At 42.4% G+C, this 61,004-nt stretch overlaps 2 protein-coding genes across 2 annotated transcripts; one reads left to right on the top strand and one right to left on the bottom strand.

Annotated features, from left to right (window-relative positions):
- Positions 1-2,247: 2,247 nt before the first annotated feature.
- LOC139924622 (neural cell adhesion molecule L1.1-like) lies at positions 2,248-35,456 on the bottom strand. The gene is made up of 28 exons (XM_078288036.1): positions 35,312-35,456; positions 32,458-32,472; positions 31,185-31,287; positions 29,309-29,478; positions 27,270-27,392; positions 26,308-26,478; positions 23,331-23,445; positions 17,651-17,835; positions 17,092-17,223; positions 15,819-15,962; positions 15,097-15,208; positions 12,887-13,047; positions 11,988-12,147; positions 10,968-11,095; positions 10,750-10,851; positions 10,414-10,620; positions 10,203-10,273; positions 9,268-9,493; positions 8,674-8,780; positions 7,516-7,786; positions 6,859-6,981; positions 6,084-6,257; positions 5,645-5,758; positions 4,974-5,123; positions 4,028-4,159; positions 3,805-3,877; positions 3,390-3,401; positions 2,248-2,506 (listed from the first exon to the last, which is right to left on the bottom strand). Exons 1-28 carry the CDS (start codon positions 35,454-35,456, stop codon positions 2,248-2,250), a joined length of 3,885 nt encoding a protein of 1,294 aa, XP_078144162.1.
- LOC139924618 (complement C1q-like protein 2) lies at positions 21,297-22,223 on the top strand. The gene has a single exon (XM_071915709.2). It carries the CDS (start codon positions 21,297-21,299, stop codon positions 21,963-21,965), a length of 669 nt encoding a protein of 222 aa, XP_071771810.2. The 3' UTR covers positions 21,966-22,223.
- Positions 35,457-61,004: the final 25,548 nt, after the last annotated feature.

Genomic DNA, 61,004 nt, shown 5'->3' with positions numbered 1-61,004 from the left:
GTTCTCGAGAAGTTCTCTCTCTCCAAGACAACTTGGGAAGATCGTTCTCCATAAGGACACAAGGATTGACTTTTATTGGCAAGGTGGAGGCATGGAGGAAACTGCTGCGATTCAAGTCATCAACTGTCTCTCTGCATATTCCAGTATTTTGACCTGACTGTGATAGAGATCTACATGACAGTGGATTAGGTTGAATCGAATATCAAAACCAGAGGCGCCACTCTCCACTCAGTGACTTCCATATCAGTGACTTGTGAGCCATTGGGGTTGTCTGATATGAGTGCAGGTAAGCTATCAGACTCCTCTCCAGTCCCTCTCTGCTCCACCCGCATTAAAGGAAACTACAGATCTGGGTCAAAAAATATGGGAAATCCTTCTTGGTTTGAAATCCTGCTTCAAAGTACTTTCTCTTTGTCAGATTGAGTGTGTCTGGCACCGTGGAGCCATTATTAGCAGCACCAGCAGCGCAAACCCAGACCATCTGTCACTCCAAGGCAACAAAATAAACCCTCTTAAAGTATTTCAGTGGATTTCCAATATCGATCCATCCAGGACTGCAAAAAGACATCACGATGCGTTCAGGTGCATCTCGCTCCACTTCCATTAGAACAGCACTGTCTCGGCGGGTCGTATAAACGTTAACATTTATGACATGACTTATTAAATAATCAATAATATCTGCTGCATCTCTAAGCGCTATAAGGAAACTCAAGGGTGGTTGTTCTCTAGGATTCTAATCTTCTCTAAAAGCCTCTGGGCTACTAAGCAACACGAGAGGAAAAGATGAACCTAACAGGAGAAGATGGCACAGGGCGGGGTCGTATGGGACAAAGGCTACAGCAGGTCAACGCAGGAGTGCATCAGTACAAAACCAAGCAGAGCAACGGATAAAAAACAAAAGATTACAATTTGATCATCTTATAAAAGAAGCGATGAAAATAAGAAAAAATGACAATCTCAAGGTTCTATTTACATTCAGAGAACGATACGTCGGATTCTCTTTTTCGCTCTTCTTTTCCTCCTCCTCTTTTTCTGTCCTCCTCTCCATCCTCCCTCCTTCTCTCCATCCATCCTCCCTCCCTCTCAGAGGGGCCGGTCAGGTTTTGCTACAGAGGACGGCCCCTCCGTGTGGTATGCACGGTCTGTGTTTATGTGTGTGTGTGTGTGTGTGTGCGCGCGCATAGGAGTGTCTTTCTGTTTGCAAACACATCCTGATCCTGCATTTCAGCTGCTGAGCAAATAGGAGGACGACGGCAGGGAATGGATGATTGACAGACGGATGGACAGAAAGAGGGAGGAGAGGAGGCTCGACTGGACTCTCTTAAGGCAACAGGTCTCACATCGCTGCAAGTCATGGGGCAGAGATGGAGAGCATGAATAATCACACACACACACACGCACACACACACACACACATACAGAACAACAGTCGCACTTTAAACTCGTACGCTAAATATCAACGAAACGATTTGTAAATGCCTTGAGGGGACATGCATCTTCGGTTTGGGAGGTTTTACATCCGCGCACACATTAATAAATAGCGAAATCATTCCCAGACGCATGCACATCAACACAAATAAATAGCGCACAAACGGCATAAACAAAGAAGACATAGTGAAGACTCTTGATAATGACGGCACGAAAATAAGTATGTGTTTAAAAAAAAATGAAGAGTCTTGCAAGACACCGTACCAAGTATATAAAAAAAGAATAAGGCTTCAACATGGTAAATGTAACAGAATGATGTTGAAATGGTCGTACAGGATGAAATCATTTTGGTCACAGACAAGATGAACGGATTTCCACTTTTCTCCCCCTTTGTCTCACCCTTCATCACATCACCCATCATCTTCCTCTCCTGTCCTCTCCCTCTCTTTCACTCTTATAGAAGGGTGAAGGGGTATCGGATTTTGTGTGTGTGTTTGTATATTTGTGTGTGTGTGTGTGTGTGTGTGTGTGTGTGTGTGTGTGTGTGTGTGTGTGTGTATGTGTATAAACTTGGAGTAGAAAAGAGACATCCTGTAAACAGCTTCACTACATAAACCTGTGGAATGTACTGAACCTCTGGTCATCAGTGTGTGTAGGCATGTGTGTGTGTGTGTGTGTGTGTGTGTGTGTGTGTATCACAGGCAGTGGAGTCAGATCTTAGGAGTGGTCTGTCCCTTTGTGTCTTGTTGCAGGCAGTCAGATGGTGTGTGTGTGTGTGTGTGTGTGTGTGTGTTTGTGTGTGTGTGTGTGTGTGTGTGTCTAGCTGGGCCGGTCCAGGATGGTAGACATGGATGGAGCGATGGGGGGAGGCGGGACTGGGTTGACGGGGGAGGCGGGACCAGAGCTCTCGTTGCCGTGGGGAACGGGCCCCCGGCCGCTGTACTGGCCAATGAAGGAGCCGTCCTCGTTGAACTGGATGTCCACACTGTCTCCGTATTCGGCCAGGGAGTCGTCGCTCCCCAGCTTACTTTCCACACACAGAGACGGCTGGCTGACCGAGCGCTTCTCATCTCCATCACTGAAAGAAACGCCAGAAATAAAGAGCAACATCCACTTTGTTAGTCAGTTACTGGCAGCATGGGAGGTGAGTTGTTTGTTTTGTAAAATGCAATAAAGTGGAGTATTTATCTATTCAAGAGCCAGTGTTGGGGGAAGCCACTTTGAAAGTACAGTTTTATAAGCTACCAGTTCACATAGGAAGAAGTTGGAATACAGCCAAGTTACCCTCAAGAGAAATATAGCTTTGTTAACTGAGGTTACTTCAGTTAGTTCAAAAATGATCAAATCTACATGTGCAATGTCATATAAAACAACACATGACCAAAAAATCAAACACTGAGTAGGATGTTGACAAAATCTGTATTATATTTGAAATAAAGTGCATGTAATGTTCACTGTGTTTCTAATGCCCACACTCAACTGCCTGCCAGAAATTAAAGTCTGGAAGTAAACTCAAACCAAATAACTTTATCCACATTTGTCATACGAAGAAGAAATGTTAATTTTCTTTTTCATGTAATGATAATCACTCATTTTCACTCAGCCTGAACCTAAATCTAAACAAAACAACCCATTTTGATTTGTTTTAATTTAGTATTATTATTTTTTTGAATTTGCTGTTGTTTGTAAACTTAAAAAAAATGAATAAAGCTCTAAAGATCTGACTTATACAACCTTGATAATTTAAGAAGTAAAAAAAAATGCAATTATCTTCTTCTCTTTTAGTGTCAAAAGTTAAAGCCTCCAAATAATAAAAATGGAATAAACTACTAAAAACACCACCAAAACTGATTTAGTTGAACTACCACCAAGCTACTGCAAAACTACTCTGCAGCACTGCCAAGAACACAGGAAGCAAAGTGTGCGTGTCTAAGAGAGAAAGAGGCAGCTGAAGCACTCACCTCTCCAGGGATCTGCAGGCAAAGCATGAAGGAAAAGGAGTAAAGTGAGAAAACGAAGAAAAAAGACAGACAGGCTCCGAGAGAGCTGGGACTGTAACAGTTAGACATATATGTCGATAGGAAGCAAACAGTCAAAAGAAGAAGAGGGAGCTGATTAAAAGTTTCATTCCAAAAGAGAAAAAAGATATTCAACAGTTGAAAACATCACAATGGAATATTATTGAAGTTATTATATTGTATCTTAAGAGCTTTGCTTATTCTAACAGTGGAAACAGTTGCGCTTTTTGGAAAAACAAGTGATGAAGTGATGAAAGTGATGATGTTATAAGGTAAAAATAGATATATATATTTTTTAAAGAATTGTGTGTGTGTGTGTGTGTGTGTGTAGAAATCACTGGTGGTGAGAGACACACACCTGTACTCTCCAAAGGTTTCATCTTTCATCGGCCGAGCTTCAGAATCCACCTGACCGTCTTCCTTGTCTTTCACTGCAGGGGAAAAAACACGGACATCAAACTCTGGACAGTGTACTAAATAATTCACAGAGGATTGCAGTAACTCTGTGAGTATGTATGTACATGTATGTGTATGTAGGTGCATATCTAAGAGTGTGTGTTTTAAGCGCGCAGCTGTGTTACCTGCATATTTGCCTCCCTTGCTGCGCTTGATGAAGCAGAGGATGAGCAGTATCAGCATCAGCAGCACGATGGCGCTGATGAGTCCGATGAACCAACCTTGGGTGGCGAACCCTCCAGCCACCTCTGAGAGTTCTGAGAGGTGGGAGACAGAGAAAGACGGTCTTCAAGGAGTGCGTTCACATGCACATTAATATTCTGTTTATATTCAGGATATTTAAGCGTTTTGTTTATGAGGTGGCGCATGGCGCAAGTAGCAACATCCTTTTTGTGAAAGGAAGTAATGGGGTTTATGGGAAATGTGGTCTTAATTTTGAGAAAGAGTAGCACTAACAATACTGCTGATGTGAGATAGTAGTATAATTCAGATTCAGATTCAGATTTATTTTCACCAGGTACATATACACATACAAGGAATTTAGTTTGGTAAACAATAAAGCAATAACAGTAAAGTGACATCCAGTGCAATATACAGACACAATCAATAGACAATAGGCAATAAGCATATATTCAAGCAGTACTATTAGCAGTTAAAAACGAGAATAGCACTAGAAATATGAATGTATAAAGTATAAAAATGTACAATACAATAAATTATATAGATTTAACATCATTATATAAATATATATATCTATCTATGTGTGTGTGTGTGTGTGTGTGTGTGTGTGTATGTATACGTGCGTGCGTGACTATCCACACAGTCAGTGGGAGACTAGGGGAGTATTTATGAGTTTGACTGCCATGGGGAAAAAAACTGTTCTGATGGCGTGAGGTTTTGGTCTTGATATTCATAATCATACCAAGGTATCACAATTAATTTGACAATAATATATTGATGTTTAAAAATGTTACACATAGCACCTTTAAGTTAGAATTCAACAAATGTTATAATTAAGCTAAAGACCTTCATCTACTTTGATTTCTAGACTGTGTGTGTGTACACAAGTACCTGGTCCTTTGGTCCATATCACACGGTCCCAGGGAGTGTCGTTGCCCTGCTTGATGGCAAGGTGGTACTCAGTTCCTGGTTGGAGGTCTGGCAGCGTATAGAAACCCTGCGTGGAGTTCACCATCTCCGACTCCGCCCACTCGCCCCCGACTGCAGCGGCCACACACACACACACACACACACACAGATGTTGATTAGTGAAATGTGAAGAGTGTGCATCTATCACTCTTCTCTCGTCATCTCCCTCCTAATCTCTCTTCTACTCTTTCTAATCCCAGTCTTCTTCAGGTAGGAGATGTAGAAGTCCCAGATCTCATAAGTCTTTCCCTCTCTTCCACTTCATGTCATCCACTTCCAGTCCTCTCTTCCCCCTCCCCTCCATTGCCTTCTGTTATTTTCTCCCTTACCAGTGATTTCTACAGCTTTTCTACAGCAAGTACATTTTCATTTCCCTAACCTCTCCCTTAAAATGTATAAACCTATTAATGACTGTGCATTTAATAATTTGTAATGTCATCCCCCTGATGTCTCCCCTTCGCTTTCCACACTCCCTCCATTTCTCTCTTACTGTCATTAGGCAGCGAATGTGGAAGCTGAAGTTCCCCCATCATCCTCCCCTATACACTCCTATCTCTCCCTCCCTCCCTCTCCTCCCTCCTTCCCCCTCTCACCACTCTTCCTCAGGTAGCGGATGCGGAAGACGTGGTTCCTGTATCGTTCTCCTGGCACCCAGGTCAAGTTGATGGACGTTTCTGCAGGGACCATGGAAATGTTGATTGGAAGACCTGGAGGGAGAGAAAGACCGGCAGAGGTATTGGAGGGAGGAAGGGAAAGAGAGACATGAGGAAAAAGAATGAATGGATAGAGTGGGGAGTTGGAAAGCGATGCATAGAAATGACAGGAGAGAGGAATCCACTATGTCCAATATGTTTTGGAGATACAAGGTTTTGACCCAAGAGTAGTGAAATGTTCTTTGCCTGTACATCTATGAGATTTGTCACTTGATTCTGTAGTCTTGATAAGCAATGACGAATTACAGCATGCATTTGAATCTGAAGAAGAAGAATAGAGGAAAATTGCAATAATAATACTATTAAGAAATCAAAACACCTCCGTCCAGCAAGGTGGCGCCCCTCCGTGTGATGGGCGGTCCCTCCCCAGCGGTGGTGCGGGCTGTCACTTTGAAGATGTAGTGGCTGTGGGGGTCCAGGTAGTCCCACACATGGTAAGTCACGCTCGGTTCTACTTGCTTCATCTCCACCTGGCTGACTCCGCTCTCCACCTCTATGGATGGAACACACACAGAATGAAAAAAAATTGGCTTTTTCAATCATTTGCTTTCATTCAAAGATTTTTGAACAATCCCGTCCCTCCATCCCTCCCATCAAACAAAACCGCCTTTCTCTCCCTGACTGATATCCCATGGGTTTAGACTTTTCAATGATCCCTCACTGCGTTATGTCCCGCCCCAATATCCTGTTTCAGCAGGAAATACATCAAATCAAGGAAGTAAAAATGCCATTTCATGGGGTCTTCAATGTCTAAGCAATCCTGTCGCAGCCTTTTTGTGTCCATCCAGAGGTTGGACTCAGTGCAAATTCAGTCCTAAATGGAGCATCACATTGTTCAAGCAGAACACTGAAGTGGTGCATGCTATCAGCTGATTGGCTATCAGCTGTCCCACCTAAACAGCACATCAGCTGATCAGTATCAGGTGGGGGATATAATAATTTTTCAAGGATGATGGTGGCCATGTAAATCAGCTTCTTCCCCTTTGAAAAACAGAGTTAACAAGCAAGATGCATTTAACAGTTTGCTTTTATGAGGAGGATGCCATCAACCTTTATCCCACCTTAAACTGCCCCTAGACTCTCTTAATACGCACCCTGTTGGTACTGCAGAATGTATCCCAGCAGTTTTCCATTGGTTTGGATTGGAGGGGTCCAGTAGAGAGCCAGCTCCGTCTCCGATGGGCTCTCAAACCTCAGGGATGCAGGAGGGCCGGGGGCTACACACACACACACAGTGTCACAGGCATAGATCATTAGCATGTCCGATAAAGGCATTTAGATGTAATGAGCTTCAATTATGTTGTGATGAGTTTTGCTACCTTCAAGTGCCCCTGGTAAGATCCTATGTCCAGATTTGGAAGTCGTAAATATGATTTGTTGCATGTTTCAACTGCTTTATATGGGATAATGGGATATAATAATAACAAAATGGACCCTTTTATTTTAGAAATCAAGTGGCACAGAGCTACTGCTAAATTACCGAATTAATTACCTCTGGCGAGAAAAAAATAGGCTTGCGGCCAACAAAACTGGCACTTAGTCGGCACAACGCTTAATCTGAGTCTGAGTCAATCTGAGCATGAAATGAAGGCCTTTGATGTTCTTTCCAACAGCATTTGAAGGCAGCACTTGAAATTCTACATTTAAGGACATCTTGTAGAATAGAATCCAAATCTATGTTACCAAATACAGCTCATATTGTAACAATGTGGTAAATATAAAACAAAATGTAGCTTTTCGTTTCCTCTCACCTCCTTCTGGTGTGCTGAAGTGCTGCGGCGGGGAGTAAGGCCCCTCCCCCTTGCTGTTGAAGGCAGCGACGGACAGCTCATACCGTGAATACAGACGCAGCCCCGTGACTTCCTCCGAGTTCTTCATGCCATGGACCACCACCACCTTCCTCTCCTCTTCCCTCTCCATCCCTCGCTCCACTCCTTCCCTCTCTCTCTCCTCCTCGTGGTGCAGTTTTTCGAGGGCCCTGCGGCCCCGCCCCCCCTGCGGACCCAGCCTCCTCATGTCGATCTGATCCACGACAGCAGAGACAGAGGACAGACAGGGGGGCAGAGGGAGAGGTGGGAAGAACATACAGAACATACAGGTGAAAAATTATGTGATTATATTTGTGACATTAATTATTAAATTAATTAATGTCACAAAATTAAGATGTAGTTCAACCAATAGTTTAACCATGAATTCCCATGTCGAAATCCCTTCATGTAGTCGGGCAGCTGAATAAGAAGCATTATTGGGTGCATTAGTGTTGCCTGCTGCCTACTCAAATCCTATACTGAAGTAACAGTAGCAATACCATAATGGAAAAAATAGCTAATTAAAAGTAAAGTTCTGCGTTCAAAAGCTTAAGTAAAAGTATAGAAGTATTAGCAGTAAAATGTACTTAAGTATGAAGAGTAAAAGTACTCACTCTGAAGAATGGTCCCTTTCAGAGTGTTAAATTATTGATGCATTAGCCTGTAATTAATGTTGTAGGTCTAACAACTCCATGTACTGTTGGAGAGTTTAAACTCTAACAATGCAACATATGTTATGAGCTTATTGTATGTTTTCCATGTAAAACCTTATTGTGCAAAGTAACTAGTAACTCCAGCCGTCAGATAAATGTAGTGGAGTAAAAAGTACAATATTTCCCTCTGAAATGTAGTGGAGTAAAAGTATAAAGTCTCACAAAATGGAAATACTCAAGTAAAGTGCCAATACCTCAAAATTGTACTTAAGTGCAGTACTTGAGTACATGTACTTAGTTACTTTCCACCTCTGCCTGGCATTGCAGGATTCACTGAAACACTTTCATGATATTGGTCACTTTCAAAAATCCAGAGCTACACAGCACAGCCGCCTTTTCTCTCTCTGTAATCTTGAGGGACTATCATTGAGTTACTAATCATTGTTACCTTGTATCCCAGCAGCAGACCCTGGACTCTCTGGGCTTGGTCCCACCTCACTCTGACTGTGCTGTTCATCACAGTTACTTCCACCCCACCCGGAGCCTCCAGGGGCACTGAGGGAGGGAGGATGAGACAGGAGGGAAGGGGGTGTGTGGGGGGTGGATGATGAAGAGAGAGGAAAGGAGGGAGAGAACAGGAAAAAAAAGTCGTCATACATCAACCATACAGAAAGAATTAAGCAATTGAGCAAATTTTCAACAAAATACTTATCTTATATAGTGTACTATTTTAATTTAAACCAAGGAATATGTTGTTATTATTTGTATGCAGAGGCGTATCTGTGTGCATTATTTGCTTTAAAATGATCTCACAGTTCCTCTGTGTTGCCTCTCTATGGGTGCCATTTTGCATCCCTCTTAATAAGCATTTGAATTTCGAGTACAACATATTTTATTGTGCTTTTATGTTTTTATAGATTTATTGTGTTTTTATTGTGTATTTTTACTGCAAACCAAATTTCCCTTACAGGGACAATAAAGTTTGAATGAATGAATGAACGAGTTAAATGGCTCAGACAGAAAACAGCCATATCAGACGTACCGTCCTCTCCGGAGTGTCCGATCTCTGGGATTGGCGCAGGTCCTTCTCCCAGCGAGTTGACAGCCTGGACCTTGATCTCAAACGGTGTGTAGGTTCCCGTCCCGTTCACCAGGAAGGGCGGAGCCTTGGCATAGCCGTGCGTCCAGTGTGGACCGCTCCCCTCCGCGTCCCGCCATGACAGCTTGTACTGGAAGTCTTGTCCGTTATGCAAGCGCTTGTCCATCTCCTGCACAGACACACAGGAACGTTACATGAATTTGGATTAAACTTAGCACACTCGTGCACATGTGCACACGAGAGAATATGTGTACGTATCAGAGGTGTGACCAAGTCAACTTTGCTCGAGTCCAAAGTCAGTCTCAAGTCTCGAGGCACAAGTCTTAAGTCAAGACCCAAGTGTAAATGTAGATTACCTAGTCAAGTCTCAAGTCTAAATGTAGAACACCAAATCAAGTCAGAACAAATCAAGAGTCCAGTATCAATTTAATATCTTTAAGAAAACAAAATATGTACTTTTCAATGCAATATTGTTTTAATATTATAAAAGCTTAGTAAGTGCATCGAGTTTGATTTCTATAATCATTTTCAGCTTCAGTAAATTCAATCATTCCATACAAATTTAAAAAACAGAATTTAAATTCAGTCATCTGGTGGAACAAATCTCATCACTTTCAATCTAAGTCATTTACACAAACACAGGATCTTTTGTCAAGACTTAAGAAACCTTTTCAAGTCATCAAAGTACAAGTCAAAGTCAAGTCCCAAGTCACCAGAACCCAAGTCAAGTCAAGTCTCAAGTCTTCTCTTCATGCATCAAGTCAAGTCTCAAGCAATTCAAATTGTGACTCGAGTCTGACTCAAGTCACAATTTGAAGTCATGTGACTTGAGTCCCCATCTCTGGTAGGTACAAATGCACACAAAGAGAAATACTCACATCCCATGTGATGATCAGAGTCCCTGGGTCTATAGAGTCACTATGCACACCAGTGGGGTTACTGTCAGGAACTAGAGAGAAAGAGACAGAGAAGAAGAATGAGAGTTGGTTAAGATTGAGAATATCCTATAATAAAGATGACAGATATTAAACAGGACAAAATAAGAAAGGGAATAAAATAAAACTAGGACTTGTAAAGAGTCATTCTCACCAGCAGGTGGCGTGCCGTGGGAGACGGAGTGCTGGCTGGGGTCGCTGTGGCCCAGCTCGTTGACCCCGATGACCCGGAAGCGGTAGGTGGAGTAGGGCTGGAGGGTCAGCTCCAGGTGATTGACATCTCCAGAAACCCGCCTCCACTCCTCCCACCTCCATTTCCCTTCCTCTGAGTGCTGCTCCTCTCTCCCCTCCACGATGAACTCTGACAGAGGGAGAGAGAGAGACCATGATGAAACTACACTTTGACCAGGTGAATCCATCAACAGAAATTAGGAGACAAGCATGGAGATATTATGTGGTGTGTGTGTGTGTGTGTGCGTGTGTTCAGTACCTATGATGGCGCTGTTGTGTGAGCGTCCTGGGATCCAGCTGAGGGTGAGGCTGCGGTCCTGAACATCAGACAGAGACAGAGCCTTGGGAGGGTCCGGGGGCGCTGGGGGTTGAACACAAGACGGTTAGTGGTAGAACATAAACACACAAAATGTCACACACACATACACATCCCTCACACACATACAGTACACACACATAAACACACCTGCTACATACCTACTACAATGATGGAGCCGCTGGCCTCTACATGGTCCAGGTCAGTGATCACCTCACAGGAATAATGCCCAGTATCGTCTGATTGGACGTCGGTCACTTTGAGGGTGCTGTTCTCAAAGATAGTGTACCTAGAGACACACACAAAAAACCCAAGTGTGAGATAGTTTGACTGATAGACAGACCAATTTTACTTTACAAGTTTACTGTGGGGCCAGGCTACATAATTTTGTAATTTTGTGTAATTGTAATCACAAAAACTATGTTTGAGCATGTATAAGTAGCAGCAAGGTGCTCAGTCAGTATCATAATATACAGTGTTGGGGAAGCTACTGAAAGTGCAGTTTTACAAGATACTACTTACATCACATAGGAAAAAGTTGAACTACAGTAGAGGTACCCTCAAGAGAAATACAGTATAGTTACATAGAAAAACTAGTTAAAACTACTTTGTAAAAATGATCATATCTAGAAAAAAAAAAAGTGTTTTATTTGAAATAAAGTGCAAGTATTCTAACTGTGTATGGACACACTGGAGTTGGACAAACCAAATAATTCTATCTGGGTCTATCACAGATAGAAGAAATGTTAACTTTGTGTTGTATGTAACCTTAAATAAACAAAGGGCTCTTTGCAAAATTGGACAGATATGACTTGACAATTAAAGGAGTAAATAAAAAAAAAGATAGAAGGATGAAAAAATGCAATTCCTTCTGTTTTTTAACAGTCAAAAATAGTTAATAGTTGCTAATGATGAAGGATTCACTCTGAATTCATTGAAAAAAAGTAATGAACTACTAAAACTGCAATACCAACACTGAAGATATAACTTAAGGTGCTGAACTATCTTGCAATTTTCCCACCATCACCTTGTGAAATTTAAAGTAGTACATCCACTTCAGCAGGACAGTTCGATCACCTCAACAGGTTATCATTTGATATTATAATGTGCCATAGCAATGCCTTGCCAAATCACATGCAGAACCCTGCTGGGGCGTTTGAAACATTTCAGTGTGTGTTTACTTGTCATCGGGTGACGATTCCTGGAGTTTGTAACCGTCTTTCCTCCAGACAATCTGGTGATTGAGCAGCTGGGGGTCTTTGTAGAAGTGACAGTCCAGCAGAGCGCTGGTTCCTCTGAGCAGCCGCACATGCTGCGGGCCGACCAGCATCACCGTTCGGTCTGAGGGGGAACAGAGAAAGACAGGAGAGGTCACAGTGTGTGGGTGTGTCGGTGTGATCACTGGATCAAGTGCACCATAGGGTTACACCGATATATCAGCAATACAATTTCATTTTCTTTGCACATTACATTTATTCATTTAATTGGAATTTGGAAATGAACTCTTCATTTAAAGGCAGTAATGCATCCCACAGTTTCCCCTGCCATTGAATAGGTGCGGTGGGTCATCTTCCCATAAAGAGCTGCTAACATATATCATTAGTACAGATTTCAATGGAGAGTTTTAGTGTCACACGATCTAAATTCTGTTTCAGAGGCTTTTCTACTGTGACAAAGATGAAATTCAGTGGAAAACAGAATTTTTTTTTTGGCATGGAAATGGTCAAATTTTATCAAATTTTTTAATTTTTAATTTTTTTATCAAAATTTTTTATCAGCACAAAATATCATCTATCTGCAGCTTCCATTCGTTATTGGCCTTCAAATATCCATATCGGTCAAAACCCAACTGCACAAGCATCTCTTTGCATTATTTAATGGCTTCTGTGCAATCCTCAAGCCATAACCTGTAGTTTCCAGTTTCAGGAATGAGGAAAGTCTGATTTAGATCAGGTTAGAGCACTAAACCTGAAACCTGAAATTCTTTTCTGCAGGCAGGGGGGTCCATCCCGCCCGTGTGTGTGTGTTGAGTGTGTGCTGAGTGTGTGTGTTGAGTGTGTGCTGAGTGTGTGCTACTCACTGAGGACCTCCAGGTGAGCGGTGATGGAGATGTTGGTGTGTTTGACAGTGCAGGTATACGCCCCGCTGTCGTTGCGACTGGCGTTGGACAGTTCTATCGTCCCATTGGTCAGCAGGGAGACACGGGGGTCTGACAGCAGGGGATCCATGTCCTCGCCCTCCCTGAATGGAACACACACACATACACACACACACAAAGTGCCCGCAACCATATTGATCAATAGATAAATTAATACCATACACCAAGGCAATAGCAGTAACTCCAGCTGCTTCGATCAATCAAAGTGTGTTCCCCGGCTAATCAGTGAACGGATGATAGATAGAAGACGGATCGATTAATAGAGTGCCAGCGAGAGGAGGGAGAAAAGCAATATCCTTTTGAACACGATGGAACATGGCCATAATGTACAAGGCCTGGAAAATTTACTGTTCACATTGCTCATTCATTAAGCTTACTTGAGAGTATACACAGATAAATGGAGTTTCCTCTTAGAAACACAACAACTTAATCTCTATGAGTAAACCCATCTCTCTAACTGCTATTGTTTTCCACAGACAGAGCTTAGACCTAAAGTCAGGTTACCAGAAGATCATGGAATTATATTGGAGAATCAGCTGATGCTTTTTGACCCGACAATTCTGGTTTTATATGAAGCTACTAGCAATATATAACATTGCTCCAACATAGCATCCATTTATTACTGACAGTATATCCACCTCCTGGTCACAGTCAGGATATATACAGGTTTCAGAAAGGCAACATTTTTCCAAATGAACAAAGCTAATTAAAGTTTAAACCCTAAATGGGCAGAATATGAAAAAGGACAACATGAAATTAATTAAGGGCCAGGAAATCCAGCTGTGTTTTGTAATGCAGATACAATGATAAACCCCCCCCCCCAAAAAAAAACCACTACAAACCCTGTTCTACATTGATCTACGCATGCAGTGCAAATAAACTTGTCAATGCATGGTGAAAAAAGTAAGACATCTAATAAGTGTATTCATCACATTTTAATACTTTTCAAGACCTTAAATTTAGATAATTTATTTGAAGACTTTTTCAGACTTTTTAAGAATCTGCAGATACCCCGCACAGTATTTCACCTTCCTCAACTACTACTCAAACACCCCTCTCACCGCTCACTTCTAACAAATGTTATGCACATTTGCAAAGCCATAACAGAACTGAACACATACGGTGACTTCTCATATATTAGAATTGAGCAGTTTTGCTCCAAAATGAGACATGCAAACATTTAAAAGTTGCCATTTGATGTGACACATACCTTTAAAAAAGAGCAAAATTAAAAGAAGTAATGGTGCTTTTTAAAGGGCAGTAGTTAACTTGAGTCCTTGACAATGTGATATCCCTTCTATCAACTGGATCCTCCATGTTTTACAGATACTGACTGATGATCTTTGGGTACAGTGATGTTTTCTTATTTTTTTTTTTTTTTTTACCAAAATCAATACTGCATTTTACAATAGATTGTCAATTGTTCAGTCCTGATATACATGCATTTACAACACTCCTTGTGAGAGAGGAGCATATTCACACACTCAGGTAAGTGCTAGTGGGTTTGATAATAAGACAAGGCATGTAACCACTGAGTGAGCCAACTGAAGCTATAAGCCCCATGGCGCTCTGTGTGTCAGACCTCTGAAGCTGAACGGGCCGGGGCGTGGTCGGGTCCTGCATGGGAGACCAGACCTACAGAATGCTATCTGCTACTGCAACCAGTGGAGGGCGCTGTTTCATTGAGAGTAAAGACCAGTGGTTACTAATGCATAGTGGTTGCAGGAACAGAAGTGCTGATTTGGGGTCATATAACCAGGAAATTTAAAATGATTTATGAGGATAAATTAATTCTAATCAGCACTCCACCCCCAACGTCATGTGAGCTCAGACCATGGGCTCAGACCAGAGGGCTTCACAGGCACAAGACAAGAGATGGATGGGTTTTTTTAGCATCTAAGAAAATTAAAAACTAAATGAAACCTACTAAGAAGTTAAAGTTAAATGCCTACAAGCCATCAGAAAAATGTACAAATTGCAGAACAAGGCGTACGTGGCAACAGATGTAGCTGCTGAATTATGTATTGAGATTGCACACAGCATTCTATTTCGCAGATAGTAGACTGCGGTATGAGCTTTCAGACGCCGCCTTGGGCTCAGACTGTGTGTGTGTGTTTGTGTACGTGTCTCACCATGTGACATGTGGTCGTGGGGAGCCAAAGGTCTCACAGTGCAGCCTGATGTCTCTGCCCTCAGTGACCCGATACACCACTCCATCAGAGGACAGGATCTGAGGAGGGAGCTCTGATGGAGAGAGAGAGAGAGAAAGAGAGAGACAGAGAGAGAGAGAGAGTGTGAGAGAGAGAGAGAGAGAGAAGAAATAAAGGATAACAGCAACATTGTTGTTTTTAGCTGTACACAGTCTCACCACATTCTTTTTGTGTCATATTTCATGTAAACTTTACCAATCTATACAAAAGTGTGAGAAATACCCATATATCATTCAATCACCATTAATCATTCACCATTAATTACTCACCATTTAGCTTAAGAGCTGCTACAAGTTCTTATTTACTCACTTCTGAGATAATGCTAGTGGCCTAATATCACTCATCGTAGTGTCAATGGGGCAACATAAGGCCAATCTCACAAATTCTCTGCGTAGGCTATTCCTTTAAGATACAATAAAGAAGAGTATCTATGTATTCAAGAAAGTAGACTACTTGTGTTACACATCAGAATGGTTTTGATGGCTTGCAAGGGTGTCACTTTCAGTCCCATCAAAATTCAGATCCAAACCATTTGCCATGAGAAGGTTATCATTGCCACTCTATAGACAGTGAATCCTCCATCATCTGCACGTCCTGCTTGAACGGATTGTGTAGAAACTGCAGTGTGTGTACTGAGCGCATACCGATGACATAGATGTAGGTGTTGATGAGGATATTGCCATGCTTGTTGGTGGCCTCACACTGGTATACCGCGGTGTCAGCGAATTCAACGTCCCTCAGTATCAACACACCGCCCGATACGCTCCGACGAGGGTCATCATCCACTTCTACAGGGAAGACGGGAGGAAGGAAATGGGCAGAGAGAGGTGGAAGAATGGTATGAGAGGAGGAGGAGGAGGGGGAAGAAGGAGGGAGACAAATGGGGTGAAGGAGTGGAAAGAAATGAGACCAACATGCCAGTATTGTCAGTTTGTCAAACAGAAGCGGAGCCCGGCAACCCTTTATAAGCTGACTAACTGGGGCTACAAAGCAATGTTTAACCAAGATGTTGTCCGCCAACAGATAGAGCAGCAGCTGTTACAGGTCCTGAACTTTTCTGTTTCTCTCTCATCAGTGTCTGTGGAATTTTAAGCAGCTGTGCTTCTTGAAGGTAATTTTTAACTTTGGCTCCACCTCCATCCCTGTTTTGGTTGCAGGCATAGCTTCAATGTAGGCTGCAGTGCTAAAAATGATTTTCATTAGATACTTTATCATCAAAAAGCATTGTACTTTAAACAGTACAACTACAGTTCTTTGTGTCTTGACGGAAAAGTAGCAAAATACTACTGTTACATTAGGAGAGAACAATGGTTTCGCTTTCTCTCTGAGAAGCACTCAGGACAGACGAGGAGGTTGGCCAATCCATCTCAAGAAAAGTATCCTGGCAAATTCATCTATGCTTAAGAGACTCTCAGTTATAGTGGACAGTTAGTGGACTGCCTGCAAGAGCCAGGAAATGGACGCTCCTCTTCCCTGAAATCCATCTGTGGTTGTTAAGCTTCATGTTGATTATAATGATACAGTCAAACTTGAAGTGCAACAAAGGAAAAAAAACACAGAAAAATGCATTGGACAGTTAAAAAATATTGAGGGCTCAGAGAATAGTTTACGTAGTTTCGATTTTGACAAGAAGGTGAGCAAAATACTTAAGCCCTTTCAGTTCAGTTTAAATCTTTGACGTTCAGTTACTATATTTCATATAGTAACATATAGTCATATATATCACAAACTTCAATTTGATATATATAGAACTCTTTTTCTGCTCAGAAGCCAATAAGCTGGTCAGTACAACACAAAAAGCTAGACGGACTATATTTCAGTTTTGGGTTCTGGAGATTTGAAAATCCTAAAGGGAGTGATGGAAGTGAATCTAAAAATAGTGTAATTTCTCCTTATCTGTATAATTATGTGCAGTACCTGCGATGGGTTCACCGTTGATGCTCCAAGTGATGGTGGGGGTCGGGATGCCCTCAGCCTGGCAGTCCAGACGCACAGTTTCCCCGGGGGCGTACAGCAGGTTCTGGGGCTCCTTCACCCAGTAGGGCTCCGCTACACACACACACACACACACACACACACACACACACACACACGCAACAAGAAAATTGTCATCTACAATTACTTCTACAGCTAGAAAGCACTTTACAAAGGTGCAAAAAAAAAAAAAAAAAACTGATAAAATCGACAACAACATCTATGAAATCACTCTTAGAAATTTAGCTCTATTGCGCCCTCTTCCTGTTTTGTGCCATAAAGCAATCCAGCAGATTTCCCACCAAATGTGACCCTTCAACGCACAATGTAAAGCGCAGTGTAGAGGCCGGTAGAGGCTGACAATCTTCTAGTTTGTTTATGATAATTATACTAATGTATCAGAACTAATGTGGTAATGATTTATTGATGTTCAAACGATGCACGTAGCGTTTTTGACAAGACCAATCGTATACTGTGTTTATAACCCATGTGTGTCCAGTACCTTCCACAGTGACAGTAAAGGAGTGTGCGGTGGAGCCCTGGGTGTTGCTGGCTCTACACTCGTACTCCCCGTCATCCTCCTGGGCGATGCTCTCGAAGTGAAGCCTGCGGTCGTAGTTCTCCACCTGCCCGCTCGTCTCGTCCAGGTTGCCGTCCTTCTTCTTCCACTCCACCTTCGGAGTGGGTCTGGAGAGACAGAGAGACGAGAGGGGAAGATGGGAAGAGTGGAAGGACAGAAAAAGGGAGGAACACAGAAACACAGAAAATGAGAGAGACGGTAAGACAGAATTTAATATGGAGGGAAGGAGATGGATCGACATACGGAGGAAATTAGAGTGAAACAAATGAAGAGAGGTGAAGAGTCAGGACTACAAACACAGATGAATGAGCATGATCTTGCTAATGATGGAATATCCTATCTCATCGCTGTGGCGAAATTATGATGAGACTCCATTTATCGCCATGGAGACGGAGCACTCTCTCTCCCAGGGGAAGGAGGGTAATTAGAGCGAACAGAAAATAGCAATGGAACAAAAGAGAGATAAGTTGATTTAATAAAAAAGACTAGTATATTAGGCCAGTGTGTGCAAAACCTAAGCAGTGTGTGTGTGTGTGTGTGTGTAGGTGCGTGTGTATCTATGTAAGTTCCATGACCAACAATACTAGAGAACCAGCAGTACCTTCAAGGTCTATCTAGCGTCAGACCAAGACCTTCAGGATCTGACCAAATCTGTAAGATCTGTAAGTCTTGGAGACACAGGCATTAGACAGATGTAGCAAACGTGCAACATTGGCATAAAGTCTTTCATTTAGGTGTAGTGTACATGTAGCATTCACTTCCTGTAGACTTAGAGTGTAAATAATGGCTGTGCCACACCTATGCCACACTAGTTTTATTTTGTACATATTCATGTGTTTAGCTGTTAATACTAGAAACATCTGACATATGCACCATAGACTGTAGAAAATAATGAAAAAAGTGACTGACTTTCGACTGGCCTGTGTGAAGAAGTGGGATTTCTCAGTACCAAAATGTTTCATTTTTGGAGCCAGAGTTTGCGTGCTAGAGTAAATGGGTGGAGCGACTGGAGGCAGCCTGCAGGAAAAGCCAGCCCATATTGCCTTATATGATCATGAAGTACGCCCCAATATATACTGGAGCTGCTGTCACTGCCTAGAATGGGATTATGCAGACACTCCGCCTTATATGAATGAATGAATGAATGAATGAATGAATGAATATTTTATTTTCGTGTCATGCCACTTTGTGGCCCATCCCATATGGGATTATAAGACACATCAATAGTCAAACAAAAACAATACATGGGTAGTGCTCGGACCGATGAGAAACCCTGTGTGGCATAGGTGGAGAGACGGGGATCAGATGGTTTATCGCTCGTCTCTCCAACCGGCCACCCAGCAGCCCCCCATCCCCCGGGCACACCCCCGGATGTATAAAATTTACATCATCCTGACTTCCAGTTGGTGTTGTACCCTAGTGGGGGTTTTCAGTAGGTAGATGAAGCCACACCACCGTACATATACATACATATTGCACATAAATATACATAGGCCTACATGCTGCACATACATATACATACAAACATACACATAGGCACAGAAAACCAGGCCCTTTTATTTGTACATTGCCTTCCTCCTCATCGACCAAGCCTTTTCTAAAAATGTGGCAAATGCAAAAGTTTCATATTGAAAGAGCCGTTTCAGTTTTTCAGAGTCTTCCAACCACACAAATCCATTTTTTTTGTCTACGTTATTAAAAAGACTCCACCTAATAGTATCATAGAAGAGACAGTACAGTACAAAGTGCATTTCGTTTTCGACTTCCTTGAGTTCACACAAACTACACAGTCTATCCTCCTCAGCAGTGCCCACATATCGGCCTGTCTCAATATGAAGGCCAAGTATGCCAGCTCTGATTTGAGCACATAGAGACTGGTTTTTCCTAGACAGGTTATACAAAAAATAATTCTCTGGTGCGTATACATGCTTTATTTCACAAAAAGTGCGACGTTTTGGTTTGTAACATATGTCTGATGCCCATCTGTCCGTTAATTGCTGAAAAATTGTCTTTCACTACAATAATCTCTACTTTTTCTTTTCTATGATAGAAGTCTTCAAACCCAGCTCTTAAAAAGATGTTGTGCATATCCCTAGCCCATGCTCCGTTTATCATATCCCACTCAAAGACCTGTCTGATGATTCTATTGGTATTCAGCCCCAGTATCCTATTCCAGAGGCGCATCATACACATACTCCAACGTACCTCATTAGGCTCCCACCCTATATCTCCCATGATAGCCAGGGTTGGTACAAACTTATGTACGCCCAAGAAGTATCGCATGGCTCTGTTGTGGACGGCCTCACTTTTGGGGTACTGTTTAAACCCCCATACCCCTGCTACATAATCCAACACTGGGCATACACAAGCTTGATATAATTTGGAGTAGGTAGAAAAACCAATATCCCTCAGAGTCTTTGTTTTACCTATGACACCCCCAAGCGCTCTGTTTGCTGATTCAGCCAGTAAAGTAGTGCCTTTTAAGAAATTCATATGCTCATCCAAAAAAAAGTCCAAGATATTTATAGTGCTTTGTATACTTCAACTTTTTTTCCCCAAATTGGAATTTAAAAACATTTGTATGCTTGGCTGGATTTTTAAAGTGCATGATTTCAGTTTTCTTTTCATTTATGGTAAGTCTCCATTTCCTGCACCAGTTATTCGCACGTCAACATCTTTTGTAAATCAACTTCTGTTTCTGCCATCATAATAATGTCATCGGCATACAGAAGAATGCTAATGTCTTCCTCTTCACACTTAAGCTGTTTGATTTCTTTGGCTAAATCGTTGATGTATACAGCGAACAGTGTGGGGGACAGAGCGTCACCCTGTTTAACCCCTGATGGTGTAGGAAACCAGTTGGTTAGGGTATCATTATATGCTTTGAAATTCATGCAAATATATTCCTAATTAACAAACAATTAGAATTAGAACTAGAATAATTAGACTTATTAAAAAAAAATCACCATAAGAGGATGCTAACACATTTATGCGTTCATGCAAATAGAAAGACCAACTCCTAAAAAGTGTCGTCATTATTATTATCCCACTTTTCACCTAAAAACTCTGATTAGGGGGGAAGAGAACTTCAACCAAAAGCCACATGCACTTTTCCCACAAGATCAGTGTTCAGGGACACCAAAAAAGAGACGGACTTGCCCTGACCTCAAATTTGGCAGAATTTGTTGTTTTGCTGCCAGTGGCATATGCTCCATTCTCATACAGTGGCTCCCGGAGTCATGTATATAAAGAAATGGACTGAGCCTCGTAGACAAGTGAATGAAGAGATCAGAATGAAGAGTGTGGTAGTTCTGCCGGTGCTGTTCTGTCTTTGTGGGACATGGGCTCAGGGAGAGAGTGGAGCAGCTCGAGAGAATGACTTCTTCCAACCGGGGAACAGCAGCAAAGGGAGAGAAAGCCGTGTGAAAGAGGTGAAGACTGAAACCGATGCCACAGAGACGACCCACAAACAGACAGACCACCAGACAACAGCCACAATCCCTGACATCTGGGCAGAGCTGAAGGAGCTGAGAGACATGTGGTGGAGCAGAGGGTGGAGCTGAGGAACATGGGGGAGACGGTGGACGAACAGAGAACAGAGCTGAGGTTCACCCAGAGTAAGCTGGAGGAACTGGGGAGAGAAAACACAGCCCTGGTGTCCAGGATGACAGCCAGTGAGAATGAGCTGAGTGCCACAAAGACTGACCTGCAGCTGCACAAGAGCAAAGTAGAGGAGCTGGAAAGGGAGAACGCAGCACTGCTGTCAGCCATGGAGGCCAGAATGAGCTCCAGTGAAAGCCAGCTGGAGGAGCTGCAGAGAGAGCGCACACACAAGGTGGCCTTCTCTGTTGGTTTGACAGACTCAGGGCTAGTTGGACCCTTCAATACTGAAACCACTCTGATCTACAGAAAAGTCTTCTCCAACCTCGGCCAAGCTTACAATCCTACAACAGGTATCTTCACAGCTCCAGTGAGAGGACTGTACTACTTCAGTTTCGCTGCTTTTGATTTCCATTATACTGGAACACTTGGTTTAACCCTGTACCATAATGACAAGAGAGCGATGCACAGCGGGATTTATAACCATGATGGAAGTAATGAGCATGTCTCTAATGCGCTGATCCTCCAGCTGGAGGAGAGTGATGTGGTGTACATGCGTCTCCCCTCAGGGTGTCAACTCTTTGATGATACTAACAACCGCAACATATTCACTGGCTTCCTGCTCCTCCTCGTGTGAGAGAAATGCTGCGACAACCTGAGATGGAGGTTCATAAAATAAAGGTTTCTCATATACATTAACATGTGCTCCTCCCCCAAAACACTTTATATTAGCATGAGTGCTTACCTTGTAAACATGCATAGTTCCAGGGAATCAAACCCTTAACTCTGGCACCGTTAGTGTCATGCTATACAGGACCGCATGCTTCTCTGTGCTATTCTTTAAAGCCCCCGAAGGATTTTTCACCATTTAGATTTTGGGTATATTCACATAGAGACTGACCATAATAACTTTCTTGACATACTGTAACTCCAAATACAGGTCTTTTTTTTTATCTTTAGCTATACAGTTTGAAAACCCTTTGGTTTTTTGGGTTTTATTTTTAATTGGGCATTTAGTTATTGATAATGAATGCAATGAACAAAACAGAGGGAATTAACCTTGAATGACAAGTGTACACTGTTTATCATACTATTGTAAAAATTCTGTTAGGTTAAATCATAGACTGTAAAAAAAAGGGTTAAACGTGTGTTTGAGTGCCAAAATAAAGTCTGTCACCCAACAATTTTCTTTTGCATATTGCATTGAATGATTTATTGTGAACTCACAAAAAAAAAAAAAGTTAAACTCTACCTTGTGGCTATAAAGCCTGCAACCAGTGTTTACGTGTATTTGATTCTGCACCCATAACCCATTCCTCAATACTTTATCATCATGACACTTAATCTGTTGGACAGATTCAGCTGATTCTAACAGAGGGAATACACAGAAAGTCACTGCTGTCGCTGAAAAGCCTCATAACGCCAACTTCAGTGATTTTTAAACTTAATTCCTTGTTTTAAAAATAACTAGTTCAAAAACAAAGTAGGAAATTTAGCACAATGACACTACCCCCTCTCTCAGTTCCTAATTGTTGCATGCAAGTGGATGGCTATCATCTACAGGAAATAGACTATCAGTGTTATCAGAGCAGTGATAGTCTGTTTCCTGTAGATGATAACCATACGGGCCACTGGCTTAGATACAACATCAGGTTACGCCTCGCAGGTTTAACGGCTGCATGAACACACGCTGTATTACACATCAGTAAAGCAGAGTTGCATTATTGACGATGATAAAGCATGATGTCTGAGTCATAACCATAAGGGCTGTGATATACAGGCATTTTATGGCAATGTAGATAGGCCAATTTGCCAACAGTATTTTGTCATGTTACTTTTGTTCCCTCTATATCTCAGTGTGTCACCCGCTTTCATCCAGTTTGTAAATCCTGATCCTAATCCCTGTTGAAGACAATATTGCCAGTTACCATGCGTACTATGTACACACACAGGCTCATGTGCTTGCTAACACACAGACACACACACACACACAGATCCTTACAGGCCTTTGGGGATACACTCGAGGGTCAGGCTGTGGCCCTTGAGGGCCGGCACAGAGGTATGGGGACCAGGGTGACGGAAAAAGTGGGGTTTTCTATGGCGGGCTACATCATTACCTGGAGAGAAAGACAGAGAGAGAGAGAGAACAGGGAAGATCAGGCAAGAAAGAAGAAAACACACATATATATATATATATATATATATATATATAAACTCAAATACATAAATTGTCAAATAATGTCATGGCAGAAAGTGAGCTGGGCTTGACTCACATATAATATTAACGGTATGTGTGTGTCTGTTTGTAGATAAGCATGTATTGTTACAACCCGGCTCAAGGAAGTAACAATGAGGGGAGACATACGCCAAAGTAAAAGTTAAAACGGTGATTTATTAACTAAAACTAAAATAACTAGACAACACAAACTACATCAAACCAAAAGAACAGAACAAAAGGTGTACATAAGTGAGGAGGGAGAGAGACACTGAATGGTCTAAAGGCTTTTAAAGCCCAAGGAGTACACTGGGCCCAGGTGCACTCAATCAGCCTTGATGACCCCACCCACCAGGCTCCTGCAAGACAGAGCCAGGAGAGTGGGAGGGTCTCAAACAGATAGGCTGCAACCCCAGTCTTATGACCGTGAATTGCCCAAAAGTGTGCATAGCTCATCCAACAAGACTGCTCCGAAGTAGGACACCCAACTACCAACAGTAGTCCTACTGACACTGTGGCAACACAAACACCAAAACCAGTGCCATAGCAGCACCCAAAATGCTAGCCAAGAAGCTGCACATCCCTAGTGCAACCCAAGGTAACACAGTGTTACCCAAACAAAGCGTAGTACTGGCCACACCAGCACATTACAAAGATGACACTGGCACACACAAAGACCAAACTGTTATAACAAGAGCAGGTAACTTACAAGCCTTCAGGAAAGCACTTACCAACTGTAAGCCATTAACACTAGCAATATCTAAAGCCATCATAGCTCATGCTTACCCAAGCCAAAATTGCCCAATCCTCAACACTAGCCACAATCAACCACAAAACAGAGCCACAAGAAGAAGCCTAATTACAAAAAAAAAAAAAAAAGGACCAAAACATGGCTACAATGCACCCAGCAGACATGGTTCGAGCAGCCTACCCAAACGGAGCTTCCCCACTAGCTACCTAACCAGTAACTAGCTAAATACAACCCTAGTCTTCATGCGACTACTTGTGGTGGGTATTTATGCACTAAAACCTACTGGTGCAAGAAAAGCGATCGGCAAGCCGACAACCCTCTCGAGACCAGGGATATGCTCCCGAGACAACTGCTCTTTCCACGTTCGTCACAACACTACCAAAAGGAAACCAGTGAAACCCAAAGGGGAAACACTGCTATGCCTAACAGGGGAAATACACAATACTGCTCCAAAACTTACCAGGCTAGGCTACCCAAACTAGTACTGCTACACCAAGGCCAAACAACACTTACTTAGGTCCCCACCAACAAACATCTCCAGCACTGGCGGATACCAGAGATGGCTCTCCCCTCACCCAACACTACAAACTACTGGCAAATATAAATGATACCAGGCAACCAATGACACAGGAATAACTTATCAGCGGGGACACAACAGTAAGCCAAACCATAGCACAGACTAAGCCAAACAAAACCAAATACTCTGACGTATAACTCCCCAAAACAGTACCACTGCAGCATAGCCTCTCACTGACCATTCTAGCAAATGGACTAACAAAGTTAAACAAAACAAACTGAGTGCAAAACGAGGAGTACAAACTTAGGACGAGCCCCCATATGTTACAGACATATGGATCCCGGACAAGCCCCCATATGTTACAACCCGGCTCAAGGAAGTAAGAATGAGGGGAGACATATGCCAAAGTAAAAGTTAAAACAACGATTTATTAACTAAAACTAAGGGAAAATAACTAGACAACACAAACTACATCAAACCAAAAGAACAGAAGAAGGTGTGCATAAGTGAGGAGAGAGAGAAACACTGACTGCGTTTACATGGACTTGAGTATCCTGGTTATGAGGCTTATCCCGGTTTTGATCATATTCGGGATATGGCCTTTACATGGAACACAGAGAAATCTGGTTATTCATATCCCCGTATACATGATAAATACTAGTATCCCGGTTACTGATTACTGCATGCTATTTGCGCAGGCGCCTGTGATGTTTACAACACAAACCGGCAATTTTGATATCATTAATCTGATATTCCTCTGTAACTGTTAACCTTAAATTAATTTGACTGTTTTGTTTTGATGTTTGGCCACGTAGTAATGCTTCTTTAGTATTTTCCACTGTGAGCTGACTTGCTCCACTGTACGTGTTGGGAAACCGGCGTCCTGTAGTCTGTATACTACAGACTTGAATAGGTCAGCATTTCGATGCTTTCTCCCATCTAAACTGCCAAGTATATTTAATTCTTTCATCACCGAAAGACAAAACTCTGTTTCCTCATCGCTCCATAAGTGAGACGCTCTCGTTGCCGCCATTGTTTGTGTTTTTCTGCTACGTCACTTGGCTGAAGCCGCGCCTGCGCAGGTAGTCGGCAGCGGTCAGAAACTGGGATAAGATGTATACATGCAACAGTATCCCGGTTTCTTTCGGAGTACTCCAGCTAGCATAATCGGGTTTCTCAAAACCGGGATAAGGGCTTATCCAGGTTTCTGAAATCGGGATATGATGTTTACATGCGCAAACACAAAAACGGGATACTTCAAAAACCCGATCATAACCGGGATACTCAAGTCCAAGTAAATGCAGTTACTGAATGGTCTGAAGGCTTTTAAAGCCCAAGGAGTACACCGGGCCCGGGTGCAGTCAATCAGCCTTGACGACCCCACCCACCAGGCTCCTGCAAGACAGAGCCAGGAGAGTGGGAGGGTCGTCCATGTGTCTGTGTGCGAGGCATATACTGTATACTGTATATGTGTGTGTGTGTGTGTGTGTACTCACTGGGTGTGACCGTGAGGGAGATGGCGTCCTTGAGCAGAATAGTCCTGGCGTCTGAATACTGGGCGTGGCAGATGTAGTCATTTCTGCTATCGTTCTTGAGAACGTTGGCAAAGTACATGTTCCCATCCAGACCCATTATCACTCTCTCACTCTGCCTGATGTGGATCATCCCTGAGACAGAGGGATGGAGGGAGAACAAGGACAGAAAAAAAAGAAAAGGTAGGAGGTAGTAGATGAGGAAGGAGAGGATGTGAGGATATGTGGAGGAGATAGGGAAAGTGTCGGAAAAAAGGAAAAGGTTGTGACAAGAATAGGAGGGAAGAGAAACAGGGAGGTGGGATACAAAGAGAAAATGAATAACTTCTTCATTGATTTAACATTTGGTATGCATTTCTGGTACGAAGAAACCTTGTAATTTCTTAAACATGCAGCAGTCAAACAGTCAAACAGCATTTTTCTTTAAGTGACTCTAAGTTGCAGGAAAACCCTGTTGAGTGCACTGCAGTATTGACTTGCAAGTGCGAATTAAACAAAACTGACAGGCAACTTAAAAGGCACTATTTCATCAGGATGAGACAGTTGAACAGAGAGAGAGAGAGAGAGAGAGAAGGGGGGGGGGCAAAAAGGATAAAGGAGGAATAAAAAATGGGGAAAGCATCAGCTCTCAGTGCTGCATTCATTAGTTTGAGTGGAAATGGTCTGCAATGCAGCGGAGTGATGCAAAACCGTCTGACGGGGCTCTCAGCTGGAATGATGGACACAAACAAATCCTCACACACAGACAAAGACACTCAGATTCAATGATTTATGGAGAACGACGTGCAGACAGAGAAGCAGGCAGACAGAAAGACAGACTGGAAGACCAACAGAAAGATGGGCAGAGTAAGTGTCTGTCTGCCTGGCTGTCCAACTGATAGACTGAACAGAAGAGACACAGAAATACAAACTAGAGACAGACTCACTCTTGTCCATCCAGTGGAAGACAGTGGGGATCGAGCTTTTAGGAGGGTCGCAGGGCAGAATCATGCTGTCTCCCTCGTCAGCTTTCTTATGTATTTTTTCCTGCCTTGGAGGGTGCGGTCGAGCTGAAACACACACACACAAACAAAGGAACAAGTGACTCAACTGAGAACATTATATAGTATAAGATTACTGCGGTATATCTATGTACTGTAATAAACCAGGTGAGTTTTCTCTACTATATCTCCCTCTCAGCATTCCTACTGTTTCAAAAAAGACAGAAAAGTGCTAAGGGTAGAAAACAAAAACAACAACAGTGCCAATTATATAACATTATCTGTGTTTAACTTACAGCATTCTGAGTAATAGTCTTGCTCAGAAAGGCAGTAGATGATACAGCAAGATGCTGCAGTGAAAGAGTGCTGCCTTCTCAAGAGCTTGCTCTGCATTTTTCTATATCCATTCTGTGTATATGGAGCGGTGAAGGGTTTCATTTACCGCATACAATATTTATTGCCATTGCTTCACAGTTGCTGTAACGCTATTGAAAGGAGGGAGTGATGTTATTGGGAGATGGTGGAACTCTTTGGTCTGGTACTGATAATAACGGCAGGAGGAGAGGAAGGGAAAAGCGTAATCTTTTGTCAGACAGTTCAACAATTATTGATAATCACCAGGGGAATGAAAGGAGAGTTTTGGCATCAGTTCATTCTACATTATCATGAGATTCTGCATTAAGTGTACTTTTCCATTCATCTTTGGCTCCAATTATTTAAATGCAACACTTTCACATAAATAAATGTCTGTTTTGCTCCTCTCTATCACCAATTGAAAAAATAGTGATTTTCCCCCTTAGTCAGTTCCTGAATACATTTAAATTTTGTTCTAATTTTGTTTTCCCAGGAAAAATCCTCTCACACACAGGAAGTGATGTGCTTTACGTTTCTAGCGGCAATAGTGGTTTGTTTAGGATAAATAGAAGAACAACTAGGTAGTTGAGCAGTGATAGCCACCATGTCTGAACAGACAAAGCCGTGCCACCTACAGAAACTCAAATTGCATCAACAGAATATCCAAGGAGAGAGACATCACAGTACTGGACACACTGTTTGATTGACAGGTGATCTCTGGAAAGAGCAGTGCAGAAACACCACAGCAATGGCCGCTTAGCACCGAAGATAGAGACAAAATAAAAAAAAAAAAAACAGGATCTCGAGGATTACCACTAGTCACCATTGGCACTTCTTCCTTTCAATAACTTTAACAAAATTGCAAAACAAAGCAATGTACTGTCTACAGTCTATATGAAACCTTTGAACTGGTGTCACTGTGACAGTGTCTGTTCTAACTAGTGTGTGTTTATAGCCAGTCAGTTCATTGCAGGCTAAGTGGAGTCAGGTAAATCACTGACTTCCCTGCAACGCTCTACGCTTGGCAACCCCAGGCACCCGGAGGACTGACTGACATCACAGCTCTGTCTCCAGGCAATGGTTACCACGGTAACAAGAGATGAGAGAGCAGGACAGGTGGCCCCAGCCAACCTCACTGAGTCATAAAAGCATGTCTCTCTGTGTGTGTGTGTGTGTGTGTGTGTGTGTGAGAGAGAGAGAGAAGGAGGGAGAGTGTGTGTGTATCTCACTGTACAAAGTGCGTCCTTCATGAGCTTTGTCACCACAATCATGTGACACGTATGAATCAGCGTGTGTGAAGATGGCTTGGTATATACTGTATTTGTATATATGTGTGACTGTGACTCTATGTGTATGAATGATGAATGTTTGGAGGCCTATACTGTAAGTGCGCATGTACGCGCATGTACGTGTGTGTGTGTGTGTGTGTGTGTGTGTAGGTGTGTCTGCAGCATGTGTGTGTGCATGTGTATGACTGAGTGTGTTTGAATGTGACTGTCTAAGTGTCTATGTGCATATATTTGGGTATGCATGTGACTGTGAGTGTGCGTCTGTGTGTAAATGCTACTGTATGTGTGAGTGTGTGTATCTATGACTGTGTGTGTGTGTGTGTGTGTGTGTGTGTGACTCACGCTCGGTGATGAGCTTTATGGTGTGTGTCATGGCGGTCCCCAGCGTGTTGGAGGCGTAGCAGCGGTAGGAGCCTTGGTAATCGCTGAGAGGCTCCTCCCCCTCGGCTCGCAAAGAGCCGGACGCCTTACGCTCCGGACCGAACGCCTCCCCATCCTTCACCCAGCGGAAACTACAGAGAGAGAGAGAGAGAGAAGAGAGAGAGAGAGAGAGAGAGAGAGAGAGAGAGAGAGAGAGAGAGAGAGAGAGAGAGAGAGAGAGATTATTTTTATTCAGTTGTATTCAGATGCTTTGGCAATGCTGTTCTTTTAACATTCATGCAAATAAGACCAACTGAACTGAATTGAGCAGAAACTAACTGAATGGAGAGAGAGAGAGAGAGAGAGAGAGAGAGAGAGAGAGAGAGAGAGAAAAGGGAGTGAGTGGGGAGTGGGAGATGGGGAGAAGAGAGAGAGAGAGAGAGACAGAGAGAGAGAGAGAGAGAGAGAGAGAGAGAGATCCCATCACGATGTGTCAACACCAATCCAAGGACAAATGGGCATTAAAGGATAAGGCTTGTGTTTTTTAATGCATTGCTTACCGTCAACAAATCCTACGAAAACAACAAAATCAACAATGCGTTTGCTCTACTCCCGTTACTTTCTGACTTCCCACGTACCATTTTTAGCCATCAACCCGGAAGTCATTGGCTCCAGTTGTAAGCTAAAAACCTTGAAATAAAACTCACAAAGACATAGTTTCAATTTTAAAAATCGCTAACTGTTACCACAAAAAGTCAGGCTGTTGTAGTTATTACCAAATCAAATTCAAATGGGAACAAATTCTTCATTACGCCGGGGACTATCTTCGGTGCTACAGAACTACTTTCCTGAGATCGCAAACGTGTTTACAGCCGGCTTATTAAGTTGTTTGAGGAAAAAGTCGGCCAGCCCGGTGCATCACGATGATGAAATATGTTGCCCAGAGCAACGGCATGGCTCTTTGAAGTGTTTTTAACCGTTTTTTTAATACAATGGAGTTCTATGGCTGCTGGGACATGGCTGCATTGGGCACCGGCTACATGGACGAGACTTGTTGGCAAAACAAAATCATTGCTGATTTTGTTATTTTCATAGGATTTGTTGACGGTAAGCAATGCATTAAAAAACACCAGCCTTATCCTTTGAGAGCCAAAGCAAAGTGCATTGACCTCCACTTTAAAAGATGCTACACAGGAAAAATGAAATTAAAATTCAGAATAAACTAAAGTGCTATTAAACATTAATCAGAGAAATTAAATTGGCTGAATGCCTTAGCATTCATGAAAATAAAGTAATAAAATAAATAAAATCTATGATTATTAAGATTACATTGTGTATATTCCAACATTATCTTAACAAATATGAGTATATATGGATTGCTGTTGTGCAGTATCCACTGTTATCATATTTTGATTAGATTTCTTAATGATCATATGCTTGATTATTGTTTTATTTGTTTGTAATCATGTTCTTGAAAATGTTTTGGTGACACAAATCCCCTTGTCCTGTGTGTGTGTGTGTGGGGGGGGGGGGGGCAAGGGAAGTGAGGGAGAAAGAGAGGGAGGGACAGAGAGAGAGCAAGGAAAAAGAGAGAAATGGAGAGGGACAGAGTTGATTTTGTTATTGTGGTGATTTTATTAGAAGAACATTTATTGCCATGCCAACAGAAAGACCAGAGGAAGGAAGTGGCCGAACTGCCAGACGCACACATCTTGTTTGTCCATTGTGTTTATCCACTCTCTCTATCACATACTGCATGCACACACACACACACACACACACACACACACACACACACACACACACACACACACACCTTGCTGTGGAAACGACACACAAGTCTAGCCAGTGTACGTACATGGGTGTCGGGTTGCCGGTGGCCTCGCAGGTCAGACTGATTTCTTCTCGAGAAAAGGCAGTGTATGATGTCGGCATCTCTGTCAGCACTGGAGGCTGCGACACTGAACACACACACACACACACACACCAAACTGTAACGAAACAGCCTACACAGGCTATGGGAAACAGTACTGAATGAACAGCAATTACTGTCTGATGAACAAACATGAACAACGCAGAGGTAGCCAGTCTCCCATCATATATCTATCCATAAAATGAAGTTTATTTGTATGTAGTTTAACTCACTAGGCATATATTAAAGCACAATACTCTTGTCAATAACTGGGAGTAAGGACAGCAATACAGCAGTTTATTTTAAAGAGTGGGACCTAGTTATTTGTATGGCCAGGTCTAGACATGTGTTTGATTCTATCTCTTGGGGCTGTTGCACATCAAATGTTTAATTTCAAAATTGTATTTAATGATTATACTCAAACCTGCATAGCAAATTAATCACATATAATGGACCATTTCCACATCCTGCTCTAAGTGCCTGGCTGAGGGAAATGAGTGAATGAAAACAAGTAAGCTTGTTGAAAGTGTGATAAATGTGTGGGGAATTACAGCTGCTCTCCGGTCTGTGGTACACACACTTCACTGCTACATGCATTATATCCAGCCAGACCTGGGTCAAATAGCAGTGCAAATACTAATTTCGCTGTTGTCATGTAGAAATCTCCCAGTCTTGTTGATTTTCATTTCTTCTTCAGTTGAAGGATTACATGCTTCTCTATGGGTTAAGGAAATTCTACAAAACTTTCAAACCCCCGCTGGAAAAAGTCTAAATGATAATTTGTTTTAACTTGCATGGTGTGCCAGATGGGTGGGGTTTAACACATCAGCAAAAGCCAGATGTTGTCAGGTAAGGTGTCAGGGACAGAGACGTAAATTGAATTTCAAATGCTGTCACCCATCTGGCACAAGCAGACTAAAGCAAACAGTGGAAAGTGTTGGTGAACGCCGTTTGCCCCAGGTCTTCACTCTGTGTGTGTGTGTGTGTGTACTGTGGCATGATTGCTGGAGGGATGGAGGGGCGGAGGATGGAGGGCGGTCACAGATACAGCAGTAACAATAAGACAGACTGGACTAAAGGCGTCCATCATAGATAACATGTTTGTAGGGAACACAGTGTCACTGACGTAAGCGGTCAAGAGCGATCACACACACACACACACACACACACACACACTAACACACGCCTCTTGGTAATTGCTGCAAGGAAAGTCACTTACTGTTATGCACTTTATCTGTTTGTCCACGAGAGAGCAAGGAAAGGAGAGCAGAAAGGAAACACTTAAGACAAGGGCAGACGTTTAAATATGCTGTAAACTCACACACACACACACAATATTTTTAACCTGCAGATGCTGACGTCGGAGGAAAAACAGATTTAACTTGCTGTTTTTCAGAGGAGGAGCACATTCGTTTGTTTATTTGATTATAAAAACATGTTGACATTATAAAGACTAAGACGTCTGGAGGATTCGCCTTCCTCTCCATTTCTGACTCAGACAAACTGGCGTCCCAGATCAATTTACATCTCTGTCTCTCTCCTTCTTTCCACTCTTCCCTTGCTTTCTCCCCCCTCTCGCTCTCTCTCTCTCTCTCTTCCCTCTTTCTCCATTATTCTCTCCTCATCTCCTCTGCCTTTCTCTATCCTTCCCTCTCTTCTTGCATCCATCTCTATCTCTTTCTTCTCAACACCTGCTTTCCATCCCTCTCATCCCTCTCTCTTTACCTCCGTTACTCTCTCCCTACTCTCTCTCTCTCTGTGCCACACCCAGAAGAGAAGGTCGTTCACTGAAGGTCAAGCTGAATCTGATCCCTCCTCCTTCCCTCTCTCCTGCCCTCCTCTCCTCCCCTCTTCCTCTCCTCTGGGACCATCATGACTCCTGACCTTTGAACTTAACCTCTGGGGCAGGAGGCCAGTTCTAACCTGATTGTGTGGATATGTGAAAGTGTATTTATGTGTGTGTGTAGTGGCTTAGATAACATTAGCCAAAAAGCCAGTCATCCAGCTACAGTGTTATTGGTTTGTTTTTGCAGCGTTGTTGTCCAGCTAGTTCACTGGCCTTGCTAGCTAGTTGGATAGCTAATAGCAAAAGAAAACTCAATGTAATAATATTATTCACCAGTGGAGACGGGCATTTTCGATTTTGTTTTCATCATAGATCATTAACTTCCCATATTGTATCACACAGCAATTAAAAATAATCTAGTTTGGGCTCTGTCTTCTCATCCTTTTAGCATTTCATGGGAAAGATGCAATGTAGCACTGTCTGTTTTTAAAGTAACTCAGTAAATAAGCTACTTTTTACCTTTAGTTAAGTTGATGTTTCTCCAGTAATTTTACTTCTACTATAGTTCACCCAAAATTGAAAATTCAGTCATTATCTACTCACCTCCATGCTGGTAGAAAATTGGGTAAAGTTTCTTAGTCCATAAAACAGTCCCCTGCAGTTGCCGACCTGCCTTTAGACCATGCTTCAGACTAAATAACCACTAAATGGCTCCATGCAGCTCTCCCATACGGATCCAAGTGAAGCCAGGTCCCAAATTGACTTGAAAAGACCGACATTTACACCATTATTTAGCTGAAATCGCCACTAGCTGTTATTTCAAAATACGTCACGTGTGCGCGCACCCCAGCGGTTTGGCCGTTTAGCCTTCAAAATAAAAGCGGGAGATTAGAAAATAGGTATAAATACTGTTTTAAACCAATTACTTTGTATTTAATCGTCAAATTCAATAAGTGAGCACCCACAGTAATGTTGATCATCATCATCATCATCATCAATCATTGATGTCCACTTTAGTCTCGTTCTGTAGCCTATGTATTCTGCACAGTGTAATACGTGCAGTCTGTATAGTTAAAAATGACACATTTTATGGCATTTTTCATTATTATTATGACATCAAACATTAATATGGGTGCTGACTTATTGAATTTGACCATTAAATACAAAGTAATTGTTGTTTTCAAGTCAATTTGGGATCTGCTGGCTTCAACAGACTTGGATTATCTTGGGAGAGCTGCATGGAGCCATTTTGTGGTTATTAAGTCTGAAGCATGGTCTGAAGACAGGTCTCCGGCAACTGCAGTTGTTTTGGAGAAAGCTGCATTGTACTTCTTCCAGGGATCTCCGGGATTGTTTTATGGACTAAGAAACTTTACCCGATTTTCTACTGGCATGGGGGTGAGTAGATAATAACTGATTTTTCATTTTTGGGTGAACTATTCCTTTAAGAACATTCCGGCAAAATAACAGCAAAGTAACTTACCCACACTTCATGTCATATGGGAATAATTGGGGGAAAGACTTGACAACTCACAGCAACAAAGTGTTCATGTATTTCTAATTCATTTCAAGTTGTCAAATCTCCACGATTGTAGTTTCCTGACTAAAGATTTCTTTACACTTTGGTTGCTGCTGATCTGTTTTTCACTCATGCACTTGAGTGAGTGATACACTTCATGTTTTACAGCAAACTAAACATTGCAATGTTAACCAGACACAAGAAAATCCAGCCACAAAGTTACTTTGGTGACGAAAATTGTTCACTTTGTGCATTTTAGTTGAAATGAATTTGATTCCCTACGCTTGGTATTTCCTTGTCCATGATACACAAATTCAGGAAGTCGTAGAAATCGGAGTTCGCAGATAATATTTGTGAGATTTTAATGAAACTTGAGCTGAGCAGACCTGAAAGGACCTGAAAGCTGAGATGAAAGGTATTTTCAAGTAGGAAGCCAGTATCTTCCATCTTCCCCATAGAGTATCAATACAGAATTAGTGGTATAGGGTTAAATTTATGGTTAGGGGTCGAGTAATAACTGTAAATCAATGAAATGTCCACACATTTATGGTGCTATCCATATATGTATGAAGATGTATGTGTGTGTGTGTGTGTATTTACTGATGTGTGCATGAGCATCTGTGTGTTAGGCAAAGACTAAAAGCATCATAGAAAGAGTTTGAGGCCTTTTTCTAAGTCTTTATCCCTATAAAGGTTTCACCTCCGATCAAAGTGTTAATGCATCCACATGTACAGTGTTTACATGGTGTTTACAGTGGAGGTACTCACAGTCTTTGGGGATATGGATGGCTCCCTGAGCGAATGGAGGAGTGGAGGAGAGGAAGGAGAGGGGGAGGAGGAAGAGCAGGAGGAGGAGGAGGGCAGGGGAGCATGGCCCCCTATAGCCCGTCCACCGACGCTGTGACACACACATCTCTCAATGTCCCATCAAAAGCAACGCGAGACACCCACACACTCATCAACACACACAAACACACACACACACACACACCCTCAGGCAGAGACACACACACACACACACACACACCGGGGACCTCTCAGAGCCTCTGGAGAGTGAGGAAAAACAGACGGTGTGAGTGAGTGTGTGTCTGGTTTAACTCCGTCAGTGTGTGTGTGTTTTATCGCAGGTCCAAACGGAGCCTCCGATTCAGGCTGCACTCGCCCTCTCAGGTCCGCAAATCCCTTCTCCGGCTGCTCGCTCCCACTGTGCAGAAGAGACAGAAAGAGAGAAGGAAAGAAGAGGGAGTGGGGGGGGGGGGGGTGGTGGGGGGGATAAAACCAGGATAAAAGAAACCCGGGTGAGAAAGAGAGAGAGGGAGAGAGAGCAAAGAGGAGGGACAGAGATTGACCCCGAGAACAAAGGAGAGATGGGGGGGGGGGGTAAAGGAAGGGCAGGACATGGAGGAAGAAGAAAAGAAAGCAAAGAGATCATTAATTTCACCAAACATCAATCATTGCAGAACAAGACAAATATTAATCCACTCCAGGAAAGAGATTACAGTGAATATTATTGGAATTATAAATAAAAAATTCACCACTAACTCCAGGGTGTGTGTGTGTGTGCGTGTGTGTGTGTATGCCGCGTTGGAAATTCATTTTAAAATGTAAATGCAGTTTGGAAGGACAATCCAAAGATCATTCTGATATAATTGACAGCCACAGTGGACGCCAATGCGTGTGTGTGTGTGTGTGTGTGTGTGTGTTCACCCGCGCATGTGTGTGTGTGTATGTGCGTGCGTGTACGCGCGTGTATGTGACAGATTTAGGGATTAGGTCATCCCGATAAAGACAGAAGATCAGATCAAAGCAGCAGGAAGCATCTTCTCTACTAATGATTACAAAGAGAGACCGTGTGTGTGTGTGTGTGTGTGTGTCTGACACATCGCCTATCGACTGCATTTCCATTAATTTAAACATCTTCTCTTTTGTCCTTGCCTGCTGACTGAACACTGACCCCATGACAGCATGAGTGTCGGGGTGAAACCAGACAGAGATGGATCAGCCCCGCCGCCTTTGTTCCTGCAGCATATCGCCGCCACACCAGACCCAAACCTCCCAACTCCCATTTTCGGCCAGTTTCATGTTTTGACTTGAAGTGAGGGATTACACGCTCCTCTGTGGGTTGATCCGTGGGCTCGTAAAACCCTTTTAAAACCCATTGTGTGCTTTCAAAAACTCACGGTCAGGCTAAAAATAAGTGTAACTGGCACTTCAAAACCCCTTGAAACCAGGTTCTGGCTCCATCTATGGGAACATTTTCATGAAACAAAACAAGTGAATCCAAGGCGACTCCCTCTTCTGAAAATATTTGAAAAAGGCTTAGTTTGTTTGGTTAATGCATCTCGCAAGGTTAAAAACACATTTGGGTGCATTTATAATCTTGCAAAAATGCATGAAAGTAGCCCGTTTTTCCATATTTCTACATTCTCTAAGCCAAAGCAGCGTTCCCTTTCCTTTACTCTTTTTGAATTTTCATGCAACATTTTCAGTCAATAAGTGTGCTGTTGTTTTTAAAACAGCTATACAAATGCATATGAAAATTAGAGATGCAAAATGCCTGCCAGACGTGACAGTACAGTATGTTCGAAGCGGTCGGACCATGCTGACACCATGCTGATGACCTGAAGTCCTTGAAACGAGAACAGACAACAAGGGCAGAGGAGGCTACTGGAGTTGTCATAACTTATCAATCTCTGAGTGTAACCGTCCTCACTCTTCTGCCAAGCCCCCTCTGAGGGCCTTCTCTTAAAACACACACACACACACACACACACACTGGGTGGGGGGTGAGGAGTGACAGCTGGCTAATGTAGACCCCCTCCTACATCTAATAATTACGCAACCTGTCCCCAGCGCATGTCTATTTTTCTTTCTCCCTCTCTCTTTCTATTTCTCTGTCGCGCGTGCACACACACACGCATGTGCGCGCACACACACACACACACACACACACAGAGGCAGGGCACACAGACAGGAAACACACACGACCCCCATTTCAGTCTCTATTGTTGTCAGATCCCCACCCATCTAGTCTGCTGTTGTTGTCAATTATGACCCCTGACTCACACACACATCTGCCCCACGTCATGCTCACTTACACACGTGCGTGCGTGTGCACACACGCACACGCACACACACACACACACACCTGCCCCTGGCCCTGGGGGAGGGGGGCTGCTGTTACCTGCCAGGCTTATTTACAAAATAAATGAGCCACACAGAACAGCGGGACATAGGGTGTATGTGTGTGTGTGTGTGTCTGTGTATGGGGGGGGGGGGGGGGGGGGGTCTTAACGGGGGAAAGATAACGACCTGCGATGGGGGTTCCCCAGATGTAATGATGGCAGAGAGACACTGTAACAGACATAAAGAGAATAGATGCTGTGTGAGAAACATTGGTTAGGAGTTTTTTCCCTGCTGACCAGAGAAGCAGGTCGAGGCTTTAGGTCACATTAGGGCTTTGTTTCGTGCTTCTTCTCCATTCATTGCTCAGACAGTGTGACAGTATTTGTTCTGATTCTGGATTGTGGTTGTAAAGAAAGAGGAGGGTATTCATCTGGACTTCCTGTAATTTAAATATTCATGGGCCTCCTACTGCGCCGCTGAGTTAAGGAGAGTGGGGAGGGCCTGTACTCATTAATGAATAAAGTCTTAATTTGATATTTGATGCTGCATTGTGGCGGAACTGCTCTTCTTTAAGAGTGTGTGACCGTGTTTTTTATTAGTTTGGCAGCTTAAAGATACTTGACCTGCGCTTATAGAAAATTCTCGTTTGTAATCCGTTGTGTACGATGAAATTCAACGCGCAGTGTGAGCAGCGTTGTCTCCGTTCTGGGAATTTGATGCATTACGGCTCGCTTAAATTAAATCAGACAGGGAGCCATAAAAGTCCATTTAGGATTTGGAGATGAGCGATAGGTGAGATGAGTTTTTAAATCCTATTAACATTGCATGCTGGAGCATTGTGTCGCCAGTCGCCGATATATAACATTCATATTTTTAATTATTTACACTGACTGTACAGCTTAAAGCACGTTCGCTGTTGGAACAAACTCAAAACAAACATGCATCTTTTGTTTTTTTTACCAGATATAACCATGCATTTCTACACAGTAAATACAGAAAGTGGCGTGGTGCCGGCTCAAACCCCGCAGGCGGCCATCTTTCCGTTCTGTACCGGTTAACATTGAACATACTGTACCAATTTCCTATAGTCGCCCCACCGCCTCCTTCAGGCTCCCGGGCCGTCCCATCGAACCTGAGGGGCTTTAGAGGGCGGGCAGGTGGGACGGTCCGCCGGGAGGCCTGAGGGGAGGGGGGGCAGGTGGGAACGGTCTATTGGGAGGCCTGAGGCGGGGGGTGGGGGTGGAGGGATGGTGCCTGACAGAGCGAGAAATTAGTTCATTGATAGATTCCGATCTGGAGGAAAGAATGGGAAGTGTGGATGGAGAGATTAAGGGAAGGCAAGGCAGAGGGAGGGGAAGGGAGATGGAGGAGGATACTTCCCCCCAGTGCACACGTAAGCCCAGGCAAACACACACACACACACACACTAAAAGGAAGAAAGAAAAAGCTATTCCCAGTCTGTCCCTCCCAGTTGGCCATGTGACCTAAATTCATTATTCATGACATACCTCACATTTACTACATTTACTACTCTGTACACGTATAAGCACACACACACACACACACACACACACACACGCACACACTAGAGTGCTGACTATGCTACAGTGTGGGGCAAAGAGGTGGGGTAAGCAGCCTATAGCTGATTTCATCTGTGTGTGTGTGTGTGTGTGTGCATGTGCGCTTGTGTGTGTGTGTGTGTGTGTCAGTCCGTAGATCTCACTCCTGATGTCCTCCACATCAGACCTCATGAATATGTAATAGAGCTGTCATTTTAATAAAGCACCGCTGAGTTAGATATGTCTGTGTGTGAAGAGGAGGAGATTGTGTGAGTGTGTGTATGTGAGTACATGTGTTTGAATATATGAGAGTATGAGATTTTGCCTCAATGCGTCTGTTAGGTAGTATTTATGAGGGTTTATTTGTTTATTTCACTTTATACTATAGTGACTTAGAACTCTGGAAATAGTCCTATAATAACTCCTTGTGTAAGCTGTTTAAGTTAGCACAGGTTTTAAATAAGGTCATGTGTGTCTGTGTGGAGGCTGCAGTATCTACAGCATTGTTTCCATTATGAATTTTCCACTTTTTTACAGTGGAGATATTGTGCTTTTGCAAGTTTGTCTTTGGATTCAAGTTTTGATCAACTGTAAACAAAAAATGAAGAATTTTGTTCCAAAATGCAATATCCACAAAATGATTAAAAACGGCACAAAATTCAAACTAATTGAGGTAGTTTTTAATGGATAGTGCATAATTTAAGTTGCACCTTTACAGACTGGATCCTCCACATTTTAGAAAAACCGGATGATGAACTTCAGGGAAACATCTTTCTCCCAAAACTGATTCATAGCTTTTTGGAATAGCACTATATTATGGTAACTATGACACTTCTCTGGATGGCTCTTGTGTCTTTGGAGAAACTGATACAAAAGTCACATTGTGTTTTTATTCCACATTTCCTGTAGCTGTAAAGTCTTTGCCACTGCTGCTGGATGTGTCACCGTCCAAACAGCAGATGTGATTTCATCGTATATTCAGTTTCCCCACATTCAGTCTTGGGAATGCCAAGTGTCTTTCTGGTAAGTGACACTTGCTTTTTCTGTTATATGACAGTGTGACAACCTGATGAAGTCACGCTTCTGATGTCGTCATTCAGCTCTCTTATTTTTGGTGTATGACCTCAGCCTGACGGATACAAGGACACACACACATACACACACACACAGACATTTACACCCACAGCCACGTGTCTGTGTTGGGTTGCCTTTGTGTCCACGTCTAACTAGACTGTGAGTCCCTGTGGAAGAGAAGGGATGAATAAGTCAATAAGCACGAGGAGGTTTCTGACCCCGGAACAAAGCACATCAACTGACAGGCCTCCAGCTGCCCGCCGTCTTTTTCCCCTTCCTGAGTCTCTCTTTTTGTTCTGTCTGTTTTTGCGCCTAGTTTTTGGTAAATCACTGCTTTTCTGTCATTCTGTTCTTTCTCTCTCTGTCTGTGCTGATATCTGCTGTATGTCTTTAAAGCTGCTCCAGGCAAGATTTTTATGTAAAAAACCTCCCGTCTTATCAGCTTAGACCATAAAATTGGGGCTGCAATAGAGAAGAGGGTCTCATCCCCCCTAATTGAGACGCCATAGATTCACCCTATATGCACAAAAATCCCGGTGTCAGGTATGTTCACTGGCAGGAAATCTTCAATGCTCACAGCATTGAAACTTAAAAGCGAAATACAAAACCTTCTCTTCAACAGAATAGTGATTCAGCCTACAACCAGTTCATGAAATCTTTTACATCTGCCTGTCTATTTGTATGTCTATAGATATCTCTGTCCGCCTGTCTCTCTGCCCAAACTATTGAATTCTATCAGTCTGTCATTTCCATCTGTTTGTCTTTCAGTTCAGGTCTGCAGAGCCCGCTCCACTAATGAGTGAAATATTCAGATGGGAGCCACTTCACCCTCTGGTCCCATAGCACAACACAACTCCTTTCACATTCAAATCAGCTCTTATTGGCGTGACAGTGTTTAGTCACCTCTGGATTACCCCCCTTCAACCTTTCCCTGCCAGCGCGCACACACACACACACACATATATATATACACACACACACCCCTGCAAGCACAAAGCTATTATCATGTGTTTGTTTCTGATTTGCCTCTCCACACATGGCAAACTATAGCAACTGCATAAGACTGCATAAATCAGTCATTAGTGACGGTATGTGGCTGGGTAAACAATGGAGGCCACACTGGGTGGCTTCCAGGCCCGGGTGGGGTCTATTAGACTTTGCTGAAGGCAGAGCGGCACCAGCTGTGAAAGGCCGTACTGTAACAGAGCGCTATGGGCGATATATACAAGACCCACTGCCATACATCCATCAGCCTCCAGCCAAAACCAACACTGGGGAGAGAGCAGGAGCAGAAGGGACCGACTACTACAAGATCGTCACACGATTTCTCAGATAATGAATTCAGCTGAGCATAGCTATAACATATCGGCGCGAAGCAGTTAATATCAATGTCAGGCAATTCTTATGAGAGAAGGGATTCAGAAAGGGGGGATTCTTGGATAAGAATGATGTAATCCTCTTTAATACACATTAATTGATTAATTCAAATCAGTTTCATTAATAGTCTGGATTAAAACATGAAATCATGTTAATATTATTAGTGATGAAGGCAGCATGACGCCCTGTCAGACCCTGGCCCTGGTAACAGAATAAGGGTGCTACACGGTGGGATGGTTGTGCTGTACTGCAATGTCAATCAATACGTGACGCGATCATGTATCATGTGTGTGGTGATGGGCCCAGTTAACCAACACCATTAACACACTGCTGACCAGCAAGATCAGTGAGCAGCACTGGAGATGTCTTTCTTTCCCTCGCTCTCTTTCTCCTTTTTCTCTTCCCTCTTTCCTTTCCTCTTCCGCTACTCATTATTTGAGAAAACCGAAACAGAGAGGGGAATTGAGAGGGGAAGCGCCTCGGATTTTGTCTTCCGCTGCTATTTGAGGACAGAAAGAGTCACCAGGAGCTGCTGGGACTCAGCCGCTGCTGGTTTATACAGTTGAAAGCACATGTTCTACAAACAGGGCCGTGCTGAAGAGAAACAATATATCGCAATGCTTTCAGTCACAATATACTGTATTTTCTATATCTGGTGATACTTCCTTGTACAAAAGGAATAAACATAATCAGATAATACAAAAAAGAATAGAAAAAACATATAATATAAAACTTACAAAAAATATATAATACAAGTTTTAAAAAAAATGTTTACAGTCAAGTGCTTAACAATCAAATAGTAAAATAGTAAAAGCTTTAGCCTATATTACGGAGCCCGGGAGTGGCCATTGAGAGAGAAAAAAAGGTATATTGAGTCCACGATTTACTGTAACGTGCGCACGTTTTAGTCCATTTGTGCGCACGAGATACAATTCGTTCCCTCGATTTTGTTAAACTGTGCAGTTTAGGAAAAAATGCAACTTAAAAGGTACCTTTTAGGTATTGCAGATAGGCCTAGTAAGGATTTGGTATGTTAATATCCATTGTCTGTTTACACTGAATAGGCATATCCCCCAAATATTGCAACATATTTAGCCACTTAACCTTCAGGCCATGTAAACACAATCAGGTGGCTGCAACACACCCAGGACAGCGCCACATTTAAACATAATCACCAATATGTGCACTGACTCTTTATAAACTCGTGAAGAGGACATGTATTATATATTGAGAGCACAATATCACTATTTCGAGGGCACGTTTTGGCAATTTGTGCACACGGAAAAAGAAAACGAGAGCTCGAATTGCATATTGTGCGCACGTTACAGTAAATCGTGGCCACGACATAAATTATTTTTCTCTCGATGGCCACTCCCGGGCTCCGTACTATATAGCCTAATAATAAAAGTAAAGAGAAGCCAATATAAGACCAGTGCAGAAATAACAACAATAAAATAATATATCATCATAACAAATCAGGAAAAGGCAAGTTTATAAAAATAGATCTTTAAAAGGAGATACAGACTTGGCCAACTTTGTATCTTGACCTCAGTCTGGATTGAGACTCCTGACTGAGAGCCTGACCTGCCGACCTCAGGGCGTCCTGCTGAGTGTGTGGACGTGTGAGCTCGGATATGTAGGGTTTGGATAAACCATGTACTTCTGTGTAGGTGATAAATAAAATCATTAAATCAATTCTACATTTTAAAGGAAGCCAGTGCAGGGAAGCAAAAATCAGAGTAATGTGGTCTTGTCTTTGTCTGTTAAGATCCTGGCAGCTGAACCAACTACAGGTGAAAGAGCTTTGACTGATACCACAGTATAGTGAGTAACAGCTGTCCAACCGAGAGGAAAACACACATGGATTACCATTTCTAGGTCTGCAGACAGAAAAATAAAGGTGTGAACTGGAACTTCGTAGTGATGCCATAGAAGAACCATTTCTGGACAAAGATTCTTTAAAGAATCATCTCTGCACTCCTTTGCTTAGACACCTGCATTGTGTTTTTGCTTATCTTTCCTTACATAGCCTCATTTGCAATTGCACAATATAAACTATGGAGGGGTTTGGTTTTTTCCGCATTCATGCCATCACCCACCATCCAATAACTGAGTTCTTGAAAGGTTCTTCGTGGAACCAGAAATGGTTCTATGGCATCACTCCGAAGAACCATTTTCAGTTCCAGTTCGCACCTTTATTTTTCTGTGTTTAGGTAGTAGAAAAAAAAGATTTTAGAAGTTTGGGAGATGTTTCTTAGTTGGAAAAGACTGTAAACACTGTGAGGCCCCGAGAAAAACCAGCCTTGAAAATTCTCCTATGTAGATATGTTACAGTGAAATGTTACCAACACTGGTATCATCATCCTGGCAGAAATGTCCACTGGGCATCACACACACTCACACACACTCATACTCATGCACCCACCCACGCACTCATCCACTCATGCACCCACCCACGCACATATCTACACACACACACACACATACACCCCATCCCAACAATGCCTAGAGGCGAGTCTAGCTTGCCTGAACCCCTCACACACCTCAGACTCCGAAGCCTTTGGTGTGTATCGTTCCTCACACACCCAGAGGGCTGCTGCCGACTACTGAGAGCAGCGATTCACCGGAGGAGCGACGCCTCGACAGTCGCTCACATCGCAAGCTAATCCCTCCTGGCAGGTAGAAGAAGTTAGCCGGCACTTTGATTTTTTTTTTTTTTTTACCTCTCACTTTTTACGCCGTGTCCTCTTGAGCTCGGAGATGCCAGGCGTGAGGTCGAGCCCGACGGCTGCGCTCCGGCTCAAGAGGAATGCAAATACAATTTTAGATGTGGAAGCGATGGTTTCAGGCAGAGAGATGCCTCACCACACCCGCTCAGATATGGGCAATTTCTCTATGAATTGTTGCCAGCCTTGGAGCGAGGATGGTGAAGCTAATACTGATGTAAATTAATCTCTCTCTCTCTCCCTCTCTCTCTACATCTCAGATAGACGTAGATGTCTACAATCCTCTCTCTCTCTCTTCCCTTCAGCCAAAGCCACAACTCTATCTCTAAATTACACCACTCCCAGGTGGGAGATCACGTTTCTTCGCCTCCACTCGACTCAGAGAGCCTCTCCATTTATCTCTCTCTTTCTCATTCTGTCTCTCGGTTCTCCCCTCTCCCTCCAAAGCATCTCTCTCTCTCTCCCTCTCAGTCTGTCCTCCCCTCACCCCACCCTGAAAAAAAACCAGGAAGGAAGGTTTAAATTAAATGGAGATTTGATGCTTATCGTATTATTTAATCAGTCGGTGAAAATGTCAATTTGCATTGTGTGCGCGCGTGTGAGGTGTAGCCTCTCTCTCTCTCTCTCTCTCCCACCCCCTCCCGTCTTTTCCCCCTCATCACCATGGTAACCCCCTGACTCCAGCAGCACACAGCAATATTTCTCTCCCCCATCCCCCACGCCGCCCCTCCTTCACTTCTCCCATCCCCCACTCCGTCCCTCCACACCTCTCCCTCGCTTTCTCTCCGGTGCCACTCCCTGCATCTCCTCAATTCACCTCGCTCTCTCAGTCCCTCACACACACACACACACACACACGCATGGACACACTTTCTCTTGCTATTGTCTCAATTCCCACCTGCTTCTCAGTTTGGCAGCCTGGTTTGCTGGTGGCTGCAGTATTTTAAAAAAAATTGGGCAAGAACTGCATTTCTCTTTTCTCTCTTTTTGCCGCTTCTTAAAGCACAGCGAACATCCACATCCGTGCACATATACATACACATATGCACTCGTCAATATCCTATAAATACATGGAGGCAGCTGGTCAGCCTTGGGAGATGTTATGGCATCAGGGACAGAGGGAAGAGAGGGATAAAAGATGGAGAAAGAGAAAGAGGGGGAATGACGGGGCACACGGCAAGGCACTCATACCGCGTGTTTATGCACAAAAAATAAGTTGCTGCTCTATTCATAAAAATACTCTCATAGTTATGTGTTGCACAATAATTTAATATCTTGGTTAATTCTGCATGGATCTGCTCATCCACCCATAGGTCATTAGGGTCTTTGTTAACTAAGACTTTTTTAGTCAATTTATTGGTTTTAGTCATCTTTTTTGCTCAAAAAATCATACGCAGATCTATGGCATCAGCACTGATTTGTGCATTTTGCATGATTGCATTCCATTGCAAGAGGATTATAATGTGGGAAAGGCAATTTTACAGATTTGTAACTTGAGTAGGCCTAGAATATGAGTATAGTCGATGAAATGCTACAACTTTTGGTCAACTAAGAGCTGTCATTCATCAGTGACAGCTCGTGTTAATTCTATGAGGCAGCTGTTATGTTTATGTTAGTCAGAGTTTGATCATTTTTAGGTCAGATATCAGTTACAGAAAAGAAGGGAAGATTGTCACATGACCAGGAGAGAAGTTTTAAAAGCCATTTCAATTGTGCAAGACTTCTCTCTTGTGTGTTTCATAGGAAAATGAGCCAGTTATGCCACATATTGATCAGAGATTCATTGCAGATAAAGCAGGACACATTGGACATGAATGGGCCTGTTACACAGATATGGATTCAGATTAGTTCCTGACCAAAACAATCCACTGACTGAAAGATTTCCATTGACATCAACTTGTTAGTCTCTGACCAGAGGCTGAATCCATGTCTGTGAAAATACCCTGGAGTAAGTCAGATTTATGTCATATATCAGTCAGTCACTGCTCACACTGGTCATATGGACTTTGTTATGGTGGACATACAGTAACATGAGTCAGATATACACTATGTGGCATTTGTCAGTTGAGTTGCTGATGATATTGTTGGTCAGATATCTGGTTGATAAAATGTCCTCTATGTTTGTGGTCGTGTCATGAATGGACTCTTGTGATGGGTCAACAATACACAGAGCAGTCACATATTTACTGGAAGATGTGTGTGTGTGTGTGTGTGCGCGCGCGCATGTGTGTGTGTGTTCGCACATGTGTGTACTGTACGTGTTAAAGCCGTTGAGATTAGATTAGCTGTTTCTGAAGAGATTAAAACCCAAACACAGAGGGGCTGTTACGTAAAACCCTCCTACAGTTCCTAATCCCACCTAATGGACGCACCCCCTTCCACCACACACACATACACACACACACATGGAAAGGGAAGGTTTAGAGGAGAGAGGAGAAAGGGGAAGAAGAGCTGGGAGGAAAACGAGGGGAAGAAGAGAGGGGCATTCCTCCCATTTCTCAACACAAAGACCCCATTCTGTCAAGGAGGAATGGAAAAACAGTGGAAAAGCAAGAGAGAGAAAGTGAAGAAAAGGGCCAAAGGAGAGGAAGGACAGATCAGAGGGGAGGGAGCGGGGGCGTGAGAGAGATGGATGAAGATGGATGAACAGAAGTATGACAGAAATACACAGGAAGAGAGAGGAAGAGGGACAGAAAGAGATGGAGATAGAGAGAGAGAGAGAGAGCAGAAGTCAGACTAATCTAATTTTCTGAGACCAGACGTCCCTCTGACCCGGAGTTCTCCCACTCAAACCTCTTGGTCTGGCTCCAAACTGTAGCCTCAACCTTTCTCCTGGGACGTTTATTGACTTGTGGACCTGCGAGGACAGGTGCAATTCATGTTGCCTTGTCCCTCTGAACACTATCAAGCAAATCTAGAAGCTACTGGGCGGTCAGACAGTCTGGCTGCCTGGCAGGCTGCTGAGCTAACTGTTGTATGTTGTGATACCTATACCACAGGACCACAGGTCAGATAGTACCCAGCAAACGTTTTCACGTTGAATACAATGAAAACCTGTGGAAATATAGAGCCAAAATGAACTGACAAGTCGTCCATCGTTTAGTGAAATCTGGAACTAAATATCTTTCCGATATCAGTGCAAAACAGTTTCCATAGCTGTTCTAATAATATAATATATAATATAATAATATATTTATTTACCATGCCATTATATGATACTTTGAAAATAATATTTATATATATATATATATATATATTATTTATATCATTTTATATCCTTGATGTAAAAACAATGGCAATGGTTGGTATCACCTGCATCTGCAGGAATAGACTCTGCATAAAATCGGGCAACTAACTCTAAAACTCTAAAAAATTACAGTGTTAATGATGTTTATTTAAAGTGTCAGTGATGTGTACCAGGGTTCGACCGATATGGGTTTTACCAGATCAATACCAATACTAATCATTTTGGATTGAAGGTGCCAATAGTTGATATTTTCTGCCAGGGTTGAAGATCTTTAAATTTGACCATGTTCATGGCAATAAATTCCACAAAATTACAAGTAGACAGTGTTTAAACCAAGAAACTCTAAAACTCTCCATTAAAACTCATATTCATGCATACTCCGTTACTACAGTAAATGTAATCAAACAAACTGCATTGTCATATCCATCATGTTGGAGGTGGACGACACTAATAACTAATATCCAATATCTAATAACAGACCGTTATATCGTTCTAACACTGATGTGTACTCTAGCAGGGAAGAGCTTGGTCAGTTTGCAGGCTGCAATAGAACAAAAGTGAACTGCAATAATGTGCCATTAGATGGCTTCAGTTAACTTGATTACTGCCCTGCATGAGAGGAGGGGGAGAGAGAAGAGACAATCACCTGACTCCAGTCAATCTTAACTTTCCCTCCTCCTTCTCCACCTCTCTCATCATATTCCCAGTCCAGACTTTCTTTTCATCCCCCCCCCCCATCCTCTCATTCCCTCTCCCACCCCTGCTCTTTTGTATCTACCTCTGGGCTAAATCTTTCCTCCTCCTCCTTCTCTTCCCCCCGATAAATCTCGCCAGTCTTTCATCCCGTCTTTCACTTACTAATATCTCCTCCATTCTCTCCCCTTCTTCTCAAGTTTCCCTATCCTCCCTCTCCTCCTTTCCTCCTCTCTCTCTCTCTCAGGTTCTGGCCTAATTTGAGGCGATCCGCTGCCAAAGCCATTAGAGTGGGAAAAGCCACAGTGCAAAAGATAGAACGAGAGAGGTCTGTGTGTGTGTGTGCGTCAAAGTGATGTTGCTAAGAGTAAAAAGAGGAATTCCAGAGTAAACAGACAAACAGCTGGTGAAAAGTATGGCAGAGACAGAGAGAGAGAGAGAGTAAGAGACAGTGAAATGTTTTCTCCATGCAGGTTCTGCTGCCTCGATGGGAAGCGCTTCATACTTTAAATCATGAGAGTTGCCAAGTTAGGAAGTCCAGTCGCTGCCCTGTGGCACCCTGTCTCTCTCTCTGAGTCACAGTAAAACTCAACCAACAGGAAATCTCACTTCAATTTTTAGTCGCAATATGACGTGGAAAAAAGAAAATGTAACTGACAGAAGTCTGAGAGGGAAGCCACTATCAAACCAATCATTAATAATTCACTGTAATGTTGCAAAGTGCAGCATTTCATCCAATATTAATACAAACACACTTGCTACAGATGACACACCAGATATTAAAAAGCTGAATCAAGTCAAGCTGACACTCCCTGAAGCATTATTCCCCTGTCTGTCTGCATGTGGAGAATTGTGAATGGTTTTAACCTCATGCCTTTATTTTGAGATCAAAGGTGCAGACAGTGAAAGCAGACATAGGAGGAAGTCTGCGCACACACACACACACACACACGCACGCACGCACATGCACGTATGTACATCGACACACACGTCTGAACACACACCCAGATCACCCACCACAGTTTTTAATACCTGCCATCGTATTATGTAAGACATCGTTACACCCCCGGCCCACATCTAGTGCAATGCCCACTGACACACACACACACACACACTTTCCCAGAGAAACACACACACATACACAGATACGGACATGCACACACACATGCACGGCAACACACACATACACACACACAGGCAGCATGGTGGGATGCTATTGTCTTCATCTCTCTCTTACCTCTGCAGGTGATGCGTCTCTCCCTCTATCTCCTCTTGTCTTTATCCTGTTTCTTTCTCTCTCTTTCTCCTGGCCAAGCTGTTGTCTCTGTTCTCTCTCTCTTTTCTCCTGTCTATCCACTGAGTCGTGCTTTTTCTCTGTTTTTTTTTGTACTGATGCTGCAGTGGTACATAAAACACACCCTTCTGAGCTCTGTCTCTCCTCCCTCCCTCCTGCTCTCTCATTGGCTGTTTCCCAGAGATGACATCAGCCCCTTTCATAGCAGCCTCTCTCTCTCTCTCTCTCTCTCTCTCTATTCCCCTGGTACCTACTGCCCCTCCCTTCTTCTTTACCTCCATGCTGCCACCCCCCTTTCTCTTTTTTTTTACCTCTCTATCCCCCTCCCTGCCCTCTCTGTTCTGGTTGTCTTGTCTCTTTGGTGGCCGGCTGGTGGGACTGCAAGAAAATCAATGTAAAAAATACATTAAACCAGTTGGTAAAATTATAAAGGTTATTTTAAACAAACAAGCGAACCACAATTAAGACTATGCATCTGTTCATCACAGTGAACTGTGCAATAGAGCAAAAAATAAATAAGAATAATTACAGATGTCTGTCTTTGTCAATCATTATTTCTTTCTTCAATCATTCATTTTCTTTGTCAAACGAGGAAATAATTTCAAAATTTACAATAAGGTTATTTGTGTATTCCATGATCTTCCTATTAATACTTCCTTAATAAAAATATAGCATTTTTCATTTAAATTTTAGGCATTTAGCTGATGCTCTTATTCACACTGACTTACAATGAGAGCATCAGTATAGGAGTTATGTCCTCAATAATCCTATTTTGATTTATTACAAAGGGTTGAACAGGTAGGTTGGTAATATTTCTTCTTCACAGTATAGTGAGGATAAACTGGAATGAGAGGAGATCAAAGAGAGGCAGGGTCCATCTCATACAGAGTTAGCATGTGGAAAACGTCCCATTCTACTGTGAAGAAATTAGGAATTAAAACATTAGATACCTATGAACTCCAATTTGTGACCAAAACAGTAGTTGAACATTCACGAGGCAAACAGTTCACTTCCACTCATTGTCTATGAGAAGCGAATAGCTGTGATGATGCATACCAGGCCCGGATGTGATGAGAGAAGCTGAAAAGGTTTAACATCTTGCATATGAGTATGATGGTCACTCACAAAAAAGCTGGAGATTGTTGGTCTTTCTGGTTCTTTGTGGTGCCTTCTGGTTACCAGAAGTAGCCTAAACTACTTTAGCTGCTAATTTTAGCTCTGGTAGGCTAAACATGCAATGTTAGATAGCTAGCCTAACTAGCCCATCACATCCAAAGAGCTGTAAGCCACTTAGCTAGCTAGCGTACCAGAATTTCCTACGGGATCCATAAAGTATCTATCTAGCTATCTAGCTAGCTAGCTACAGTAAAGCACAAGTTCAAGGTAACGTTTTCCAGACGTATGCTTATGGGTTATATTTGGGCAAAATGAGATACATTTCTACATCCATTCATTTTGAGTATGTTTATATAACCACCATCTGCTCTACACTTACTTATATCCCATTCTTCTTTGATGTAGAATCTACTTGTAAGTAAAAGTAAAGCAAAAGTTGTCATTTTTGTGACGGCTGTTGTAACGTTATCTTCAGCCATTTTGCATCCATGTAATCAGTTAATAATCACGCACCTGCTGCAGCTGGCTGCCCAGTGTTGCTCTGCTCAATGATCTTGAACTGGGCTCAGAAGTGCATCACCCACACACAAACCAATCAGAATGTTCTTTTCTATTTTTTGCTGGGTTACTTTGATTTCAAATGTCGTTAGCTAGATTTATTATAAATAAATAAATTGAAATTGTAAATGAGGGGGATTTTGTGACAAGTCAGAGTATGGGAAATGTAGTGGAGTATTAAGTAGGCTACAATCTTAAATATAATGGAGTACAAGTACAAGTATGCCTTTACAGAATTAATCAAGTTAAGTACAGATAAGTTACCCAATAATACTACATATGTAATGAAGTATTTTTGCTTAGTTACTTTCCACCCATGGGGCCGTATCCACAAAGCTTCCTTGTACTAAGAGTTGGTCCTAGTGGTGAAATTATAAGAAAACTCTGAGAGTGATGACGTTTTCTAAGAATTTCCCCTTAAAAGTAAGACTAAATCTTAGTAAAGATAAAAGCTATTCACAAAGCATCTTAGCCCTTAAAAGAGCTCCTAAGGTGGAAAACTGTTAAGAGTAGAGAGGAGGACTTTTAGGAGCTTATGAGTTTCTTAAGGAGAGGAGGAAATGGCTGAAAGACGCAGAAAAGACGCATTAATGCTATTGTTATAAAGTCATCACAATGTTAAGATATTTAGCAACAGGCAAACAGTGCAGCAGTGATAATTTAGGTTTATGCAACCACATAGTAGAACAATCACACAAACAATCACAGCTCCTTCACAGCCTCATATTGTGACGCAGCCTATTTAATTCCCACTGGACGTGCGCACCGTGCACCAGCAAAACAGCAGCTATGGATATAGTGAGTTTGCTCTGTATTGTCTGGTCACTGATGGGACACACGTCCGCATCATCTGCAATATACTCATGTTCAAAAATCCTATTCATATAGGCTTGCCAATATAGTCTATAAATTATAGCCTACTAATACTACTGAGTCTTGAGCCATTTTCACCAAATCTTAACATCAAATTAGTGAAGTATAATAACATTACTGCATTCGCCCAAATAAAGAATGCGTCAGCTCTATTTTTATTTTATTTTTGATAGTATAAGCAAACCACGCGTTTTGTTGTGTTTTATCTTGTGTGATTCCTTGTGTTCATTCTGGATGACAAAAAGAGGCGTGTTGATTTTTCTTGATCAACCAATGACAGCGTCCAAAGAGAGCATCACACCTAGGGCACTTTCAATCTGAAAACAGTGCGCACCGTTTTTCTACGGTTTCCGGGTTGAACGTCATGTTTCCTCGAAACAGTATGAAACGGTGTGCAACAGGCTTTGAGGTACGTTGTCTCTCGTTTGGTGGGTGTGTCAGAGGTGTTACCCAATCAGCAGCGACGTGTATATAAACCCCGCTGTATTAAAAAGGCAGTGCGCACAATGGTTCCAACAAAAGTCCTTTACAAATGCGTCTGCTGCAGCTTGGTGTCTGCAACAATTGAACTAATTAGAAGAAATGTTTGTCGTAAGTATTTTATGGTTTTAAACCGATTTCATCAGGCTCCGAAAATTCTTCGAAAAGAACGCAAAGTTGGCCTTCTCAGCTACCATAGCTGCAACGCTTGCGTAACACAACAGGGTGTTCAACGCACCACCGTTTCCGTTTAAATAAACGTTTTGTTACGTTTTGTTGGGGCTGAACGCGTCCCTAGCAACGGGGTCAAACTCACCTCCTCACTAAGATAAAAGTTCTTGTCCATTCCTTGCTCAGAGTTGCTCTGAGAACTTTCCTAAATCACTCCTAAGCTAGGACTCCTTGCTAAGGAATTTTAGGCTAAGAGCTCTCTGAGAGGATTCTCAGAATGTTTGTGGATACGGTCTCTTTCACCCTCTGTCAGTTGGTTCCTTTCCTCGATAGTTTCCCGTTTTGCTCCTCCTCCTCTTCCTCTCCGTCACTAACATGGAAATTCTGTTCTTTCGTAACCAGACTGTAAAGGCCAGTGACACCCATGTGGTATTTGTTATCTGCCAAACAGAGCGGGCAGCCAAACACCCCCGCTCTGTGTGTGTGTGTGTGTGTGTGTGTGTGTGTGTGTTTGTGTGAGAGAGCAAGAGAGAGAGAGAGAAGTGTGTGTGACAGATGGATAGGGTAAGTGTGTGTGTGTAGGGGTTCTTTCATGGGCAATAAGGGACATAAGGGCGGGGCAGTGTAACAGTGACCAGTGTATGTGTGTATCCCATTAGTATTGTCCCCTTCTCTTCTGCAATCCCTCCTTCTCCTGTATCAAAATGACACAAACCAGCAGCCGGACGCTGGTAAATTTGCACTGTGGCTGTTGAGTCTTTCTATTTTTCACAACCAGTCATCGTTTGGAGCTTTAAGCGTGTTCCAAAACATCTAGTCGGCATAAATAGTGAAAGTGGCTGGAAAAAAAAACACCTCGTTTCCATCTTTCCCTATATCTCTCTCTCATTCACTCAGCTTTTGATCTCCTCTGCTCAGTAAATTGAGTTTCCTGTCTCAAGCAGACGGCCATTCCATTATCTCCTCCACCTCCTCCAGGTTGTGTTTGTCCCTCGCTTTCTTCCTCCCATACCATCCCTCCATCTTTCCATCCATCCACTCCTTGTCTTCCTTCAATAGGCACTTAATTCATTTAACTTGTGTGTGTGTGTGTGTGTGTGTGTGTGTGTGTGTGTGTTAGATGCAGTGATCAATACAGCAGATGAGGATCTTTCTCCCCTCTCATGTCCTTGGCTCGTGTCTGGCATTGTCTGGGACATGTCATCAAGCCCCTGGAAACCACACACACACACACACGCACACACACACACACACACACACACACACACACAGACCACCTACCCCCATTCCTTATTAATACAGTTTACCGTAAGAGTGACTCAGCCTCCCTGACTGGAATACAGAATACCAAGGAACTGCTGCACGAGGGCAATGCACGCGCGCACACACACACACGCACACACACACAAACTTGCACGGATCAACTGCTACCTGACAGCTTGACAAAAGCTGCTAAAACGGCTTGTAAAAACGGTGGTGTATGTCAGAGAGAGAGACAGTAAGAGAAAAGAGAAAAGAGAAAGAACAGGTAGCAGAAAGAAGAGAGCGGCAGACAGAGAGTGGGGAGGACTGATGAAAAAAGAGAGAGAGGGAGAAGCGTTGAGAAGATGTATAAGGGTTAAGAGTTTTATCCAATTACACATCAATAAATCCAGTAAGGCAATTAGAGCCATTACACTTATGAATTCTGCTCCTGCTGCTTCCATTCTCTTTGTAACACACACACACACACACACACACACATCCTTGTACTTTTATCCTTATGACGACCTTCCATTGATTACATTCATTCCCGAACCCAACCTTAACCCTCATCACTATATGCCTAACATTTACCTTCACCCTTCCATTAGGATTAGATTTAAATCAAATCCCAATTGAGCTCTTTACCCTAAACCCAAGTCGTAAGTCTAAACTAACCTTAACCCTTACCATAACCAAACATAATACTAATTTTAACCATAAACCAGTTCAGCACAGGATATCTTTGATAGCTGGCTTCAAAAAAACAAATGATGTCAATCCTGGATTTGTTGCAATTACAGCCCGCCACATAAAAGGGGCGGTGTGGGAAATAAATATCCAGTTGCACGCAACATGGACAAATCCAGAACAGCATATTTTTCTCATGAAGAAAAAACTATTATAGTGAATAAATATGAGCGATACAAAAACATTATAACAGCAATTTCACAAAATGATGTTGGGGAAAAAGGACGTACAGAATAAGGGAACAAAAAGGTTTCTGCCAAAGTGAAAATCTTTACTTCAGCATCCAAACTATGGCTGTGTGTGTTCTGCTCCACCACTGCATGTGTCCCTGCATGTAATGCACAGATGAGTAACACAATAAATCAATAGAAAGAGCTCCATCAATACCTGCACATTGAGGCTGTGAAAAGATTTTCTATTCACAAAGTCTGCCTCATGTTCGGGAACATGGATGCAATCTATTGCACCAATCACTTTTGGGAATTGTATGAAGGAATATCACTTAATATGCAGCAGTGAACTGTATTCATTATTGATAGCTGTAATCAAATAATGTACAGTAAGCTACCTGCTATTTGATAGAAGCCAGAGTGGCCTGGAAACACTGCAAACACATCAAGCAGTTCTCTGAGAGGTTCGCTGAGGTTTGCTGAGGTTCTCTGCATCACCAGCAGCCTACAGATATGTGCAGGTACCAAAAGACACAGGATGATACATACATACAGTCTGCGACGTGGCTTTGACGTGTCACATTTTATTTTAGCGAGATAAGGCTCCAGAAGCAGAGAATCTGTTTCTCTGATCTGATAGATCATCAGGGAAAGTGTTGTGATGGACTCTAAACACCCCGGCCCTTCTTACTATCCTTTCTTACTGTCAGCGCTTATTGGTGAGGAGGTGGCTTTTTATATGTTTGGATCTGATAGCCTGAACATAGGAGGTTAGGTGGGCCACCAAGTTACCGTGGTGATGTACCCTGTGTAAAAGTGAGCCATCTTGGTGACACTGAGAAACCAGGGTTAAGGCCAAAATTAGCTCGCTAATCCACTAATCTGACTTCATGAGACCGGCCCCTAAACCTAACTGTCACCCTAAACCCAAGACCAGACCCTAAACTAAACCCTTGAAGAAGTGAGGATCGGACAAATTGACCTCACTTCGAAAACATGTCCTCACTCCAAAGGTCTAAAACTGTTTCTCACAAGGATGGAAGTACAAGTACACACACACACACACACACACACACACACACACACACACACACACATACACACACACACACACACCAGTCATGACATAGGCCTCAATGTCTCTGTGTGCTGATGTCGCCCCCTAAAGGAGTCTCTCTGAACAGCACTTCACTCTGCATGCTGTTAAAGCTGTTTGAAAACAATTACAACACAAATATCTGCTCAGTACTTCATTAAACTACCTGCAGACAACGTCACCATCAACATCTGTATTGTGTGATTCAACAGCACCAACCCAAACACAAGGCACGATTGGCCTATTGTGATTATTTTTTTCAATTTAAGTATGTGCCTAATGTGTTCACAAAAATATGATGTTGTGTACACAGTGTGTGTGTGTGTGTGTGTGTGTGTGTGTGTGTGTGTGTGTATCAGCAGCCGCTTCAGTCCAAAACATGCAGCTGGTTGGGCCCATGATCATTTATGCATGTAAAGACACACATATGCCACACACACACACACACACACACACACACACACACACAGACCTAAAATTTTTACTTTTGCTACAGAAACTCTGACCACATTTCTGCCAGTGGAAACCACCACTAAACACTGTGACATTTGCTCATTTCTCTTCACCTTTATAAGATTTTACCTTCTTTACTGTAACGGTTGACAGTAAAACCTCTAACCAGCAGAAAAACTGTATCCCTGCACATTGTATTGCACTGGTTCTGTTTTGTGAAATAGTGTGGATGAATTCAGAGCATAAGCCAAGTGTTCAGGTTTCCATTTGGCTCCTAGTTTCATCTGAACTCTTTGTTTCTCTGTGGAGCCAGCAGTGCAACTCTTCTCTGTATTATTGCTGTGTGCTGAGTTTTGCTCCTTTTATTTTTCAACACTTTGTAACATTGAAGAAAAGTGATATACATATAAAGTCATACATATAAACTTCATCATGAATTATTAGCCAAACTGGTGTCAGATGAGTGCTCTTAGTCTTGATAAATTCCACAGAGTCAGAATATTGTTCTTTATCTATAAGCAGGAAGGAGACACTCCATGCACAGTGTCTTGCAATACACTACACTTTTATTGCTGAGCTGGACTTCTGACTCCTCTTTAAGGGCCAAATGGCATCAGGGGGCCCTAAATCTTACATCTTATCTTTTTCTTTTTATATGTTTGCTTTCTTCTCTTAATGGGACATTCCAGAGATAACAGACTCTAACAGACACTGTGTGTGTGTGTGTGTGTGTGTGTGTGTGTGTGTGTTAATTAATGCGTCAAAAAAGTCTGAGGACACTTTCAGTTTAATCAAAAGGTTGTTTACTTTCAGCTGGTCAGTACAAAGCCAGGTTTCAAAAGAATTCATTTCATCTAAATAAAAAAACGTTTGTAAGGCCTAAAATGTATCTAAAATTTTTACTTTTGATTTCAATTTAAAGGAGGTCAGAATAAAACCAATAACACAAGAAAAGCCTGTGCAGCGCAGCCCTGCGCACGTCTTTACTCTTTGTCTTGTGGTGTTTATTACAGCACTGGTCCTCTTCTGTGAAATGAATTCAGATCAATTTGATCTCAACTCTTTGTTTCTCAGTAATTTGACTCTTCAACTCATACAGCAGCTGAACAGGATGTGATGACTTGAAACAAGGTGACCTCAGACTAGTTTTAAATAGAAGGTACAGAGGGTGGACAGAATAATAGAAACACCTAACATCTTATGAATATCAAGTATCTGATAAGGAGCAGAGCCACCGTTTCTTCAGAACAGCTTCAGGTTTGTTTTTTTTTTTTTAAAGGGTTGTACGAGGTGGAAATCTACTTTGAACTCTGCACTTCATAAATGTCCATAAAGGTTCAGCCTGGTGCTCATTCTGCGACCGTATGCGTACCTTAATCACAAAACTGTATAGCAGAAAATATTACAATCAACTATTGAGACACACACAAGTTGTTCAAGTGAATGAACTAGAGACGTGAGTTCCAGTAGAAAAATATGCAATTTGGTTTATTTTCATTAAAACCAGATTTGTTTATTTTATTAAAAATCACCAATCATTAGGGGAAGAGGGGCAGAAGGCCCAGACCCATCAGAGTAAAAGGGGCTCTCAGAACTCAGTGCACAACAAAACAATCTACACAGTGATTTTATGAGTTATAATGATTCAATGTCTGATAATTAATACTTTCATTAATAATAATTAATACTTAACCGCAGTGAACAACCAAACCTCAAGTGATAATTAAACTAAACACTGATGCCGTCTCCGACCCACACCAGTGGACCAGCAGAGAATGATTGCATATAGTAACTTGCTGTAAGTCTGTTTATACGGAAGCTAGCCCAACGGTACAGATAAAAATGGCCGCCGCTCCGACCATCCAGGAATGTTGATTTGAAAGGGAAAGACTGTTCTATCCATTCAAGTTCTGTGCTGCAAACATACCATAAGTGTAGTGGCAAGTCCTTAAATTGGACTTCTGCTCAGACCACCAGTTCAGAAACTACAGGCTGCTTGCTTACAGTTTTTTACGATTGCTTACACACTAAAATGACACATAAAGCACAATTATTGAAACTGACACTCAGAGAGCAAAACCTCAGCCCAGATCTGCACAACTATAAGCACATTCTCAGCCTCACACTTTTTGCAAAACACTACACACACTTCTCTACATTAGACACAGAAATCTAACATGATGTCACTTCTTTGCCATTTCAAGGCACTGCCTTTCAAAATACCACACCTATAACCAATTGATCAAACACGGCCGTCAGGTGTACAGACACTTAGGTGCTTAATTGTAAACTCACCAATCAGGCGTAAGCACTATAAAAAGGCAACAGGTGAGTGTACCTCTCTTCAACAAAAATGGAAGGCAACGTTGCAGTGCTTTCTTTTTTGTCTCCACAAATGTTTTTGCTGTGTTTGTGTACTATATTCTATTTAGAATATGTTCTGTTCTGCTTTTCAGTGCAAAATGCAACCTTTGGAAATGCATGGATGTATTGACTGATTTTACAATGTGGAGAGAAATAAATATTTTCATCAGTGTGCAGTACTGGCCTTGTGTGTTGTGTTTGGTCAATATATTCATGTACTTTACTCCAACAATATCTCTGAAAAAATCAAACCCAGACTATATCATTAGAAAAGTAAAATGTTAAAAGTGTTTTAGATTGAGCACCGCAGTGTAACTGATTCAAACAGAATCAGATTGTATGAACCATGCGTGTGCGATACGGTGACAAAATTGTTTTTATAAATTGTATAGTTTTGAATGAAGTGTTTCATTTTGCAAAAGATCTTGTTCTCTAGAAGTGTTCTGCTACTTGTGTGGTTGTGTGAATTGTGTGTAGTGTTTTGACAAAATGAGCCCTGTTTCCAAAATCGTGCTTAAGCAATCGTAAAAAACTGTGAAGTGCATTACACACAACCAGCCTTCACCAAACAATGCAGCTTCCAAGTGGCTAGCCAGAAACAGGCAGATTTATACTCTCTCATTAGCTCACAGGTGACAGTGATTACCTAACGAGCAGGTCCTACCTGCCACAATTACATTCCAGGTTTTGTGCCCCTTACACCTTGTTATGCATCTTTGTGCGTTGGCCTTGGATACAAGTGGTTTCCAAACAGCACCCCCATCATAAATACCAGCTTTGTGAAACAACATACAGTATTTGTTGAGACTGTGTCACAGAGGTTGATTGAGCTCAGTTGTAATTTTTGAGGCTGTAGTTTAGTGATGTTTAGCAGATAACCTGTTAAGTGTCCATCTATCCCTGTTAATAATAATAATAATAATAATAACTTAGATTTATATAGCGCCTTTCAAGAGACCCAAGGATGCTTTACACAGTGAGGCAGACAAAACAAATAAAACAAGAGACAGAACACAGAAAATAATAATAGCAATAATTGGCGGGGATGAGAGAGTTAACTAGAGGCCATAGGCCTTGGTTAACAGGTGGGTTTTCAGGATTTTTTCTGTTGGTGAGCTTCCACTTGTGACAACTGTTGCTCTTTGTTGATGCAGTTTGTCTGTGCTCAGCATATGATGGCAGGATTTTTGAGATCAGTCTCAAAAATCCTGAAAAAATCCTTGCCATATTAAATCATTTTGCAGTTTTTGTGACTGAAGCACCTGCATGTCAGGCACCGACTGTTTGGTCTCTTTGGATCTCTGTTGTTGTTTCATGTTGCTATGGAAACTCACATAAAACTGGTGACTGTCACACCTTTTTTAAAGCAGACACATAATGCTAATTGGCTTTCAACTTAATGTGACTTGCCTGCCTTTGTAATTGTGATTTAATTGCTTCAAATTTTAAGTCCTTTTCATGTGGTGTTTCCATTATTCTGTCCACCCTATATGTCAATGACCTGCCTGTTGAAATGAAACAAACAGGAGAATATATGAGGCCATAAATCTCTCCTCCTTTCCCCTTTGAACTTTGGTTGTTGTGTGTGCAGCTAGTGTCATACTTTCTGTTTCTTGTAAATTGTTCTGTTTCTCACAGACACACACACACACACACACACACACACGCACACACACACACACACACGCACACACACACACAGACACACACACACACATCCTGGGCGGGCATTCATTTCAGTTTCAGTGCTGCATATATATATTCCATTGTATGAGTTTGAGTTAACAGTTGAGCTGAGTGCACACTGCATAACGCACCTCCTATAAACCAAACATCACTCAACGCCCGAGGTAAGTGACTATGTGTGTTTATGCAGTGTTGGGCAAGCTACTTGGAAAATGTAGTGAGCTAAACTAACAGTTACTCTACATCAAATGAAGCTTCACTACATTGAAGCTATCCCTCAGAGAAATGTAGCTAAGCTACGGGCAACATGGCAAAAGTAGTTTGCTACATTGAAGCAACTTTTTTTTAATTATTTTTTTTTACATTGAACCAACTTCATGCCAAATCAATGTTATCTCAGTGAGCA

The sequence above is a fragment of the Centroberyx gerrardi genome, chromosome 14, assembly GCF_048128805.1.
Source record: "Centroberyx gerrardi isolate f3 chromosome 14, fCenGer3.hap1.cur.20231027, whole genome shotgun sequence".
Lineage (NCBI taxonomy): Eukaryota > Metazoa > Chordata > Actinopteri > Beryciformes > Berycidae > Centroberyx > Centroberyx gerrardi.
The sequence above is the reverse complement of the archived record's forward strand: the minus strand, read 5'-3'. Positions and strand labels throughout refer to the sequence as shown.

Excerpts from the sequence above, each read along its gene's own strand:
- LOC139924622 (XM_078288036.1), bottom strand. The coding sequence starts at position 35,456 with ATGTGTGTGTCACAGCGTCGGTGGACGGGCTATAGGGGGCCATGCTCC. Across the intron at positions 11,096-11,987 it reads GAATCGTCACCCGATGACAA|GTACACTATCTTTGAGAACA; the intron begins GTAAACACACAC and ends GTGTGTCTCTAG. Across the intron at positions 9,494-10,202 it reads CTCTGATCATCACATGGGAT|GAGATGGACAAGCGCTTGCA; the intron begins GTGAGTATTTCT and ends GTGTCTGTGCAG.
- LOC139924618 (XM_071915709.2), top strand. The coding sequence starts at position 21,297 with ATGGGGGAGACGGTGGACGAACAGAGAACAGAGCTGAGGTTCACCCAG.